Source organism: Ovis canadensis, chromosome 20, assembly GCF_042477335.2.
Source record: "Ovis canadensis isolate MfBH-ARS-UI-01 breed Bighorn chromosome 20, ARS-UI_OviCan_v2, whole genome shotgun sequence".
Taxonomy (NCBI): domain Eukaryota; kingdom Metazoa; phylum Chordata; class Mammalia; order Artiodactyla; family Bovidae; genus Ovis; species Ovis canadensis.
Genome location: NC_091264.1, coordinates 32,825,426 through 32,894,580, shown reverse-complemented (window position 1 = coordinate 32,894,580; position 69,155 = coordinate 32,825,426). Strand labels below are relative to the sequence as shown.

At 51.3% G+C, this 69,155-nt stretch overlaps 4 protein-coding genes across 12 annotated transcripts in view; 2 read left to right on the top strand and 2 right to left on the bottom strand.

Moving 5' to 3' along the window:
* SPATS1 (spermatogenesis associated serine rich 1) overlaps positions 1-5,661 on the bottom strand; it is a 21,286-nt gene extending 15,625 nt beyond the window's left edge. For 3 of the 7 annotated variants that reach the window (XM_069564654.1, XM_069564649.1, XM_069564653.1), the window contains exons 1-2: positions 5,434-5,630; positions 5,011-5,187 (exon numbers count right to left, since the gene is read on the bottom strand). In XM_069564654.1, the coding sequence (XP_069420755.1) occupies positions 5,011-5,125 (115 nt within the window). In that variant the 5' untranslated portion in view covers positions 5,126-5,187; positions 5,434-5,630. Of the gene's footprint in view, positions 1-5,010; positions 5,188-5,391 lie in introns of all 7 variants that reach the window. The other 4 variants (XM_069564651.1, XM_069564652.1, XM_069564650.1 and 1 more) reach the window with 4 other exon arrangements.
* A 26,450-nt stretch (positions 5,662-32,111) lies between these two features.
* AARS2 (alanyl-tRNA synthetase 2, mitochondrial) lies at positions 32,112-42,534 on the top strand. The gene is made up of 22 exons (XM_069564668.1): positions 32,112-32,371; positions 33,016-33,207; positions 33,722-33,867; positions 34,095-34,262; positions 35,038-35,182; positions 35,738-35,883; positions 36,086-36,194; positions 36,559-36,597; positions 36,699-36,810; positions 37,225-37,358; positions 37,730-37,874; positions 38,088-38,260; positions 38,424-38,537; positions 38,639-38,779; positions 39,428-39,565; positions 39,661-39,770; positions 39,923-40,031; positions 40,326-40,448; positions 40,669-40,779; positions 41,348-41,431; positions 41,535-41,645; positions 42,084-42,534. The coding sequence occupies exons 1-22, from the start codon at positions 32,135-32,137 to the stop codon at positions 42,246-42,248; spliced, it is 2,952 nt and encodes a 983-aa protein (XP_069420769.1). The 5' UTR covers positions 32,112-32,134; the 3' UTR covers positions 42,249-42,534.
* Positions 42,535-45,131: 2,597 nt separating this feature from the next.
* Positions 45,132-62,354, top strand: TCTE1 (t-complex-associated-testis-expressed 1). Of its 3 annotated transcripts, none has more exons than XM_069562659.1 (5): positions 45,132-45,160; positions 54,296-54,671; positions 56,256-56,824; positions 58,835-59,284; positions 60,789-62,354. In XM_069562659.1, exons 2-5 carry the CDS (start codon positions 54,392-54,394, stop codon positions 60,996-60,998), a joined length of 1,509 nt encoding a protein of 502 aa, XP_069418760.1. In that variant the 5' UTR covers positions 45,132-45,160; positions 54,296-54,391; the 3' UTR covers positions 60,999-62,354. The 3 variants fall into 3 exon arrangements, with proteins under 3 accessions (XP_069418760.1, XP_069418761.1, XP_069418759.1); XM_069562660.1 differs by having other exon boundaries at positions 45,134-45,160; positions 58,835-59,023; positions 60,789-62,348; XM_069562658.1 differs by lacking the exon at positions 45,132-45,160 and adding an exon at positions 51,257-51,950.
* Positions 61,670-68,752, bottom strand: TMEM151B (transmembrane protein 151B). Its single transcript, XM_069562661.1, has 3 exons — positions 68,601-68,752; positions 66,055-66,495; positions 61,670-65,630 (listed from the first exon to the last, which is right to left on the bottom strand). The coding sequence occupies exons 1-3, from the start codon at positions 68,724-68,726 to the stop codon at positions 64,494-64,496; spliced, it is 1,704 nt and encodes a 567-aa protein (XP_069418762.1). The 5' UTR covers positions 68,727-68,752; the 3' UTR covers positions 61,670-64,493.
* Positions 68,753-69,155: the final 403 nt, after the last annotated feature.

Genomic DNA, 69,155 nt, shown 5'->3' with positions numbered 1-69,155 from the left:
ACATCTCCAAACATTTCACATAATAGAAGAAAGCATAATGTGACTCATGAGGTACTTAATGATCAATGACGTAAATACAATATATCAAAACTTGTGGATTCAACTAAAGCAGTAATTAGAACCTAGAGCCTTAAATGCATACACTGTATTTTACTGAATGTAAGACACCGTCAGTTGTAAAAACATTATTATTTTATGGACCACAAAGAACAGAGGCTGCCAATTAAATTATGACACATGCTTTATCATTTTGGACTTTTATATTTATTGAAGAATCCTTTTAGACTTACTTAGATATAGATTTTAATCCTGCGCATATTTAAAGAAGGAAAATAAAAGCAAAATTAAATGGCTAAAGGCACTTGTGGGGCTTTCCAGGTGGTGCTAGTGGTAAAGAATTGCCTGTCAATGCAGGATATGCAAGAGACTTGGGTTTGATCCCTAGGTCAGGAAGATCCCCTGGAGTAGGAAGTGGCAACCCACTCCATATCCTTACCTGGAAAAATCCACGGACAGAGGAAAGGAGTCGGACAAGACTGAGCGACTGAGCACAAGGCATTCTTAAACCTTATGCACATTCAAAAGTCTGATTATTGAATCACTTTTCACCTCAATCCCTGATGTCCATATTTTCCACCAAAATTTTTCGCAATGCAACAAGAATATGGGTGATGGAGCATTTCTTAAGTGCCTCTGGAATTTTCTTCCAAACCACAGACACACCTCTGCATTATTCAGTGCTCATCCAGCAAAGTTTATATCAACTACTTCACAGGGGCTACTGGGCCCATGGCACTGGTAAGACCCATCCAACTTCAGAGACACAAACTGTGAAAAATGTCCATCTTACAAGTGACAGGCTATAGTGTCAGAAAACAAAGATTCTAAAACGAATGACCTAAACTTTCAATTCAAGATACAAGGGGAAAAAGACAAATGCCTCAAAATGATAAGGAAAGAAATCATAAAATAAAAGCAGAAACGAATGAAATAAAGATGATTATCAGAATTAGCGGTTCATGGAAAAAATTTAAAATGTAGCTAAAGTTCAAGAAAAAATTTTAATATAAGTAAACAGTATAAGAAATGAAAAAGAAACCACAATTACAAATAAAACAGAAATAATCTTATCCATAAAGAAATTGAGTACCAGAAATATCAAATAACTTGTACAAGGTTACAGAGCAATGGAGTATAACTCTTAAAATGTAGTTTAGAGTCTTCCCTGGCAGTCCAGTAGTTAAGACTCTGAGCTTCCATTGCAAGGGGCATGGGTTTGATCCTTGGCTGGGGAACCAAGATCCCCACATACTACACAGTGCAGCCAAAAAAAAAAAATGTAATTTAATGTTACAATAATCATGATGGAACTGAAACAAATCCGGACAGATAAATCAACAGAACAAAACAGCAAATGTAGCTAGAATAAAATTTTCTGTGATAATAGTGGCATTTTATCTCAGTGAAGAAAGAATGGATCATTCAAAAAAAATTTCTGGAACAGCTAATTAACCATTTGGAATGAAAATAAAATTAAACCTCCCTTATCCCCAAATAAATTTCAAATGAATTACAAATTTGAATGCAAAAATTTAAAGATGTATCTGAAAAAATAACAAGTAAATGTTTAAATAATGTTAGAGTGGGGAAGTTATTTCTAAGAAAGGTATAAAATACGAGCAAAAGAAAAGATTCGTAGATTTGAAAACATACACATTTGAAACTTTCATAGCAAACTATAAATAGATTCATAACATACAGGATAAAAAAAGAGCTAATAATCATGACAAAACATGAGTTTTTAAAAATTTATAAGATGAAAATCTTATACCCAAAGGAAAAAAAAAATGAGCAAAAGACATAATTAGGTAATTCACTAAACATGCATATATAGACAATATATGTTTGGGGAAAAAAATTCATCCTTATATTAGTAAAAGAGCTGAACTTAAAATAAGATATTATTATTTCTATCCGTTTACAAATACCTAAGGCTGGCACAGCTTGGAGGAATGACATTCTTGTACACTGTTGCTGAAAAAACTTCCATCTTACTGAAGAGTAATTTGGCCGTTGATGTCCTCCAAAACTTATGAGAATTGCTCTTTCATTCCAAGGTTCTACTTTCAGTAATATACGAAAAAGGTATGAAATGTATATATAAAGATGAAGAAAGGACCCACATATGTAAAGGAAAAAATAAGATTAAGAGCAGAGATGTCTTCTGGGTTGAGACTCTTGTCAGTTCTGAGTTACTTATCATAGCATTTACTTATGAGAATACTTGCCCATAGGTTTTAACAGAGACTGCCTTTTCTAAATAGTTCACATTCTATATTGTATTCGGCCACTAGGGGGACTGGCGAATTCACCAAAGCAAGGATTGTTTGCTAACGATGGTATTAGAGGGGGCCCCCTCACAAGTTTTGGGGTTTCTTTTTTTTTGAGAGGTAAAATGTAAATATATTATGCAACCCTAAGCAGCGAGCCAGTGAAATCACATCTACAAATTTAGCCTATTTCCCTGTTTACTTAAGAAGTTTTGTGATGGCAACATTCTAGAAAGCGGCATGCAGCTGCCCTAACAGCAGACTCTGCAGACGGACCAGCAAGGGCTGGAAGAGGGGTCTGCCTGCTCAACTGGCACTTTCTCCAAACCTGGCTGACTTCCGGAAATTCCTAGAAGAAACTCAGCTTCAAACATCATCTGGAGACACTTAAGCCTGACCCCAGGCTGCCTCTCCCCATCTCCTCAGGTGGGAGAAGTGAAGTGAAGTCACTCAGTCATGTCCGACTCTTTGCGATCCCATGGACTGTAGCCTATCAGGCTCCTCCGTCTATGGGATTTTCCAGGCAAGAGTGCTGGAGTGGATTGCCATTGCCTTCTCCAGGGGATCTTCCTGACCCAGGAATCGGGTCTCCCTGATTGCAGGCAGACGCTTTACCGTCTAAGCCACCAGGGGGGAGAAGAGCGCTGGAAATGCAAGACCGAACCCTCAAGTCCGAACCCTCCCATCCTGATATTGATGCCTCTGCTGTGTAGAGTAACATCAAGTTACTTTCAGCAAGTCAGTGACCTGTTGTGCCCAGCTCACAATGCCTGCCCCACCTCTCTATCTAGCACTGTAGCCTGAGGCGAGACACGGTAAGTTAAGGAACATTCTTCTTGAAAGGGTCACCATTTATCATGCTCCTTGTTACCAAATGCAAAAGATACCCAGTGAGTCATGAACTTGAAAATCCTAAGTCAAACACTTCAAGACAAAAAAAAAAAAAGATGGTCCAACCTAAGAGAAAGTTCTGATGACTAGAAAGGAATCGAGGGGGAAAAAAGTCTGTTTCAGAAGAAAGTCTGTTTCTTTGGTACCATCTGTGAAATTCACAATAATTATTTCCATTTCCGTTAGGCAGGAATAACACCTTACATAACCAAGGCACTTTCACACGCTTGTCATCCCAGCTGAGTTACACAATAGCACTGTCTGGCGGGGAGAAAATAACAGCAAGCCAAGTTAGCTTCTTGTGGATACTCTTTAACCAAACACTTGGTTTCCAGTCCCTGTTTATCTGCTCAACAAACAAATGAAAGATCTAGGACAGTGGTTTTTAACCCTTTTTTGAATCACAGACTCCCCCCAAGAAATAAAGAAAGTCCTGGGTTCTCTCTGCTGGAAAAATGCATACACATCCAGAGTTGTGCACTTGGCCTATGCTGGTTCATGGATCCATGCTCCTTTCCTTACTGAAACCTGTGGACTCCATGTGAAGCTGAGCTCAGATGTGGTCTCCTGAGTGGATACCACTCTCCAGCAGAAAAGGAAGCCATGTGGTGTGGCAATCTCAGGGGCTACTGTTCTTCCAGGAGCCCTAACCTAGAAACCTGAAACCCTTTTACCCACCCTTAAAATAGCAGCATCCTTCTTTAGGCCTGGTCAATCTGAAAACTGCGTAACATTCTGGAGCTTAAAGCTAGAATCCCAGAACCTTTTTCTCCTTGCTGAACTAGCCACATTGGGCAATTAGTGGCTCTAATTTCTATTGCTCCACTGGCCCCTGCTTGTAAGAAAAGGTGAAAGTCTGAGTCACTCAGTGGTGTCCGACTCTTTGCGACCCCATGGATTGTAGCATGCCAAGCTCCTCTGTCCATGGGATTCTCCAGGCAAGAATACTGGAGTGTGTTGTCATGCTCCTCTCCAGGAGATCTTCCCAACCTAGGGATTGAACCCCAGTCATTGAGGGCAAATTCTTTACTGTCAAAGCCACCAGGGGAGCCCCAGTTGTAGGCAGGTAGTAAATCATACTGCCACCCTCTCCCTGCACTTGTAAATGGAGAGATCACAGACCCGGAATACAGAAGACCAAAGACCCAGCTCTAACAGGCAGAGATGGAATGTACTACAATCTCTTTTTGAAGGCTACCCACTTACATGTACTCACTTGGGGGTTTTCTGAGAGACTCTGGCTGTTCTACTCCACAAGCACTGTTCTCTAAAGACAAATATACCCCTAAACATTCTCTTCAGCCATAAAAATCAATCACAGAGCTCCCATACACTGTTTAAGCTAAACCTTTCATCAAAGTGTTCCTAATTTCTACCTGAGCTGTCCCATCCAATGAACAGTGCCACAAATCTGATATATGAGCAAAGAGAAAAAAGAAGTGGGGGCCTGGGTTTGGAGACCGGAAGACTCATGTCAAATCCCAGCTTTATCATTTATTGACTGACGCACTGGGCAGGTCAAACCTATGTCCTCCTTCATTCTTTGTAATATACTTCTCCGTGAGATATATTAGGAGATCCAGGGAGGTTATTTATGAGAACGCCTGCTTGGATGCTGCTCTCTGCCCTAGCAGACCTTGGGTTAATACAGACAGTATCAATACAAATAGTCCCTATTACAGGGTCCCAAACTAGCCTTCTTTTAAACGTCAAAAGATGCCTTCTGGCTCAGTGTACTTGGCTGGGGCAAACAAATCCCAGTCAGCCCTCCTGATTTTTTAAACTCAACTGTATCTCTTCTCTCCAGTGGTGATGTCAGAGTCTCCTTTCTCTTGAACCTTATTCAGGTCTCTGCTGTAGAGGAGGCGGAGACGAGAGCCCCGAGGACAGCTTCCAGCGTCCATGGACTCAGCTGTGCAGATGTTGATTTAAATATTAAAAAGCGAGCCGGAGACAAAGAAAAGACCTTTGTTTAAAAAAAAAAAAAAGCATCAATCAAAGGAAACAAAACTTCAGGGGCCACCGAAGCTTCCCTCGCTTTCTCTGATCGGGCGTTTCCAGGTTCGGATGCCCGCCGAGCTCCCTGGGCCCTCGCCCGCCCACCGAGATGCTCCTTCCCTTCCTCCGCTGGGTGGTCCACCCCTTCCCCCAGAAGAGGCCTGGCTCTAACCCTCCGAGGCCTCCAAGGATGATACGGCCGACATCAACGCACCAACCCCAACCGGCAGCCGAACTGCAGAACTGCAGGCCGAGGATCCGAGAGCCAAGGGCAAGAGGGACGCCGCGGCCACCTGCTTCACCCGCGGAGGCGCGTTCCGGGGTTGCCAGGACACCAGCCCAGCAACGCGCGCCGCCGCCTCCCGCCAGGCGGTGCTTCTCGGTCTTCTTGGCTTCCCCCGGCTCTCTGGCACGTGATGGAGTCTTTTAAAGGAGCAAAACCAGAGTCCCTAGCCCTGGCGGGGCGTGGTGGGCAAGGACCAATGGAAAAGTGGCTTTGTGTTTCTGAATTTTTTTTTTTCTTTTTAAGAACTGTGGGTACTTCCCTGGTGGTCGAATGGCTGACTCACTCCCGCGCTCCCAATGCAGGGAGCCTGGGTTCCATCCCTGATCAGGGAACTATCCTGTGAGAGGCAACTAAAACCCGGTGCAGCCAAGTAAACAAATACTTTTTTTAAAATTGTGGTTCTTCTCCGGGCAATTTTCATTATCAGGACTGTAGCCTCTGGTGGCAGTGAATGATGAGCCCTCCAAAAAAGCTTGCAGATGCGGTCTTATAACTGGCATTGATTGGACAAGATCACCTAACACTTCAGAGCCTCTTTTCTGGGCCAGGCGCCCTGGTGGATGTTATCTTCCTTAAGCAGCCAGCTGCATTTTTCAAAATAGAAAGCTGAGTTTGAGCAAGGGCTTGCTCAAGGTCACCCAGAAAACTGAGATTCATTTCCAAGTTTTCTCACTCCAAATCTACCACTCTGTCCATCATACCAACTTCAATTATCTTACTTAATTCTTATTAGCAACTAATCAATCTTGCAGGCAAACCTTCTCTCCGACTCTGGTTTATGTCCCTCAGTTCAAATTCTGATGCAATTTTTGCCTTGGTGAAGTGGAAAAAAATTAGACTGTTTTTATTTTACTAAAATTTTTACTGATTATAAAAGAAAAAAGTGGTCATTCTAGAAACCTTGAAAAAAAAATTAAAAGTATTGTTGCCCAGCTAACATTAAGATGCTGCGATGCCAGGAAGGCAGAGATTTTCGTGTTTTGTTCACTGCTATACACCAAGCACTTAGCACAGTGCCTAGCACATACAGGCACTCAATAATCAGTTTAACAAATAAATGGGTGGGTGGATTATGGATTTCAATGGCCCGAGCTGAGCTACTCCCTCTTCTGTTTCCATCCTTCTGGAAAGAGACCAGGTCTCTAACCTGCACCATCAAGTTTCAAGACATCAGGACAGACAGCAGAGCCAAAACTCATCCTAGATGAGCCCTGTGTACTCGACTCCTAAACCTTCCCTTTCTCTGCAGCTTTAAAGCCTCCTGGGCCACTTTGCGTTCATCCCTGGGCGAGTTTTAGATGCCTCCCACCCTGGGCTGAGGTCTGGCAGGGCTTGGGAGTCATCCTAAGGAGTTTTGGGGGGCAGCAGAGCTCCAGAAGCTGCCTGGCTGCCAAGATTCAGCAGTAGAGGTGAGGGTTTGGACGCTCGGTGTATCAAGAAGCCCAAGGCCCCCTGAAGCTCCCAGAAAAGTCTGTGTGTATAGCCCAGAGGGCAAGGGCCATCCAGCAAAATGGGCTTATCTGGGGGCTCTCATCAGCATCCTCTCTCTTGGCTACGTCCCCCCAGACCAAGCCTGGCCCAGAGGTCACCGCAGAATCCACATTGAAACAGAGGGTTGATGCAGAAAGCGGGCCGATCTTGGGCCCTGAAATCAACCTTCTCGAGGGCTGTAGGGCCCTCCTTGCAGCTCTGCAGTCTGGGATCCTGCCATGCCATGAGCTGGATCTGAATGAGCTGGGGGAGGGAGGAGAGGTCCCAAATGAGTGGGATCGCAGGGCCATCACTAGCACATATAGGGTCTAGTGCCTAAATAAGTTTTTTTTTAATTAATGTTTTTGTGGGTCATAAGTTGTTGTATATCAACATTTTCATGATCTGACCTAACCATAAAAGGCAAATGCTTCTGGGAGGTTACATGGCGAGGTGGAAGGAAGGTGAGCTAGACCTTAGTCCCACCAGCCCCTCTGCCCCATGGAACCTCACTTTACAGTCACTGACTGGGGGCTCGGCTCTGAGAAGGGACAGCAGAGCGAGGCAGTTGGTAGGAAGAGGTAAACCAGGCAGGTGTTGCAGACACTGGTTAGGGAGGGCCAGTTCTGGTTTTTGCGTGGCCTGCTCTGAATCCAGACCCTTTAGAACAAATAGTGAGGCAATGATAAGAACTAGGTGGGTGCAAGCTAAGTCGCTTCAGTCATGTCTGACTCTTTGCAACCCTATGGACTGTGGCCCACCGCAACTCCTCTGTCCATGGGATTTTCCAGGCAAGAATACTGGAGTGGGTTGCCATGCCCTCTTCCAGGGCATCTTCTGACCCAGGCTTGAAGCCTCATCTCTTACATCTCCTGCACTGGCAGGCGGGTTCTTTACCACTAGTGCCACCTGGGCAGCCCAAGAACTAGGTGCCTAGGGAATTACAGGAAGCCAGACAGCAGAGAGGGAATCAAATAAACTCTACCCCTGTTCCTCTGGGGCCTTTAGCAGAACACAGGGAAGAAGCCTGACTCTAGAAGGAAGACATTGTGTGATAGTCAAGCAGTCAGGGACATGGTAAAATGCTTCTTGTGTCTGGTAAACCTCAAGAGTTTCCATCTAAATCGGGGCGGGGGGGGGGGTGGTCCTTAAACATTAACTCTCCCCTCAGCTGCATGGCAAACAGTGCATATATGGGAACCTCTTTTCTCCAATGTCAAGAAAGTTCAGTTCATTCGTTCAGTCGCTCAGTTGTGTCCAACTCTTTGTGACCCCATGAATCGCAGCACGCCAGGCCTCCCTGTCCATCACCATCTCCCGGAGTTCACCCAGACTCACGTCCACCAAGTCCGTGATGCCATCCAGCCATCTCATCCTGGGTCGTCCCCTTCTCTTCCCGCCCCCAATCTCTCCCGGCATCAGAGTCTTTTCCAATGAGTCAACTCTTTGCATCGGGTGGCCAAAGTACTGGAGCTTCAGCTTTAGCATCGTTCCTTCCAAAGAAATCCCAGAGTTGATCTCCTTCAGAATGAACTTGTTGGATCTCCTTGCAGTCCAAGGGACCTTCAAGAGTCTTCTTCAACACCACAGTTCAAACGCATCAATTCTTTGGTGCTCAGCCTTCTTCACAGTCCAACTCTCACATCCATATATGACCATAGGAAAAAGTCACCACAAACCACTTGACATGCATGTCCCATAAACACACACCAGAGGGCAGTGTAAACCAGGACATGAAAAACCATCACAGAGCCTCCTACAAAAAGGGCGCTGGGGAAATGGGTGTGGGGTGGATTACTGATGCACCGTTGTCTTTGAAAACTTTCAGTGGTAGATAGAGGGGGCCTGGCAAAGGTGGCTGGGAGGGAGCATTTGTACCTCAGAACCTGCTACCACCAGCAGCTCCCAAACCCTCAAGGACTTCCCATCAGGTCAGGTCAGGAAATACCTTCCAAGCACCTCCCATGTGCAAGGCACTGTGCTAGGGGCAGGGATTTGAAAGTGAGTAAAACCCAGTCCCTTCTCCAACTGAGCACCTATGATGTGCCCATCTTTTTACAGTCATTTTCCCATTTAATGCTCACAATGGCAAAGTGCTGTAAGAATTATCCCCATTTTACAGATGATGAAAAACAGACTCAGGGGGGTAAAATACTAGTCCCACTGTGCGCATGCTAAGTCACTGCAATTGTGTCAGACTCTGCAACCCTATGGACTGTGGCCTGTCAGGCTCCTCTGTCCATGGGACTTTCCAGGCAAGAATATTAACGTGGGTTGCCATGACCTCCTCCAGGGGATCTTCCTGATCCAGGGATCGAATCCATGTCTCAAGTCTCCTACATTGGCAGACAGGTTCCTTATCACTAGCGCCAGCTGGGAAGCCCACTAAAGTGAAAGTGAAGACGCTCAGTCGTGTCTGACTCTTTGCAACCCCATGGACTGTAGCCTACCAGGCTCCTCCCTCCATGGGATTCTCCAGGCAAGAGTACTGGAGTGGGGTACCATTTCCTAATTGGAGTTTAAGCCGGGTCTGTCTAGATTCAGAGCTGGGGCCCTCACTACTGTGAACCTTCTTTTTTAAAAAAATGTATTTATGTATTTATTTGGCTGCTCCAGTTCTTAGTTGCCTCATGTGGGATCTAGGATCTTTGTTGCAGTATGTGGGATCTGGTTCCCTGACCTGGGATCGAAGCCACGTCCCCTACACTGGGATCGTGAAGTCTTAGCCACGGGACCACCAGGAAGCCCCCAGGAGCCTTCTTGGTGTGTGCTCTCACAAGGTGATTGAGAGGATTAATGAATAAACACGTGTAGAGCACTTAGCACACCCTGCACATGGTAAGAAGCCAATAAGTGTGCACTTTTGTTAAGAGCACTTCCTTCTGTGACTGCTTTCTCTAACTATGAAGCGCCAACTCAAATCTGAAGCAAGAGGAGCTGAACAGCATCTGGCCTGTTCTGTTAGAGAATGGCGAAGAGAGAAAAGAGTAGATGCGAGTTTCACTTTTGCAAGTTGTTGAAGAGCTTCCCTGGTGTTCCAGCGGCTAAGACTCTGAGCTCCCAATGCAAGGGGTGCGGGGTTTGATCCCTGGTCAGGAAACGATCTCACATATCAAAACTAAAGACTTCACGTGCCACAGCTAAGAGTTTGTATGCCGAAACTAAAACATCATTCCACAGTGAAGATCGAAGATCCTGAGTGTCTCAACTAGGACTTGTCACAGCCAAATATATAAATAATTTTTTTAAAAAAACGTACTCAGGAAAGTTCTGTCCTTATATTTTTATTCTTCTTTTTTGTTGTTGGTTTCATTTTTTATACAGTTTTTAAAGGCTACACTCCATTTGGAGTTCTTACATTAATACTGGCTATACTCCACCGTGTATACAATACACCCTTGTAGCTTATCTTACACCCAACAGTTTGTACCTCCCTCTCTCTCACCACTGGTAACCACTAGTTTGTTGTCTCTATCTGCCAGTCTGCTTCTTTTTTGTTAATTCACTAGTTGGTATTTTTTAGATTCTTTTGTTGCTCCATTGATACAATGTAACCATAAGCCTAGGTAGAGCCCAAAACTGGAAGTCTAGACAGGTTAGGAATCGAACCTGTACTCCCTGGAAACCTCTCAGACATTGGCGACAATGAACAAAGACAGCAAAAAGGTGCAGTGCTCATCAGAGGCAAGGTGTGTGTGTGTGTGTGTGTGTGTGTGTCACACGTGCGTGCACGCACTCCTATTGCACTGCCTGTATCCCAGCACCTGAGGGAACTGCAGCTGCAGTGCGCCTTTACTTCCTGTCCACCTCATTCTTCTCCTCAGAGGGCTTTCCCTACCTGCTCTCTCCTCAGACCCCACCACCACTTCCTTCCTTACTCATATGTCAGCCACCTACTTCACTTGCCCTTTTTCTCTCTGCTTCCACATTTTGGTCTTTGTATGAGTCAGCTATTGCCACAGTACTGCTCTGTAACAAACTTCCCCCAAACTCAGTGACCTACGACAGGCATATATTCTTATCACTCGTGAGTCTAGAGGTAAGCTAACATCAGTATACTTCAGGCTGCAGATCAGATTGGCTCCAGGGTGTCCGTGAGATTCAGCTTCATTCCTCAGGTTTTGTCTCATTCTCCTGGGGCTCATAGCTCCCCAAGGAATGTTCTTCTTTTTTCATACTTATTTTTGATTTATTTATTTGGCTGTACTGGGTCATGGTTGCAGCGTGCGAGATCTTCGTTGTGGCATGCAGAATCTTCAGCTGCAGCACTCAAACTCTTAGTGGTGGCTTGTGGGATCTAGTTCCCTGATTAGGGATTGAACCCAGGTCCCCTGCATTGGGAGCTTGGAGTCCTGGCCACTGGACCACAGGGAAGTCCACACGAGACATGTTCTTCTCATATCAAATGGCCTAAGCACGAGAGGGGGGTATAAACTAGCGCACTGCCCCTTCCGCCCATATTCTCTTGGCCAAAGCAAATTATGTGGGGAAACTCAAAATCGCTAAAGTGAGGACGTGTACTCCATCCACACCCAGTGGGGGACAATAGACAGTCCTGTGGTACAGTGTGGATGTATAATCCAAGTACAGGGAGGGCCTGATGAACCGAGAACAATCATTTCATCCAGTGAGTTTCATGTGCATCCTCAGCCGTTCCTCCAAAACATCCATGGGGTTAGGAGGCTATTTGTCCTTGTTACCGTACAAAATATCTTCCTCTTCAGTCATCTCCAGCTCCTATAACAAACTGTAGTCCATTTTTTCTGATGCCTGCACTCCTCACTGGTTCATGAAGTGGGGCTTTGGCAAGAGTAAGGCCTTGGCTGCAGGACTTCCTGCTCCTTCACACCAAACAGCCTTGTGATGTTTATGCTTTAGAGTAAGGCATGGACATGTCCTTCCAACACACTCCAATCTTTTCAAATTCCTATTCTGCTTTTTCATTTTCCAGAAATATTCTAAATTAGATGTGCCTTTCTCCTGGATGAAACAGGCCTTGATGACTTCCAGATGTTCCTTCCTCATCTAGACAGGATTCAGATTCAGGGAAGGGGTCAGGTCAGAAAGAGACAGGACTGCATACTTAACACATTTTGATTTTAAACAGACACTCTTGGATACAAAGCCCTCAGATTCAGAAGAGTCTTTCAGAGCAGAGGAAGAAACGTTCAGAAATCATCATGATTGGAAGCAGCATCCTTCAAACAAGGCTTAGATTTATTCTAAAAGATGGTGTTTGCACCACCGCTGAGCACTTAACCGAATGCACTTCAGGGGAAGGAACCCACTTATTACTGTGACGGGCACGGGAAGTTAACTGTGAACTTGGCAGCTTCTATTACTCACGCTGGAGGTTGTGGTCTGATGCTGAGACATTAGTTGCCTAGCAGTTTCTCATGAGGATGACAGAAAATAAGAGAAAAATCCATGAGAACAGTCTTCAAGGCACCATGGCTAGCTGGGGACTGCCATCACACAGGTGGACATTAATAAACTTACACGGAATAAAAAGGGATGGGTGACACGTGGTGTCTGGTCTCGGGGCCACAGCCAGTCCACTTCATATTGAACGTCCACAGCCATACAGGAGGTCCCTGGAGTGGCCAAGTTTATAGAGACAGAAGGAAGAACGGTGGTCACCAGGGGCTGGAGGCGGGGACAGGGCTTTGTTTTTTAATGGGTACAGAGTTTCAGTTTGGGATGATGGAAAAGTTCTGGAGACAGACAGGGATGATGGTTGCACAACAGTGTAACTGAACTTAATGCCAATGAATCATATACTACACTTAAGAATGGCTAAAATAATAAATGTTATGTATATTTTACAATAAACATGTTTTTAAAGTCGGTGACCACCAGAAAAATCTACCTAGCAGTTCACTTAAGTGGACTTATCTATCCCTATGTTGTATTTCAATGACTTAAATTTTTTTTTCTAATTGTCGACACAATTTGTAAAGGTTAACTTACAGTTACTACAAAATACTGGCTATATTCTCCATGTTGCACAATGCATCCTTGAGCCTATCTTATACCCCTTTGTACCTTCCACTCCCCACCCCTGTATTGCCCCTCTTCTACCTCCTTACTGGTAACCACCAGTTTAGAGTCTATATCTTCAAAGGCTGCACTACACAGCTTGTGGGATCTTGATTCCCCAACCAGGAACTGAACCCAGGCCACAGCAATGGAAGTGTCAACTCCCAACCACTGGACTGCAAAGGAATTCCCTTCAATGACCTCTTTAAACAACAAAGAAATAAGTACAAAAATGAGAGACAGAAATAAGTGCTGTGTGAACTTACAGTTGCCTGTATGCGCTGCTATATTTAAAACGGATAACCAACAAGGACCTACTGTATAGCACAGGGAACTCTTCTCAGTGGCAGCCTGGATGGGAGGGTGATTCGGGGGAGAACAGATCCATGTATATGTAGGGCTGAGTCCCTTCGATGTCCACCTGAAACCATCGCAACATTGGTAACTGGCTATAGTATTATTAGTCTCTCAGTCATGTCTGTGCGACCCCATGGAGTGCAGCCTACCAGGCTCCTCTGTCCATGGTATTTTCCAGGCAAGAATACTGAGTGGGTAGCCATTCCCTTCTCCAGGGGATCTTCCTGTCCCAGGGATCAAACTAGGGTCTCCTCCAATGCAAGCAGATTTTTTACCACCTGAGCCACCAGAGACGCCCCATACAAAATAAGAAGTTTTTTTTTTTTTTTTAAAAGAAGTGCTGCGAAGACAATCAAATCAAGTAAAACAACAGAGCATGAAGGAGGGAGAGGCAGAAGACACGGTGCTTGCTAGGCTATGCTATGGATTTCATTCTCTGTTAACATCGGGAAGCATTTTATACCTTTAATTTAGGGAGAGATTAGGTTAAAATTCAGGTACTTAGTACAGCATGACAAATAGTTACTACTCAGCATATTTATGTATTATTTGAAAGAGGACACTGTTAACTCATCCAGGATAAATCATAGCCTTCTCATTTATAATTGAAATTCAAAATTTTAGCAGAATTCAAGAAATTTTTGTTTCGGTATTCTATTTATTCCATAATTAGTGTTTTTTTTTTATCTGATCACAAAGTTTTGCATAAAAAACAAATACAATCAGTCTTTGTTAAAAATCAAATAAAATACTGATATGTATATATATTGGGCTTCCCTGGTGGCTCAGACAGTAAAGAATCTGGCTGCAATGCGGGAGACCTGGGTTCAATCCCTGGGTTCGGAAAATCCCCTGGAGGAGGGCATGGCAACCCACTTCAGTATTCTTGCCTGGAGAATCCCATGAACAGAGGAGCTTGGTGGGCTATAGTACATGGGGTCACAAAGAGTCAGACAGGACTGAGAGACTAAGCATAGTACAGCACATGTATATATATGTGTGTGTGTATACATATGTATATATACGTTTATACATGTCTATGTATGTGTATGCACATGTGTGAAAGAAAACAATTTTCCTTAACAAAATTAAGGGCAATGTTTTTAACTCTATAAGCATAAACTGCTGGATTTTGGCTTTGACTAAAATCAGCTAAAATTAAAGCCAGGTCTTAACTCTGGGGACTGAAGAGGTAAGGAAAATGTTTGGAGTGAGACTCCAAGGAAGCCAGCCTCAAATCACCATTCGGGGAAAGAGTTCTCGTGACCTCCCTGCTTCACCTTTCCTTGCTTCTCCTCTGTGTTCTACTAGTCACCCCAACTACCATAATCTGGACTCTTTCCCGGAGTTCTACTCTCTGGGGAAAAGAAAGCATCAACTGTCTGTCAAGCATCAATATTTCTGCAAGCCTGCTCCAAAGTCTTTAATTACTGACTCTCTCTGTCTGCCAAGTGCCATCTAATACCTCCAATTTATCATCCTCACAGTCCCCTGCTAGGGTAAGGGTAACATCACCATCCACAGAACTGACAGCCAGACTTCGATAATTAGCCCATCATCCATCAGCCTGTCACTGAGGACGAGGAAGAGACAGTGAGAGAAAGAGAGGGGCGGGGCGGGGCAGGGGGAGGGAGCGCTGACCCTGCTCCCTGTGGGCTCTGTTTCAATTTCTCAGGCTCCTGGCTACTTCTGCTTTTACCACTATTTAAAGATGAAAGAAAAGAATTTGAGAAAGAGCAGATACTTGTATAGGTATAACTGAATCACTGTCCTGTACGCCTGAAAGTAACACAATGATATTAATCAACTATACTCCCATATAAAATTTTTAGTAAAAAATAAAAAGTAGGACGTCCCTGGTGGCTCAGTGGTGAAAAATCTGCCTGCCAATGCAGGAGACACAGGTTCGATCCCTGGTCTGGGAAGATCCCACGTTCTGCAGAATGACTAAGTCTGGGTGCTGCAACTATTGAGCCTGTGCCCTAGAGCCTGGGAGCTGCAACTACTGAGCCCAGCTGCTGCAACTACTAAAGCCCACATGCATTAGAGCCCGTGCTCTACAACAAGAGAGACCATTGCATTAAGAAGCCCATGGATCGCAACACGAGTGTGGCCCCCATTCACCGAAACTAGAGAAAAGCCCTTGCAGCAATGAAGACCCAGCACAGCCAAAAATAAACAGACGTTGCTGTTCAGTAGCTAAGTCATCTCTGACTCTGCGATCCCATGGAATGCAGCACATCAGGCCTCCCTGTCCCTCACTGTCTCCCAGAGTTTGCCCAAGTTCATGTCCATTGAATCGGTGATGCCATTCCAACCATCTCATCCTCTGCCACCCTCTTCTCTTTTGCCTTCAATCTTTCCCAGCATTAGCGTCTTTTCCAATGAGTTGGCTGTTTCCATCAGGTGGCCAAAGTATTGGAGCTTCAGCAATAGCATCAGTTCTTCCAATGAATATTTAGGGTTGGTTTCCTTTAGGATTGACTGGTTTGATCTCCTTGCAGTCCAAGGGATTCTCAAGAGTCTTCTCCAGCACCACAGTTCTAAAGCATCAATTTTTTTCAGCACTCAGCCTTCTTTATGGTCCAACTCTCACATCTCTACTTGTCTCCTGGAAAGACCACAGCTTTGACTCTATGGACCTTTGCCAGCAAAGGGATGTCTTTGCTCTTTTAGAAATAAAATTTGAAAAAATAAAGATGAAAGAAAAGGCATTCAGCTGAAACCCTCTGATTCCTGGAAAGTATATTCTAGGGAGTATTTTCTAAGCCACATCCCAAGAGGGCACCATGACCCACCCAAGGTTATCTGGAGTCTCTCCCGAAGATACAAGGAGCTTGGAACAAGAAGAAAAGATGAAAGGGGGAAACTCAAGGTGTCAGTTTCTTGGCTCACATCTCTCAAGGCAGACAAGTTTCTGAACAAGCTTTTCAGGTCCAACCTCCATAAGACACAAGTACTTGTTTCTTTAAGGAAAACTTAACCCTGCCAAGAGCTGGAACAGCAGCCAGCAAACCTTCTGATTGCTCCTCCTAAGAGCCTTCCCTGATGCTCAAGTCAGGGCAGGGTGTGTGCCCATCAGCTTGATCACTTTATATCCACTTGCTCATCAGTCCCTGTTCCCGAGCCCCTGATCCCCAAGCCCAAGTGTCAGCTCCCTGAGGACAAGGGCGCCCTCAGCCTTGCCTGGCATGAAGTAGCTTTTCCATAAATATTTGTGGAACTGAACTGAATTTACATCCTCTCTTTATCACATCAACCAAGCGGAGTGTGTTCTTTTTTCTGCCAGCATTTCGAAAATTTCTGGGGATGTTTCCAAATAATTAAAGTTGCTCCCATTAGGCCTCAAAACTTGTTATCGAATTATTTCTAAAATGCTCTGAATATTTCCTTGCCTTGCTAACAAAATACAGCAAACATAATGTAACCTCTCCTTGATGTCCTGGGTGTATTCATCAGCTTGCGTGTTTGCTGCACTAAGAGCTTCAACGAGAAAGCTGATTTCTCTCCCATGCGACAAGCTCCCATGTCCAGAGCTCAGGACATGGCGCTTGCTAGGCTATGCTATGGATTTCATTCTCTCTCTATTAACATCAGGAAGCAATGTTATACCTTTATTTTAGGGAGAGATTAGATCAAAATTCAGGTACTTAGTACAGCATGACAAATAGTTACTACTCAACATATTTATCTATTATTTGAAAGAGGACAGTGTTAACTTATCCAGGATAAATCAAAGCCTTCTCATTTATAATTGAAATTCAAAATTTTAGCAAAATTTAAGAGATTTTTGTTTTGGTATTTTATTTATTCCTCCAGGATGCCCTTGGTGGCTCCACAGGGGCGGGGACCCGAGTTCTTTACATCCTTTCCTGTAACCGCTGGGTGATTCCCTGTCCCCTGAGACTGTATCCCAGCCCATGGGAGGAGCAGCAAAAGGGCAGAGCTTGCTGATCTGGTACATCCCACTTCTGCTCCTAGTCCAAGGGCTACATGGCCAAGCCTTGCAGTACGAGACCCAGTGGCGTGGTCCATCGAAAACCTGGGGATTCCATTTCTAAGAGAAAGGGAAATTGAATGCTAGGGATGGTGTCTGCCACAACCGTCTTGGTAAATGGAATCATGCTCCTCTATTGTGCTTTGTGGTTCCTGAAAGGACAGCTGAAATGTGCGAGAAAGACTCGTTAGTGGAGATCAGACTGCTGGAGGCGACTGGTTCCTCAGACCCTACTAGGTCCCCAGTCTGTCTCCCGATGTTATACACATGCTTCTGGTGGCCCTAATTCTTGATCTGCCAAGAGTTAGAAAACCAACCACCGCAACTGTTTAGAATTATATGTGCTACACACACACACACACACACACACACATCAGATGGGAGGTGAGCAGACGTGGTTAATAAGATGGGCCTTGGAGCCCAGTTGCGTGGGTTCAAATTACTGATCTGCCATTCCCTGTGTGTGATCTTAAGCAAGTCACTTAACCTCTCTCAGTTTTTTCATCTGTAAAATGGGAAAACAATAGTAACTTACTTCATTGGGCTGTTATGAGGACTAAATAAGTTTTTACACATAAAGTAGCTTACCTGGTATACAGCATATGCCCAAGAAGGGACAGCTATCATTGTTAATATGAAGTAAGTTATTGATTCCACAGGTCGAGTGGCAAAGACACTCATTTGGTTTCTTTGTTGGTGGTGGTGGTGTTTTTGCTTTTGTTTTATTTCTTTTTTGGTCATGCTGCTTGGCTTGCAGGCCCCTGAAGTGAATGCATCAAGTCCTAATAACCACTAGACCACCAGGGAATCCCCAAACCACCAGGGAATTCCCAACTCTCCTTTGAACTAAGCTTTATGAGCTTTAGGCCAGTACCTTTCACTGCTCAGAGGCTCTCATCCCTCATCCTCAGGATCTGGGCTAAAGCCCGCTAGAAGCCAGAGGGCCAGAGAAATGGAGTGTCACAGTGAACTGGAATCAGCTTGAATTTTGATATGTTTTATCTCACTCACATCCTGCATGCATTTTTAATGGCGTCTCAAAGACGAGCACAGGAAGCCGAGAGCAAAGGCAAATTGCATTAACGATAAGATTCCTGATTCTGTGTTTACTTTTTCACTCTGCAGACATCCTTACAGACAGACAGTGGCTGGCTCCATTTCGGGAAGGGATAATGGAAACCTGTGTTCTAATTTATTAAACACTTATTGCAGAAAGGGCTTCTCATCATATGCCTCTAGACCAAAGCCAGAGTGACCAACTCTGTCCCTAAAAGCCTGAACGATAAGAAGCAAGGAAGCCACAGGGCACTGAGACGCTCTGGTGAGTGAGTGGGGTCGCAGCCATTACAGGATGCCAGTCTTTTGGGATGTGTTCTTGAAGACAACATACTTCTGCATCCCCAAATCCCACATATAGGTAGGATGTACCCAAATACGTTTGTGAAAGGGGAAAGAGAAGATGACAAACTTAACTGTCGAACGAGTCTGTGCACGCTAAGTCACTTCAGTTGTGTCTGACTCTTTGAGACCCCATGGACTGTAGCCTGCCAGGCTCCTCTCTCCATGGGATTCTCCAGGCAAGAATACTGTAGTGGGTTGCCATGCCCTCCCCCAGGGGATCTTCCCAACCCAGGGATCGAACCTGTGTCTCTTACATCTCCTGCACTGGCAGGCAGGTTCTTTACCACTACCGCCACCTGGGAAGCCCTTAGAATACACACAAAGCACAAAACAAAGCAAACAGAGGTGTTTTCTGGCAGGCTAGTGCGTAGGACTCAGTGCTTTCACTGCTGTGGCCCAGGGTTCAATCCCCGATCAGGGCAATGAGATCCTGCAAGCTGTGAGTTGGCAGCCAAAATTAAAATTTTAAATAAAAATAAAAAAGCAAAGAGAAGTAAAAGTAGTATCGAAATAAAGCACCTTGATGGCAGTCATGTGCCTGATAAGATACATGTGTATTATTAAGACACAGAGTCCCGACTCTCACAACATAGTGCTGGTCTTTGAAATTCCGATTAATCAGGGAATGTCAACGCCTTAAAATTTCCTGTTTTGATGTGTTCAAAATTCAGTCCAAGGAACTGGACTGAATTGTCTCATATTATCTTATAGCTTCTTATTTTGCATTTTAGTTATTGATTTTTCAGTAGGAAATGCACTTACACCACTTGCAAACACCATAAAAAGATAGCTCAGCTGGTAAAGAATCCACCTGCAAAGTGGGAGACCCCAGTTCAATTCCTGGGTCAGGATAGGCTACCCACTCCAGTATTCTTGGGCTTCCCTGGTGGCTCAGATGGGGAAGGAATCTGCCTGCAATGCGGGGGACCCGGGTTCAATCCCTAGGTTGGGAAGATACCCCGGAGGACGGCATGGCAATCCACTGCAGTATTCTTGTCTGGAGAATCCCCATGGACAGAGGAGCCTGGCGGGCTGCAGTCCATGGGGTCGCAAAGAGTCGGACACGACTGTGCAACTAACCACACATGGCTTGCAAAACCAGAACTTTGAAAAAGTATACAAAGAAGGGCTTTCCTGGTTGTCCAGCGGTTAAGAATCTGCCTGCTAATGCAGGGGACATGGGTTCGATTCCTGGTCCAAAAAGATTCCACATGTCACGGGGCAACTAAGCCTGTGGACCACGACTACCAAGCCCACACTCTAGAGCCCATGCTCCTCAATAAGAGAATCCACTGCAATGAGAAGCCTTTGTACCTCAACTAGAGAGTAGCCCCCGCTTGTTGCAACTAGAGAAAGGCTGAGTGCAGAGATGAAGACTCAGCACATGCAAAAGTGAAAAAACAAATAAATTTTAAAAGAAGACAAGGAAAGCCTCCTTCCCACTGTATCCATGACTGAAACGGGCCCCACCTCACCTGCTCCCACAAAACCGCTGTTCTTCCTTTCGTATCCCTTTCGGAGCACTACAAGCAAATACAGATGTGTGTTTCTTTCCCATCTGTGGTACACAGCAATAGCATAGCCTCACACTATTCTTTTCAATTTTGGAGATCTTCTCATAGCATTTCATACAGAATTTCTTTATTCCACGTTCTCTCAAGGAAGGAAAAAACACTACACACGAACCCCTGGCCTTGGTCAACTCTGATGGGAGAATGGATTCTTTTTCTAAAAAAATTGAAGTACAGCTGATTTACAATATTGTGCTAGTTTCAGGCGTACAGCAAAGTGATTCAGTTATACATGTATTTTTTAGATTATTTTCCACTATAGGTTATTATAAGACATTGAATACAGTTCCCGTGCTATACAGTAAATCCTTATTGTTTGTCTATTTTATGTATAATAGCTTTTTTAAGCCCATACTCCTATTAATCCCTCCCTCGCTTTCTCATTTGGTAACTATAAAGGTAATTATTTAAGTTTGCTTTCTCTGTAAGTCTGTGTCTGTTTTGTACATAGAGTAATTTGTATTATATTTTAGTTCCACATAAGTGATAGCACATATTATTTGTCCTTCTTTGTCTGACTTAACTTCACTAAGTATAATATTCTCAAGGACTACCTATGTTACTGCAAATGGCAATTTTTCATTATTTGTATGGATAATATTTCATATACACATTCAGTTCAGTTCAGTCGCTCAGTCGCTCTTTGCGACCCCATGAATCGCAGCACGCCAGGCCTCCCTGTCCATCACCAACTCCCGGAGTTCACCCAGACTCATGTCCATCGAGTTGGTGATGCCATCCAGCCATCTCATCCTCTGTCGTCCCCTTCTCCTCTTGCCCCCAATCCCTCCCAGCATCAGAGTCTTTTCCAGTGAGTCAGCTCTTCTCATGAGGTGGCCAAAGTACTGGAGCTTCAGCTTTAGCATCATTCCTTCCAAGGAAATCCCAGGGCTGATCTCCTTCAGAATGGACTGGTTGGATCTCCTTGCAGCCCAAGGGACTCTCAAGAGTCTTCTCCAACACCACAGTTCAAAAGCATCAATTCTTCCGCGCTCAGCCTTCTTCACAGTCCAACTCTCACATCCATACATGACCACTGGAAAAAACATAGCCTTGACTAGACGGACCTTAGTCGGCAAAGTAATGTCTCTCCTTTTGAATATGCTGTCTAGGTTGGTCATAACTTTTCTTCATGTACACATACCACATCTTATTTATTTACTTGTTTGTGCTGGGTCTTAGCTGTGTCACATGGGGTCTTCAATCTTCCTTGAAGCATGTGCGATTTTTTTAGTTGCAGCCTGAGAACTCTTAGTTGCAACATGTGGGATCTAGTTCCTTGACCAAGGATTGAACCCAGGTCCCCTGCATTAGGATCGAGGAATCTTAACTGCTGGACCACCAGGGAAGTCCCTGTACCACATCTTCTAAAAGATCAAAACTCTAACTCAAAAAAAGACATGCATCCCAATGTTCATAGCAGCAATATTTAGAATAGCCAAGACGTGGAAGCAATCCAAGTGCCCATCATCAGATGACTGGCTTGAGAATGGATTCTTAATTGAGCAGCCCTTAGGAAAACTGCCCAGACACTTCCCTCAGTGACCACTGTTGGCTAGTCAGGCACACTGCCGAGCCACAGGGCTGGGCTCCTTGCTGCGCTCCCTGTACGACTTACCTGCTCTTCCCTCTGCACAGAGCACCAAGGCATCTTGGGCCCATGACACTGCCCCATCATTCATAACCACGCTGAAATGAAACTGCTTAATCTTCAGAGGCTTTGCGATATACATGCTCTTCTTCTAAAATTAGAGAAATGTGTTATTAAATACTTCTGCTGCTAAGTCACTTCAGTTGTGTCCAACTCTTTGCAACCCCATGAACTGCAGCCCGCCAGGCTCCTCCGTCCATGGGATTCTCCAGGCAAGAATACTGGAGTAGGTTGTCGTGTCCTGCACCAGGGGATCTTCTCAACCCAGGGATCGAACCTGCATCTCTATGTCTCCTGCATTGGCAGGCAGATTCTTTACCACTAGCCATCACCTGAGAAGCCTGTAACAAATACTGCTTTTTAAAAAAATCAGTATCTTATTGATGGTGCTCTGTTACACATGACCTGCAACTTTTGAGTCCTTTTCCCCACTGTCTAAAATAAATGCCTTTAAATTTATTCTTTTTTTATTTTTTGTCAGGCTTCACAGTTTACTGGATCTTATTTCCCCGACCAGCAATTGAACCCATGTCCTCAGCAGTGAAAGCATGGAGTCCTAACCACTGGACCACCAGGGAATTCCCTCATCCTATTTCTGATGCATTTCACAGTCAGTTGCAGATATCAGAACACTTTACCCCAACAGTTCAGTATTCATATCAACTAGATTCAAATTGCTTTAGTTTTTTTTTATTATAAACCATACAACTGTTAACTGAAGCATAGTTAAATCGATATACAATGTTGTGCTAATTCCTGCTCTACAGCAAAGTGATTCAGTTGTATGTATATATATTCTTTTTCGTATTCTTTTCCATGACAGTTTATCACAGGATGCTGAATATAGTTCCCTGTGCTATACAGTAGGACCATGTAGTTTATCCATTCTCTATACAGTAGTTGGCCTCTGCCAATTCCAACCTCCCCAACCCACCCCTCCCCTAACCCGCTCCCTCTTTGCAACCACAAGTCTGTTCTCTGTATCTGTGAGTCTGTTTCTGTTCACCATGAAATGTTTTGACATGAGTCTCGACACTTACAATACCTCAGTACGCCAAGATAGTGATGTTGTGCTCTTTCCTACCTGCCAATCAGGTAAAGACTGCTCTGCTAGGGGCGGCAGCTGAGACGATGAGCGAAGAGCCCATAAGACTCAACATGAGAGGTCCTGCTTCCGCTTAAGGATGCACTGTAGGACAGGGTGCACAGAAAAATGCCATGCCCTGAGCTATCAAAGTCCAGCTGGGAAGGGTAAATGGGAGACATGAAAAACTCACAGGATTAAAACCCAAACAGACCCACAGAGACCAGAAACCCTGAAAAGGGCCTGAATTAAAGTCTGAGTGCTTAACTGGCTGTTTACCTCCATCATCACCTTTTCTGCTTTCTTAGCATCCCCCAATCACAGGTCATTTTATGTACCTCTGACTCTTGCTACAGGTGGCATGCAAAGGTGTGGCTAAGAAGTCACGGAAGGGCTTCCCTGGTAGCTCAGTGGTGAAGAATCTGTCTGCCAGTGCAGGAGACACGGGTTTGATCCCTGGTCAGGGAAGATCCCACATGCTGCAGAGCAGCTAAGCCCCTGTGCCACAACTTCTGAGCCTGTGCTCCAGGGCCTGGGAGCCACAACTACTGAACCCCATGTGCCCTAGATCCGACACGCTGCAACAAGAGAAGCCACTTCAATGAGAAGCCTCAGCACCAAACTAGAGAGCAACCCCTGCTCGCTGCAACTGGAGAAAAGCCTGTGCAGCAACAAAAACCCAGCACAGCCAAAAATACATAATTTTTTAAAAAAATAGGAAGTCATGGAAAACAGCCATGGGAAAACTGACTCAAGATGTCGCAACCTAATTCATTGTGTCATATGAAGAAAAGATTTGTCAGCAGAAGACGCATGGAGTCTAGAAGCATGGGGTCTGCAAAGGAGAAGACCAAGGACCAAGAACGCGAGTGTCTTCAGCCCTTTCCAGGGGAGAGTATATGCTAAGTCTGGCCAAGGTGAACATTCCAGTTGGATTTGCAGGCATGCATCTGCCACCCTAAGTCAGTGATGTCAGCCACGCACTCCCCTTGGTACCTTCTTCTGCTCATCAAAGATGCTTCAAAGACATTTGTTTCTCATGATCCTGGAAGACAGGATGCAATGGCTGAGTGTCTGATCCATCTGGCACTTTCAAGTCTCCTCATTCTGGTGTGTGTACTAATCACCTGTGAAGAGGGCTAGCATGATCTGGGCACAGTGGGCCACTCATATTTACTTATTTTTATGATGTTTATTGATTTATGGCTGCACTGGCTCCTCATTATCGTGCACAGGCTTTCTCTAGATGCAGCGATTGGGGGCTACTCTCTGCTACTCTCGTTGCAGTGGCATCTCTTGTTGTGCAGCACGGGCTCGAGGGAGTGTGGGCTTCAGTAGTTGGGATATTCCCGGACCAGGAATGCAACCCATGTCCCCTGCATTGGCAGGCAGATTCTTAACCACTGGACCACCAAGTTATTTATTTATGTATTATTTTTGGCCAAACCACATGGCTTTGGGGATCTCAGTTTGACCAGGGATCAAGTCTGACAGTTAAAGTGTCAAGTCCTAACTACTGGACCACCAGGGAATTCCCACACACTCTTTTTGTCTTTATCCTTAGAAGATATTTATTTGAAGTACTGTTCCGTCAAAAAAAGAAAAAAGGTTTTTACTGGTTGGATATGGAATTCCGGGTTGACAAGGTGTTTTGTTTTTTAAGTACTTTAAAAATGCCTTTCCACTGTCTTCTGGCTTCTATTGTGGCTATCTAACATGATTTTAAAATATTATAGACACCGACTCAATGGATATGAATTTGAGCAAACTCCAGGAAATAGCAGAGAACAGAGGAGCCTGGCATGTTGCAGACCATGGGGTCACAAAGAGTCGGACATGACTTAGTGACTGAAAAACAGCTAGCTAACGGTCTCTTGTCTCTTTTCTTCACCTTAAAATATCGAGCTTCCAAAGGAGGGAGGGTGGGGGGGCCACATATATACATCATCATGTTTTTGTTTAAGGTTTGTGTTTTAAGATTTGAGACAGGAGACTAACTAAGACTATTAGATGAGATAAGAGCCTAGACGGATTGCCGTTAGAGCTCAAATACAGCCCAAGTTTCAGGATTTCAACCATTTCCCTACAAATGACCTTACTCATGCCAGCGCCCTCCCTCCATCACACTCAGATGGCAGAATCCCAGCCCTAACTACACCCAGCAATCTACATGCTCTGTGCATGCACCTGAGCAGCTAAGCATGGATGGAGAAAATCCCATTGTGCTGATCAGTCTCAGTTTAAATCACAGACCTCAAATCTTAAATGAGCCGCCAACACTGCCATCTAATCCTACCACACTTCCTTAGTAAATCTTCTCTCTTTCCAGGTGGCAATTTCACCTCTTCACCTCACTGCATACTGATGAGGAAACAGTCGTGTGAGGATGAGTCCTCTCTAGATTTTCCAGCCCTAGATCCGCTGACCTACTGCATTTGTATCCACATTCCTCCTCTTACTGTAATGAAAGGAGTGTCCTTGCTTGTGGCTACACTTTGCACTGAACTTTTCAATCCCCTCAAGTGCTTAAAAACGTGGCTGCTACAATAATGCTCTCATTCTCTTGCTTTGTCAGTTTCTTCTCTGTACTGGATCACACCCATGCGCATACAAAGACTCAATGTTGCTGTTCTTAAAAATAAATACATTTCCTAGAGCCCATAGCCCCTTCCAGACTCTTTTTTTTCCTGCTTCTCTTTTTCTGCAAACTTACTCCCAAGTTGGCTCTATTTCCTTTCTCTGCCTTCTCATCTCCCCTTCTCACTCACTCCAATTGGCCTTTCCATCCCTCCATCCCACTGAAAGTTCTCCCACTTTGCCCAATCCATTCATTAGGTCCCTGCTCTCATCTTGCTCAGCCATCAGCAGCACCTGATGCAACCCGCCACTCCCTCCTACTGGAATATCATCTTCTCTTCTCCAGGCTTTGGTATGACCTCACTTCTTCCAGTTTTCCTCCTGACTCTCATCACTTTCTCAAGTTTCCCTCCAGCACCTCAGAATACCAGGCTAGGACATAACTCTCCCCTCTTCTCTTCCATCCTGCGCTTCCAATAGGTGATCTTCACTTATCCAGGAGCACCAGTGTACTAGCTAAGTCAATTCAGTCGTGTCCAACTCTGTGCAACCCCATAGACGGCAGCCCACCATGCTCCGCCATCCCTGGGATTCTCCAGACAAGAACACTGGAGTGGGTTGCCATTTCCTTCTCCTAGTGACTCCCAAATCTATAGCCACAGCCCTGATCTTCTTCTGCGCTTCTGACTTTTATATCCACTGAGTGACGTCTCTACTTGGATGTCTAAACTTAAACTTATTATGTCCAAAGCAAACTCTTGACTTCCCTTCCACAGACCTGCTTCTTCCTCAGGCTTTCGGAGGTCAGTGAATTGGCAACACTAGCTACTTAGCGGCAGGTCAGAAACTTAGAAGTTAGTCTTTTCTTTCCCTGGTGGCTCAATGGGGAAGATCCCCTGGAGAAGAAAATGGCAACCCACTCCAGTATTCTTGCCTGGGAAATCTCATGGATGGAGGAGCCTGGCAGTGACTTAGTGACTAAACAGCAACATACATATATATATGTAAAATCTCCACATTTAGCCTGAATCCAACCACTGCTGAGCTCCTGTCCATCACTTCTTTCCTGAACAACAAGGTTCTAACAGGTATTCCTGCTTCCCCTCTTGCCCCCACAGTTCATTCTCTCCCATTACAATGATCTTTCAAAAGTGTAAACCAGAGACTTCCCTGCTGGTCCAGTTGTTGAGAGTCCACCTTGCAGCAGAGGGGACCCAGGTTCGATTCCTGGTGCGGAAACTAAGATACCACATGCTGCAGGGCAACTAAGCCAGCCGAGCCACAACCAGAGTCTGAGCGAAACCACGAAGTTCCCACATGACTCAATGAAGATGCCTTGTGCCCCAACTAAGACCCTACACATCCAGATAATTTTTTTTAAGTGTGAATTAGATGTTGCTCCTCTGCTTAAAAACTGTCTCACGGAACATTTTATCTCCGACCCTTCCAGCCCCGCCATCAGCGACCCCAGCCCTAGCCAGCTCCCCAGAGCTCTGAGTGGCCGCTGGGATCCGCAGCCTCTGGTCCGCGCCGCCTCCGCGTCTCCTAGCAACAGGCAGACACAACTTCATCCCCGCTAGGACTCCCGGAGGGCAGCGGGGAGCGAGCATGTATGCGCGCACAGAGCTGCCAGCCTCACACACCCCACTTTGGAAGAAAGGGGAGATCCCCAGAACGCCCAGTCCCAAGCAAGTCTTTGTCCTTGTTATTCCCACGAGTCCTCTTCCACACCCCTGTTACCCGACCTGTGGTCCAGGAGACCATGGGTAGCAACAGCACTACTTAGGAAGCTGCAGAAATACACAATTTCAGCGTCATCGTAGACCTACCTAATCATTGTCTACAGGTTGAACAAGATTCCAGGAGATCCCTACGCATATTAACATTTGACAGTGTAGCTTTCACAATCCAGATAAGGCAAAGCCATAAAAAAAAAAAAAAATCAACATAGGAACACCTCTTATAAATTGAACTTTTAACCTAGACACTAAAACACAGCCTTTACGATTTACAAGTGGAAGTTCCCAGAGCCGAGTTCCTTATGCTTAGTAAGGGTGAAAATCCCCTCCTGCCTCCTCTGACCATCGGTCGAGGATGGAATGCATCACTGACCTCAGGTTCCTGCTCTCGGAGTCAATGGGGAAATCGGGAAGGACAGTTTCCATTCCCAGAATAAGGGCATTGCTTCTCATGAATAAGGCGGAAAGAGAAGGTTCAAACATAGGCGCCCTTGGCCTTGCGGAGGTCAGTCAGAAAGCAACACAGGGCAATCCCTTCCCCAGGGAAGACCTTACCCAAACCCAGCTAAAGAGCTCCCAGGAAACAGACATCGTTTGTATTCTAAACCTGAAGTGAAATTCCTCTGAGTATTAAGGCAGTGGATGAGAACTCCTGAGAGAAGTTCCCGGGCCAGTAACTTCCCAGTCTGGCACCTTCTCTCCTGTATTCATCTATCCTGAGAAACTGCAGACCATAAATTTAACCTCCTCACCTGATGACAGTGGCAAACCAGAGTAAGCACAGCCCAGTCCTACAAGAACCACGTGGCTCGACTGGGAAACGTTAAAAAGAGACTGATTTACCAGAGGATATGGTACTCAAAAAAGGCATTTTCAATGGCAAGGACAAAACAACAAGATGGGGAGGAAACTGTTTTTCAAACAGAAAACAACCCAAAATAAAATCCATGATACATACTACAACATGGATAAGCCTTGAAAACATGCTAAGTGAAAGAAGTCAGTCACAAAGACCATATATTTTGTATGATTCAATTTCTAGGAAATGTTCAGAATAGGCAAATCATTAGAGACAGAAAGAAATTAGTGATTGCCTAGGGCTGGGAGGGATGGGGTAATTGGGGGTTAACAGGTAAAAGGTATGGGGTTTCTTTCGGAAGTGATGAAAATGATCTAGATATTCTAAAATATAAACAGCTAACAACTCTGTGAATGTACTAAAAGCTATTTGAATTGTACACTTTAAGTAGGTGAATTGTATGGTATGTGAACTATATCTCATTAAACCTATTTGGGAAAAAAAAAAAAAGTCCGTGGCTCCACTCTAGATCCACAATAGTCTAAAAATAAGGAGTTCCTACTATAAAGCAGACTTTCTGAAGGGGAAAAAAAAAAAAAGTTGATGTCAGTCCTGAGGAGAAGCCCTAGCTAGATTTCTCTAGCAAAATACTCCCATTTCAATTTGAGGAAGAATTTCACAGGTTTGTCTCAAGACCATGAATCTCACAGAAATCCCCATCTGGCTTTAGGTTCCTGTTCCAAAAACAGTGGAAAAACAACATAGGCAAAACACACTTTCAAAACAACACCTTTCATCTGCGTGGGCAAGGAGACAGGGGGCAAGGGAAGAAACAGGATAGATGTCTTGGGTTCCGTCAAAATACAAAGCTGAGAACTCACTGTCACTACAGAAACTCAAGTCCAAAAAAAGACCACACATTTCCCAAGGCTAACTCTCTTCAAAGTCCCTAAATAACATAACTCACAAAGAATGGAGGCCAGAAGAACCCACTGGTTAGCTGAAGCCTTGGAGATGATCACATTAACCTCAGTGCTGCTTCGTCTTTAACTGAGGCAAATTCTCCTCTTGACCTGGTTAATTTCCCAAACCAAGAGCAGAGGGTATCAAGAGAAGCCTGGTGAAGACCCTCGCTCCACCTACAAGTGCCCGTGTTGGCCTCATAGTCCAAGTTGTTACCATGGAGAGAAAGACAGAAAGGGAAGTGGAGAGGGTATCTCTCTTTTCCTGAAGCAAAAACACACAAAAGCCTAGGGCACTGGGAGGCGGAGAAAAAGAGAAATCTCAGCAGCTATCAGCCAACAGCTTCATCCTGCCCTGACAACCCGGATTCCCTCTAATCCCCAGGCAAATTAAAAGACCAAATGTTATTAAGCAATTAATAATGGAACAGCTGCTGCTCGGCTTCTGTGACTCCACTAAACTTCTGCTTCAACCCCTAAAAACAAAATAGCCATTTCCAATGCCAACGGCAAAGGAAAATGAGAAGTTCCCAGGACAGTGCCTGACACATACTATTTAGGTATCAACAAATATTTTTTAGGACTTCCCTGGTAGCTCAGACGGTAAAGTGTCTGCCTACAATGCAGGAGACCCGGGTTCAATCCCTGGATTGGGAAGATCCCCTGGAGAAGGAAATGGCAACCCACTCCAGTATTTTTTCCTGGAAAAATCCCATGGACTGAGGAGCCCAGTAGGCTACAGTCCATGGGGTCGCGAAGAGTCGGACACAACTGAGCAACTTCACTTTCAAGTATCTGTTGAATGACTATTGAATGAATGTTGCTTTCACCTCCCTTAGCCATCTCTGCCTTCTTCTCTCAGCCTGGAAATACACACAGGTAGGCATCAGGGCTTCCCACGTGGCTCAGTGATAAAGAATCCACTTGCCAATATAGGAGGCATAGGAGATGGGGGTTGATCCCTGGGTCAGGAAGATGCCCTGGAGGAGGAAATGGCAACCCACTCCAGTATTCTGCCTGGAACATTCTATGGACAGAGGAGGGTGACCAGCTACACTGCATGAGGCAACAAAGGTTCGGACACAATCCAGTGGACTGAACGCGCACATGCCTACACCACACGGAATCCACACCCGTCCACTGCAACGCCATTTGTGACCCTGCAAAATCAATGAACATGAGAATTACTTGATACAGATTTCTAGAGGGTAGGGACTATTTAAATTTTTTTTTTCTTGGCTGCAGGGCATGGCAGGTAGGAGTTCAGTTCTCTCACCAGGGATAGAACCCAAGCCCCCTACATTGGAAGCACAAAGTCTTAACCACTGGACCACCAGGAAAGTCCCCAGAGGGCAGGGATTTTTGTCAGTTTCATTACTGATGTACCTTAAGCGCCTAAAAAATGCCTGGCACACAACAGGCTCTCGATGAATACTTGTTGAATCCCAGAATTAAGGGCCTACTAGGTCAGTTTTCATTCCAATCCCAAAGAAAGGCAATGCCAAAGAATGCTCAAACTACCACACAATTGCACTCATCTCACACACTAGTAAAGCAATGCTCAAAATTCTCCAAGCCAGGCTTCAGCAATACGTGAACCGTGAACTTCCAGATGTACAAGCTGGTTTTAGAAAAGGCAGAGGAACCAGAGATCAAATTGCCAACATCCGCTGGATCATGGAAAAAGCAAGAGAGTTCCAGAAAAACATCTATTTCTGCTTTATTGACTATGCCAAAGCCTTTAACTGTGTGGATCACAATAAACTATGGAAGATTCTTCAAGAGATGGGAATACCAGACCACCTGACCTGCCTCTTGAGAAACCTATTTGCAGGTCAGGAAGCAACAGTTAGAACTGGACATGGAACAACAGACTGGTTCCAAATAGGAAAAGGAGTACGCCAAGGCTGTATATTGTCACCCTGCTTATTTAACTTCTATGCAGAGTACATCATGAGAAACGCTGGACTGGAAGAAACACAAGCTGGAATCCAGATTGCCAGGAGAAATCTCAATAACCTCAGATATGCAGATGACACCACCCTTATGGCAGAAAGTGAAGAAGAACTAAAGAGCCTCTTGATGAAAGTGAAAGAGGAGAGTGAAAAAGTTGGCTTAAAGCTCAACATTCAGAAAACGAAGATCATGGCATCTGGTCCCATCACTTCATGGGAAATAGATGGGTTAACAGTGGAAACAGTGTCAGACTTTATTTTGGGGGGGGCTCCAAAATCACTGCAAATGGTGACTGCAGCCATGAAATTACATGATGCTTACTCTTTGGAAGGAAAGTTATGACCAACCTAGATAGTATATTCAAAAGCAGAGACATTACTTTGCCAACAAAGGTCCGTCTAGTCAAGGCTAGTTTTTCCTGTGGTCGTGTATGGATGTGAGAGTTGGACTGTGAAGAAAGCTGAGCGCGGAAGAATTGATGCTTTTGAACTGTGGTGTTGGAGAAGACTCTTGAGAGTCCCTTGCACTGCAAGGAGACCAACCAGTCCATTCTAAAGGAGATCAGCCCTGGGTGTTCTTTGGAAGGAATGATGCTAAAGCTGAAACTCCAATACTTTGGCCACCTGATGCAAAGAGTTGACTCATTGGAAAAGACTCTGATGCTGGGAGGGATTGGGGGCAGGAGGAGAAGGGGACGACAGAGGATGAGCTGGCTGGATGGCATCACCGACTCGACAGACATGAGTTTGTGTTGGTGATGGACAGGGGGGCCTGGCGTGGTGCAATTCATGGGGTCGCAAAGAGTCGGACACGACTGAGCGACTGAACTGAATGCGCCAGGCCGCTTGTGTTAATAGTTAGGTGGACTCCTGTAGGCGCCTTCTTGCCAATCACTTCTACAGTGAGCCAGAAGCGGTCTTGAGTCCTCCTGCCGCCAGGGGTCGCTGTAGGAAACGCCGGGCCTCCTCTCGTTACTTCTATCCCTGCGATACCCTTTGACCTCGTGAAGTATTGCCCCCAGTTAAGATGGCGGCGTCGGTGGCAGCCGCAGCTGGGCGACTTCGGCGGGCCATTCGAAGGTCGCCCTCATGGCGGGGCCTTCGGGCGCTCTCATCGGAGGCCCCTCCAACCCAGGCCGCGGCCGTGCGGGACGCCTTCCTGAGCTTCTTTCGGGACCGCCATGGCCACCGCTTGGTGCCCTCCGCTTCCGTGAGGCCCCGCGGCGACCCCAGTTTGCTTTTCGTCAATGCAGGCATGAACCAGGTAGAGGCTGAACCACGCAGGTCTGGGCGGAGTTTGCAGTTTTTTTCCTTAGAGAAAGGCGTTGCGGGATTGGGCAAGAGACGCAAAGGGCGGAGCTCCTACCTTTCAGGGAAAGAGAGCTTGTGCGTGATTGGGCAGAGTTTGGGGTGCAAATTAGGGCTTGGGGAGAACTCGATCGGAAACTTCTGAGTTAAGGTTGAGTTTTAGTTCCAGGAATGGCGAGTGTGGAGTCCCATGGGGGCAGACTGGTGGGGGAAGTCTGGCTTCCTTTATTAGTTTTTTTTTAATAAAGATATCATTCATTAAAATAAATGTTTGTTGAGTACATGCTACTGTGCTAGCCTATGTGCTCTGAGCTTTTGACTTTGAGCACCAGTTACCCTCTGTAGACTTGCCCTGTTTCTAGCCACCAACACATTCGTTCTCATTTTACTAGCAGAGTCTTTTCATGACTTATTTGTCTGCTCAGACACCACCAGAGATGGGTGCTCCCAAGTTGCGCCCCATCCCCTCACCCCCGGGCCAAGACTTCACTGTACTCTCAGGGGCCATGGACAGCCCTCAATCCGAATCACCATTTCTATGCCCACTCCCTACGTTTCCCTTCTATTAGGATGTCTTTCTCCCCCTTCCTGTGTTTCTAGTTCAAGCCAATCTTCCTGGGCACTGTGGATCCACGAAGTGAGATGGCAGGCTTCCGGCGGGTAGCCAACAGCCAGAAATGTGTGAGGGCTGGAGGACGCCACAGCGACCTGGAGGATGTGGGCCGAGACCTTTCCCATCATACTTTCTTTGAGATGCTGGGCAATTGGGCCTTTGGGGGTGAATATTTTAAGGTGAGTCCCCAGGAAGCCCTGGAGCTAGGAAAGCATCAGTGGTCAGCCAAGAAAGGAGTCAAGGTTAATCCTGTCTCTACTGTTAGAGTCAGCTTAAGCAGGGCCTTATACCAGACACAGTACTCAGTGGACGCATATAATAGAAATGTGTCTCGCTTCGTTGGTTGGGCTGTAAACTCCTTGAGGACCAGGACTATGCCCCCTGCCTAATGGCTGAATAATAATTATTGTAAATAAATTGTCCAAATGCAGGAGTTAAAAGTCCTCTCAGGCTGAGGTGGGTAGGGGATTTCATGGAGAAGGTGGTGCCTGAAAGAAAATGGGATTTAGAAGCAAGGACACTGTCTATGCAGGAAAATCTCAGAAGCAGACAGAGTCATGGCTTGTTCCGGAAACCAGGTGGGCAGTGGAAATGGTCTTGTCTTAAGCTGAGGGTGGAACTCTTGTGGCTTGATGGACACGTCAGTGGGGCCTTCTCACCCGTCTTCCTCTTCCCACTGGATTTCCACTGCAGGAGGAGGCTTGCAGCATGGCCTGGGAGCTGCTGACTCAGGTCTATGGGATCCCTGAGGACAGGCTCTGGGTCTCCTACTTTGGTGGTGACCCCAAGGCTGGGCTGGGCCCAGACTTGGAGAGCAGGGACGTCTGGCTCAACTTAGGGTGAGTCCACCCCCACTTATGTCCCACTCCTGGAGCACAAGAAAACTGGAAAATAACCAACACTGGACCTCAGAGTCTTAGCGTATCCTGTGACACTGTAGGGTCAGCCATGTTCCTCCTCCTGCTGAGCTTAATGGAAGGGCTCTCCTGGCAGATAGCGGGGGTGGTGTGGGGGAGTCCCCGGCTTCTGCCTTTGTCTCCCACTATCCATCTGGCTTTCTTCTCAGGGTGCCTGCCAGTCGCGTGCTCTCCTTTGGGCCCGAGGAGAACTTCTGGGAGATGGGGGATACTGGGCCTTGTGGGCCCTGCACTGAGATACACTATGACCTGGCTGGTGGGGCTGGAGCCCCCCAGCTGGTGGAGCTTTGGAATCTGGTCTTCATGCAACACAACAGGTAATGGGTTGCTAGAGGAGGAGGGAAATCCCTGACTGAAAGTGAAAAAGTTGGCAGTCAGGAGACTTTGATCCATTTGTTATGAAAACAGATACTTAAACAGCATTTGCAATGTGCCAGGCATATTCCTGGGGGCTTTCCTGGTGGCTCAGATTGTAAAGAATCTGCCCATAATGCAGGAGACCTGGGTTCATTCCCTGAGTCAGGAAGATCTCCTGGAGAAGGGAATGGCTACCCACTCCAGTATTCTTGCCTGAAGAATTCCATGGACAGAGGAGCCTGGTGAGCTACAGTCCATGGGGTGACAAAGAGTCGGACATGACTGAGCGACTAACACTTTCACTTTCAGGCACATTTCTAAACTCTTTTCAGATGGTAACCAGTTTAGTCCTCTTCTTTGCCCATGACATTGCAACTAGACACTGTGGGTCTTTGGACTCTGCTCTCTTATCATAAGATGGAGTTGAATTTGATAATCTCTTAAGACTTTTTTACCAGCTTTGACATGCCTCTTTGTAAAGCAGAGAATTGTGTCCCAGAAAGTGGAGGTCTGGGTCCAGGCGACGGCCCAGTCACCCTTTATGAGAAAGGAGAGGACCCAAGGCTGTCATTGTCCGCTTTGGGGGATGAGGGGGGTGAGATGATACTACCCACTGGTTCCTCTCACTGTCAGCCCCCCGAATCCCCTCCTCATCCCTTTATGCCACTTGAGCATCATGCCTGCAATCCTGGGGGGGCGCCTCACCTTGCACATCTTTCCCGTACACCTGGCCAGAGAGGCAGATGGAAGCCTGCAGCCCCTGCCCCAGCGGCACGTGGACACGGGAATGGGCCTGGAAAGGCTGGTGGCCGTGCTGCAAGGCAGGCTCTCCACCTACGACACCGACCTCTTTTCACCGCTGCTCAACGCCATACACCAGGTAAACCCGCCTCTTCCCTTCCAGAAGCCACTCTGACCTGCGGTCCTCAGGGCTCACCACCACTGCTTTCTCCCTTTGTTAAGAACTCAAGAGTATTCCCGCCCGCGGGGACAGTGAGCAGCCGAGAATGTGAGGCTCCAGTTCTCGTTTACAGCCTGATACTGCTTCTCACTCTATGCTCAGTAGTTGCGGTGCATGTACTTAGTGTGGCATGTGGGATCTTAGTTCCTCAACCAGGGATCGAACCCAGGCCCCTGTATTGACCAGGGAAGTCCCTGATCGTCACTTTTAAAAGACATTCCTGTTGCTGTGCGGAGGATGCGCTGGAGGACAGCTGGAGTAGAAGCTGAGAAATTGGGAGGCTGTTCCCTAGTTCAGATAAGACAAGGTGTGGCTTAGGCTGGCAGCAGAGGAAGTGGAGAAAAGTAGATGCAAAAGCCTCTACTGATGGATTAGATGCAGAGAGCAGAGCCAAGTCAAGGCTGGCCCCCAGGTTCTTGACTTGACTAATGTGAATGGCAGGGCCAGCAGCTGTGTCTCTTCTCCTGCTTCCAGGGTTGTGGGGCACCCCCTTACTCGGGCCGCGTTGGGACAGCAGATGAGGGGCGCATAGACACAGCATATCGCGTGGTGGCTGATCACATCCGCACACTCAGTGTCTGCATCGCTGACGGCGTCTCCCCTGGGATGTCAGGCGCCCCGTGAGTCTAGAAGGGCTACAGTGAACGGCAGGGGTAGCTGCGGGCTGCAGGGGAGAGGAGGGAGGGGATGGAGAGGTGAGTGGGGTTGAGATGGCAGGCGGAGGAGGAAGGGAGCATACACTCTGCGTCTTGCCCTCCCTTCTCCCCTCCCTGTTGACCCAGGGCTTCTGGGGGCTCATATCTGGGCTCTGACCCCTTCTAGGCTAGTACTTCGTCGGATCCTCCGTCGAGCTGTGCGGTTCTCTACTGAGGTGTTGCAGGCACCATCTGGCTTCCTGGGCAGCCTGGTGCCTGTAGTGGTGGAGACACTGGTAAGGGCAGAGCTTCGTCGCTTCCCTGGGCCTCCTAGGGGACTCGGAGAGCCTGTCACTGAACCCAAATGGTGACCCTACCCTGGTTCCCCACCCTAAGTGTCTAACCCAGCATCTTCTCAGCGGGCTTACAGAAAGCAGGGAGCCTCCTTGCCTAGGCTGCTGAGCCTTTGACCTCGGGATCCCCTTCTGCCTGTATCACACCCACCCCTCCCTAAAAAAGCTGATTACCCATTTGGACCTTCCACCATCCATCAGCCTCTCTGAGCCCCGAAGGCAGGTGTCCCCAGAGAGGGCCAGGGTGGAGGTACAGAGTGGGCCCTGTTGCCTCTGACCCTGCCTCGGGCCTCTGCACTGTCCCCAGGGAGATGCTTACCCGGAATTGCGGAGGAGCTCAGCCCAGGTACTGGACTCAGGTGGGAGAGGGAAGGGCTGACGAGAGTGGTGGGGAGAGGCTCTTCCTCTCAGGAGGCCCAGCTCCAGCCCTGCCCTGCCCCTGTTCAGATAGCCAGCCTGGTGTCGGAAGATGAGGCGGCCTTCCTGGCCTCCCTGCAGCGTGGTCGGCGGGTCATCGAGAGGACCCTGAAGCGCCTGGGGCCTTCTAATGTATTCCCAGGTGAGCAGGATGCCTGGCCGCCGTTTGAGGGCCCCACTTAGGTGAGCCAAGCCCAGGCCTCATGTCCCCGGCCCGACATCTCTCTCACCTGCCCTCTCCACCACCGCCCTGCTTCTCTTCACTTCCCTACGCCGAGGCTGGCCCCGCCTCTGGTCTCTGCTTTCCAAGGCTGGCTGCAGGCCGTGGATGCACTGCCCTCCTCCGAAATGACATTTGCCAAGGGAGGACCCTGGGCTACCCCCAGCTCTTGCTTTGGAGCCTAAAGGTGACCCTCTTCTGGGGCCTGCCCAGCGCGGGGAGAGGGCCCGTGTGCTTGGCATCTGGTGGCTTCTGTGGGCAGAAAAGCCCTGGCCCGTACTTCTCCCCACTCCCTCCCTCACCAGCCCTGATGACCGTCGTCTTCCTCCCTCAAAGCTGAAGTGGCCTGGTCCTTGTCACTGTCTGGGAACCTGGGGCTTCCCCTGGACCTGGTGGAGCTGATGCTGGAGGAGAAGGGGGTGCAGCTGGACACTGCTGGACTGGAGCGGCTAGCCCAGGAGGAGGCCCAGGTACCGGCTGGGCCGCCCCACCGGTTCTGTTGGGTCACAGCCCCTCCCCCAGTCCTGGGATCTTGTGGGAAGAGGGAAACAGGAGACTGAGGTAGGGTCTGTCCCCTCGCTCAGCCCCCACCCGCAGCCCGCAGAGAGGAAGGCCAGTGCAGTGGGGCACACAGAGGAGCAGAAGGGGAGAGGCTGGCGCGAGTCCTCAGAGGGCCCATCGGGGGCCGCAGTGGCTCCTGGTCCTGAGACCCCTGCATGAGGGAAGGTTCACCAGCCAGCCCAGCCCGAGGGCTTATTCCAGAGGGGGTGCGGGGTGCACAAGCTGTGTGGCGGAGGCAGGTCTCCACACAACCCCTCCTGCACACATGCCTGTCCCACAGCACCGGGCACTGCAGGCCGAGCCGGTTCAGGAGCAGGGACTGCGACTCAACGTCCACGCCTTGGGGGAGCTGCAGCGCCGAGGGGTGCCCCCAACCGATGACAGCCCCAAGTACAGCTACTCCCTGCGACCTGGCGGCGGTTATGGTGAGAGCCTGGGCTGAGGCGGGTGGCCACAGACTTGCCTGACCACGATTGGGAGGACAGACCAGCCACCAGGCCTGTGCCTTCCCCGGGGGAGCCGCCAGGGGTCGCTGTGGGTCCCGGCTGGAAGTGCCCCCCTGCCCCTGCAGACTGGCTTCAAGGGAGGCGCGGGCCCAAGCCCCTGCCTGGCACTGATAAGCAGTCTCGGCCTGGCAGAGTTCAGCACCTGTGAGGCCCAGGTGCTCCAGCTGTATACAGAAGATGGGACAGCTGTGGCCTCCGTGGGGGATGGCCAGCACTGTGGCCTCCTCTTGGACAAAACCAACTTCTACGCTGAACAGGGAGGCCAGGCTTCCGACCGAGGCTACCTGGTGCTGGTGGGCCAGCAGGTGAGCCCCCGCCGACCACCACCCCCACCCAAAACCTGCCACAGACACACACAGACACAGACACACACACACACACACAGTTTCCCCAGTTCTCCTGAGCCAGAAGGAGCCAGGGGAGGGAGAGGCGGCAGACACTCAGTGCCTCGGCCCTGCCCTTCCCCAGGACGTGCTCTTCCCAGTGGCCCGGGCCCAGGTCTGTGGAGGCTTCATCCTGCATGAGGTGGCAGCCCCAGAGCGCCTCAGGGTGGGGGACCAGGTGCAGCTGCACGTGGATGAGGTGAGGACCCCACCCCCGCTGTTTGTCATCTGCGTCCTGCAGCCCCTTCTCTCACCCCACCCCACCCGCACCCAGGGCCCTGGGTGACAGAAGCGTTTCAGGCCTGGCGTCTAAGCTGCATGGAGAAGCACACGGCCATCCACCTGCTCAACTGGGCACTGCGGGAGGCCCTGGGCCCCGGCACAGAGCAGCGAGGTTCCCACCTCAATCCTGAACGGCTGCGCTTCGATGTGGCCACGCAGGTGAGCTGGGCACGGAGAGGCAGCCTTCACACGAGGCGACGTGTGAAGAGTGTCTGGTGGTGTGGGAGTCTGACCAGTAAGAGGGCCTTGCCATCAGGCTGCTCCTGCGCCAACGAGGGTCAGGCGAGCCGGTGTCCGGAGTCCTCTCTTGGCCTCCAGCTGCCCGGCTTCCTTGTCCCTGCTGTCGCCTAGGCTGCTCTTGCAGAAGCCGAGCTGCCCTCTTCCTTATCTGTCATCCTGTCCCCATGTCCATCTGGGTCAAATCCTGCAGGAAGTGCACACTGACTGAATCCCATTCTGCCCGGTGACTCCCTCCTTGCTCCTGCGTCTCCACCATGCTGTATTTCTCTTCCCCTGGCTGCCCTCTGTTGTAAGCTGAAGTACAGAGCCTCTGTCTTCTGCTTCTTTATCAACTTTCAGTGTCTGGCGAAAGGCCTGCTGTTTCCAATAGGCCAGTTCCTGGGTAGCTTTCTAAGGAAAAGAACTGTCAGCTCCACAAACGTATTGAGTACGTGTTATGTACTAGGCACTGTTGACTGTTGTGTACCAGTTTGGGGCTAGTTCAGTGAACACTGACTGCTTCTTCATGCATCGCTCCCAGGCACAGGGCTGACTGCCTGTCGGTCTATTTCCCCCACAACCCCCCAGGCCCCATTGACCCCAGAGCAGCTCCGGGCAGTGGAGGTCACTGTGCAGAAGGCCGTGGGGCGGGATGAGGCCGTGTACATGGAGGAGGTGGCCCTGGCACGCACTGCTCACGTCCCTGGGCTGCGCTCCCTGGATGAGGTGAGTTGGGGGAGCCCCATTGGTGGAGATCGTGTGAGTGACCACCCCCCCTCTACTCACAGGCCTGTTAACAGACCTGTGCCTCTCACCATCAGGTCTACCCAGACCCTGTGCGGGTGGTATCCGTGGGTGTGCCCGTAGCCCATGCACTGGACCCCGCCTCCCGGGCCGCACTGCACACCTCTGTGGAGCTATGCTGTGGGACGTGAGTCACTCCTCTCTGCCCACCCCGGCCTGGGGCCCTGGACCTCCTCCCTTCCCTCGTCCCTGGAGCCACCAGCCCCTGGTTTGGAGCTCCAGCTGCTCTTCTCTCTCCCATCATCACTCAGACTTTCTCCTCCCTCCCTCTGCCCCCAGACACCTGCTTCGCACAGGGGCTATAGGAGACCTGGTCATCATCGGAGAGTTCCAGCTCGTCAAGGGCATCACCCGCCTGCTGGCAGTCACTGGGGAGCAGGCCCAGCAGGTCAGCACACCAGCAGAGCCGGGAGGCTTCCCTGGGTGTGGATGGGTCAGGGAGCACCCAGCTGATGCTCTCGGGCTGGGGAATGCCCAGCAGCAGAACCGGGATTCATACCTGTGCACTAAGCCATATACAGGCTGCTGGCAGCTAGCATCTGTTGTCATCATTCGATACCTTGATGAGTCTTGATTGTTAAATGTTTCTAACTTGTCCCTGCCCAGCAATAGGTCAAGAACCCCTGCCTTGGGGAGGGCAGGTATGCCACACTGCCCTGACCACCCTGTGCCCTCCCTACAGGCCCGGGAGGTGGGCCAGAGCCTGGCCCGGGAGGTGGAAGCAGCCGCAGCTCGGCTGAGTCAGGGCAGCCGGCATGTGGCGGAGGCGCATCGGCTGTCCAAGGACATAGGGCGACTCACTGACGTGAGGGCCACCCCTCCCCGTGGAGCTGCCCCCTCCGCCTGGCCCTGTTCCCCTCCCCGACCCTGCCCGTCTCCCCCAAGCATCCCCAGCCCAGATATTTGTTGTTTGTCTGCAGGCGGGCATGTGGGGGGGTGTGACCTCTTCCCTGGCCCTGCTGGTCCCTGCCTCAGGGACCATGACTCAGTGAGGCCAGGGAGTGAGATGCTGCTTCTGACCACAGGCCGTGGACACCGCCACGATGCCCCAGTGGCAGCGGCGGGAGCTTCAGGCCGCACTGAAGGCGCTGCAGCGGCGTGCCAACACTGCCGTCCGGAAACTGGAAATGGGGCAGGTGAGAGGGGGTGTGGCTGCACCCCACGGGGCAGATAGCAGGTACCTGGCGAGCATCAGAGATGCTCTAGCCCGCACGCTGAGACACCCCAGGCCTGGCAGGGAGTGGGGGTGGGTGGCAGCTGCTGCCTCTCCTGCCACCTGGGTGCCATCACCAGGTCATTCCCACGCTTCTCTCTGCCAAATTGGGTCTCTCCCCCAACTCCCAAGCCTGGCTCAGACTCTCCCTCCAGGAAGCTGACTTGATTACGCCATTCAGCCCTAATTGCTCCTTGGCTGTGGCTCCTCCTCCCTCCGCCCCCCTCGCCCATCTGTGCTGCAGGCTTAGTCCCTTCACCTTCAGCGGCCCGTGTATAGGGGCCTGGAGCTATAACCAAAGGGAGGAGGGAGGGAGGAGAGGAAGGACACAGAGGGGACCCAAAACAAGGCGGCCATTCTCGGCAGAACCCCTGGCACCTTTGCTGGAGGACGGAGGGCGTGGGAGGGGATTTCTGGACTGGGGCTCAGTTCAGAAGTGGGCGCTGATTGCTTCCCAGCCCGACCCCTGCACTGTTCTTCCTGCCTCCTAGGCTGCACAGAAAACCCAGGAGCTGCTCCAGCGGCACACGGAGGGGCCCCTGATTGTGGACACAGTTTCCACAGAGTCCCTCTCTGTAAGCGTTGGGCGTGGGGTGGGCCCGGGGTGTGGAGAGGGGAAAGTCCCAGCGGGGAGGAAGCTGGGAGCTGCGAGGCCGCCATTTGCCCTCCCCCATGCAGATGCTGGTGAAGGTGGTCCGGCAGCTGTGCAAGCAGGCGCCCAGTACATCCGTGCTGCTCCTCAGCCCCCAGCCTCTGGGACAGGTGCTGTGTGCCTGTCAGGTGGCCCAGGTGAGTGCGGGGAGGGCAGCCCCCACCCCACTCATCTCCTAGTCCAGCTTGCTGATCCCTTGTCTTTTATTCCTCCCACACAAGAGAGCCACTGCTGGGTAGAGGTGATCTCTGAGGATACCCCAGGATGGGGACAGGGCCACCTCCTTGTCCCTAACCCACGCCCTCCCACCCTACCCTCAAAGGATTCCCTCAATTCCCACCACCCCACCCTCCAGGCTACATATTTCTTGCAAATAGGTAGCAGCCATTCATCAGCCTCTATACATGCATTCCCAGCCCATCCGTCTCCTGTCTCCACACCCACTTACCCACCCCCACCATGTGCCAGCTTGCAAGAGGGCTCTGCTCACCGTGACTCCACTCTCCAGGGTTCACTGAGTGGGAGGGGCAGGGAGGGCTGCTCTGCCTCACTGCCCCTTCTGTTTCTGTCCCCAGAGTGCCACGCCAGCCTTCACAGCAGAGGCCTGGGCGCTGGCCGTGTGCAGCCACATGGGGGGCAAAGCCTGGGGCTCTCGAGTGGTGGCCCAGGGCACTGGAAGCACTGCTGACCTGGAAGCTGCCCTCAGCGCAGCCCGAGCCTATGCCCTCAACCAACTCTGAGCAGGCTCACGCAGGCGCTCACACACACTGAAGAGACTGCGGCCAGGGCAGTGCCTGCAGCCCTGAAGGAGCCAGCAGAACCTCCCCGGAGGCTCAGCAGAGGACTCAAGTCTGGAGGCCAAGCAGCTGAGCCAAGAGGGTGCCCTGGGCTGGGACCTGCAGAGACACGAGAAGGTGGGGGCTGGGGAAGGCAGAAGTGAGCCTGAACATAGACCCGGCAAGGTGAAGGTGAAGACGTACATGGCTGTTCTGGCTGCGATTGTTCATTAAAAAGTATTTCACAAGATAGGAAGCTTCAGAGGGCTTCCCAGGTAGGGCTGATGGTAAAGAACTCACCTGCCAACGCAGGAGACGTAAGAGACCGAAGTTTGATCCCTGGGTCGGGAAGATCCTCTAGAGAAGGGAATGGCTCCCCACTCCAGTATTCTTGCCTGGAGAGTCACATGGGCAGAGGAGCCTGGCGGGCTCTGGTCCATAGGGTTGCAAAGAGCCAGACATGACTGAAGCAACTTAGCACACACACACAGGAAGCTCCAGAACATTCTTTCACCTAAAAAAAAGCAACCTTTCCCATCTCAGCAACCTGACATGGGTGCCCCATCCCCAATTTGACCCTTCACACTGGACTGAAAGGCCACCTGGCATCCAGATCTGAACTCCCCTCATCACCACCACAAGCACTTGGCCAAGCCCGCTGTACCAGCTGTTCTGAGCACCCACGAAGGCCTCCCTAGCCAAGATTGAAAACTGCCCTGGGAGAGTCATGAGAGCTGGGCAGACCCTCTGTGGTGTCACTTATTTCATTAATAGCTTCTCATTGTAATGAAGGCTCCGATGATTTGGTGATAAAATGAGCCAACAGGGACTTCCCTGATGGGGCTGAGACTCCAAGCTCCCAATGCAAAGGGCTTGAGTTTGATCCCTGATCAGGGAACTACGATCCCACATGCCACACTATAAATTGAAGAACCTGCACGCTGCAACGAAGACCCAGCAGAGCCAAACAACCCAACAGGTACTGATCAGTTGCTGAGACTATGGCAAGAAACAAACAGAACTTCCTGCTCTTGTGGTGCTTTCTTCCCGTGGGGAAACAGCAATGAAGAGAAAGAAGAAGGGATCAGATGGGGATTAGGTCTATGGAGAGAGCAGACTGGGGTTGGGAGGGTGTAAGCTCCATGGACATCTGAGGGCAGAGTCAGTGCAGAGGCCTGAGGGGCAGGTGCAGGTCTTGGGGTCAGAAGGGAACAGAGCCAAAGCAAGCCTACTCTTTTTTTAAACACATTTTTTAAAAAGTTTCATTTATTGTTGGTTGTGCTGGGTTGCCATTGCTGCCTGCAGGCTTTCTAGTTGGGGCGAGTCGGGGCTGCTCTCTGTTGCAGTGCACAGGCTTCTCATTGCGGTGGCTTCTCTTGTGGACCACGGGCTCTGGGGCACAAGGGCTTCATTGTTGTAGCACATGGGCTCACTCGTGGCACACGGGCTTAGTTCTGTGTTGTGTAGACCCTTCCCAAACCAGGGATTCAATCCATACATTGGCAGGTGGATTCTCACCCACTGTACCACCAGAGCAGTCCCAAGCCTTCTCTTTTAAAACAACTTGCAAAGCATCTGCCCCAAACCTGAGCTGAAGCTGAAATTGGCAGCTCAGAGCAGGAGGAAGGTGTGGAATGAAGGGCAGTTGTCTTTCCCTCCCAAAGTGAATCCACCCAGGACCAAGCGAGACACCTGAGCTCCACCTCTGTTTGAAGATCTCTGTTGCTGGATGAAGGAAGGGGAACTCGGGGAACCCATCCCCAAGTCAGAGCCTCCCTGGCTGCGAAGTTCTGGGGGCATTTAGTCAAAATCTTAGAGCAGAGCAGGCCTTCCTGACAGCATTTCTTGCGTGATTGCTCATTCTAATTGAGGCAGTTGGTAAATCACTGATGAGGGCTTGAAAGGGGCCTGGAGCCCCTGGCCTCTGGCTGCTTGCAGTCCCGAGAGGTCGCAACTGTGGATCTTAGCTACTGTGGCAGGGGCCACTGTTCAGTACACTGACTGAAAGCCTGGATCTTAACATATAGTCACCACAGTGAGGATACTGGGGGGGGGGGGGGGGGGGTTGGGGGGGGTGTTGATGAGTTAACTGAGCTTCTAAGGTGGTAACTTATCCAGGGTAACCCAGCTAGTAATCATCAGAACTGAAATTTAAGTTCTGCTTCTAGTGAACCAACCACCCTTGGTTGCTCTTCCCCTCTTGAAGGACAATTTCCTTTTCTATGAAAGCTAGTCATTTCACAGAAGCTGGTAATTCCTGGTGTGGGGCTTAGGGCTGTGGAGGCCTGGGGTCTTCCTGCCTGGTGCCAACTCAGCCTTGCTGACAACCTGGAGAAAGGCCGAGGGTGGCTCCAAAGGTATGCTGCAGCCAGTGGTCAGCTGAGGGCCTCAGGGGAGTTCCAAGAACTGCACGTGCCCTTCCATCGTCCTCTTCCGGAACGGAATGGCCACTGGTGCTTTTCCTGGACCGTCTTCCCACTCGTCATCCCCACCTCCATTTCCATACAAAAGGCCTGAGAAGGAAGAGCCCCGTAGTAGTCCAGGAGCCCTGCCGCATCCGCAGCTCCCTGCCTTTCCCTGCAGAAACCCACTGCTCCTAAATATGTCCACACGACGCACAAAGCATGTCCGGATGCCAGAGTTCTCACTGTCCGCTCTGGGCTCCACATAGTGCCTTAGAGGGGGACACGTATTTGCATCGATCCTGGGCCAAGGCGTGCGGCTACAACCATCGAAGTCCGGCAGCCCTGCCTTCGCACCGCGCATAGCAGTCAACCAGCTTGCGGGAGAACGCATGCGCACCCGCCCTTGAGGGCCCGCCCCCTAGCGACGCACGGCGTCCCTAACAACCTGCGTTCGTGGGGACCTGCGGGAAGGTGAGAGGCCAGGTCTCGGGAGCGGTGAGGTAACCTCTGGAGAGAGAACACCCGGCCCCGGTCTCCCCTAGCGGGCTGAGCTCTCTGCCCCCACTCTCCCCACAGGGCATGGGAGCACCCCACAGAGTCAGCCCACCTGGCCGAAGTCTGCAGGTGACCTTGGCTCCCGTGAGAAGGAAGGGCCGGCCTGTACCTATGGGAAGCCCCCACCCCCATATGAAGTTGACCATGCCTCCTTCCTCCCTACGGCCACTGCAAACTGGCTCTGCGAGTCAGGGGAGGGTCACCCGAGATGGAGAAGGGGAAAGTGGAATGAGAGTCGGTCATGAGTGAGAGCAGTCCCTAGTTCCGGGGCCCCAGCCTTCCTGGAAAGACAGACCTCTATTCCCAGCTCCTGGGGCTGCAGTCCTTCCCGCAGGTCTAGACACTTCTACACCTCCCTCCCTCCCATGACAAAGCTGGTTATCCCTGGTCACCAAGAAGGAGGGCCCCTTCACCCCAGGCGGGTTGGGGGAGGGACTTGCTAGCATTTGGAGCTGAGGTTCCCTGGTGGGGTGTCTGAATCAAAGGTAGGGATGAGGGTGGAGTTCTTTTTTAAGACCACAGACCTAAGTGCGCAGTTGGGAGGAAAGCCTGGCCCAGGGGTGTGATAAGTGTGCAGACTGTCTCACCAGCAAAAGACCAGGGGTGCTAGGCCAGAACTCTATCAGGGAAACTTTTTTGCCCCTCTTTTGTGATTCCGCAAACTCTGAATTCCCAAATGGGAATGACTTGGCCTGAGGTGGAGTCTGACACAGTAGGCAAGATAGGGATTGGGGAAATGTAGACCAAAGCCAGGGCCCTGAGGAACAGCTGACTGAGAAAGCAGGAAGCACCACCAGAGAAGCTGGGGGATATGGGACGTCAAAGCCCAGCCCCCAAGAAGGGATGTCCAAGGCCACAGAGGTCCTCAGAGAACCTAAGGAAGGCCTGGCACTTCTGCTTCTCAGTTCAGAGAAAGAGAGGTGAGGACCAGGGGTGTGGTGAGCAGAAAGGAGAGAGGATCCCCCTCCTCTAGCATCTTCAACTTTCCCATTTAGGCAGGCAGGTGGAGCCTCTGCCCAAAGTGTTTGGATTTAACTAGGCACTTGAGAAAGATGGAGGAGGTCTGAGACGTTTCTGAGAGGAGGGAAGGTGCGGGAGACTCGAGCACTGAACCCTAGGTCTGGAAGGAACATGGAGGGCCCAAAGTGGGCCACGGGGCAGGAAAGCACAGCTCTGCGGTATCTCTTGGATCCTCGTGGGGCCTCAAAAGCTGAAGTGATCATCAGTTCTGCAGAAGGGCCCTGTGACTGGAAGGGACAGGGAGTGAGGGAGCCTGGGCTTTTCAGGTCAGCACCAATGAGGGTGACCCCAGGCTCTGACTGGAGAGAGTGTGAGGCCCACTGGAAAAGTGCTATGACAACCGAGTCTGGGCAATTTAGGAAGCAATCCCAACATCCCGTGATTTGTCTCTGCTTTTGTGCAGGGAAGTGAGGGACAGCTTTGGACAGACATTGGTTCAGAGCTCAGCTTCTCCATTTACTATGTGATGCTTAGCTAGTTACTTAAGTTCTCTAAGCCTCTGTTTTCCTGTTTGTGAAATGAGGATAATGGTGTCATAATAACAATATTTGTCAATAATAAGTCTGAAGATTTCATAGGCTTATATAGGTACAGCATCTAACATCTTTGTCATGATATCTAACACTTACCTTGAGTGTTGGCTCTGGGCCCAACACTATACAGAATGTCTCACACATGTTTCCTGGTGGCTCAGACAGCAAAGAAGCTGCCTGCAATGCAGGAGATGCAGGAGACATAGGCTCAGTCCTTAGGTCGGGAATATCCACTGGAGAAGGGCATGGCAACCCACTCCAGTATTCTTGCCAGGGGAATTCCATGGACAGAGGAGCCTGGTGAGCTATCACCCATGGGCTCACCAAGAATCAGTCATGACTGAGCGACTGACACTTTCACTTTAGGGCTTCCCAGGTGGCAGGAACGGTAAAGAACCTGACTGCCAGCGCAGAAGACACAAGAGATGCAGGTTCAGTCCCTGGGTTGGGAAGATCCCTGGAAGAGGAAATGGCAACCCACTCCAGTGTTCTTGCCTGGAGAATCCCAGGGACGGGGGAGCCTGGTGGGCTGCCATCTCTGGGGTCGCACAGAGTCGGACACGACTGAAGTGATTTAGCAGCAGCAGCAGCAGCCAGTGCAGAAGACACAAGAGATGCAGGTTCAGTCCTTGGGTTGGGAAGATCCCTGGAAGAGGAAATGGCAACCCACTCCAGTATTCTTGCCTGGAGAATTCCAAGGACCGAAGAGCTTGGCAGGCTACAGTGCATGGGATTGCAAAGAGTCAGGCACGACTGAAGCGACTTAGCATGCAAGCATGCATACACATTAGCTCCTTTAATCCTCTGGATAATCTTATGAAGTAGGAACCCCAGTTACTATCCCATATTACAATAAAGAGATGGAGGCTTAATGGGGTTGCATGATTTGCCAGGTTCTCCCAGATGCTGGGGACAGAGTGGAGATTGGACCTCAGGCGGCGTAACTCCTGAATCCTGAGCTAGCTGTTATGCCGCCTCCTCCTGTGCACACACTACTGAGGGCCTGCCCTGCTGCTGCGTGTGTGCATGCTCAGTCACGTCCAGCTCCTTGCGACCCCATGCACTGTAGACCACCAGGCTCCTCTGTCCCTGGAATTCTCCAGGCAAGAATACTGGAGTGGGTTGCCATGCCCTTCTCCAGGGGATCTTCCTGACCCAGGGATCTAACCTGTGTCTTCTCCATTGGCATGTAGGTTCTTTACCACTTAGCCACTTGGCCTAGAATACAATAACTCAGAGCTATGTATAGACAAGGAGGTGGTTCACAGAACACTTGTCCACCATCAAAAATGAGGACAACTCTGCCCAAACTAGGACATCTCATCCCTCTCTATTGCCTGTGTTTGAGCATGCAGAGAGCAGACCCTAACACTTAACCCTGTGAGTTAAGAACTGAATGTTATTTTAGGACCTGGATGCTGGTCCTGAGGACACAGCTGGGACTGGGCGAGGGGGAGGAGGAGTCACCTTTCCTCAGGGGTTGTGGCTGGGTTGATGTTGGCGACATAGCATGCGAGGCCCCATAGGTCCATGACCTACCGGTGTCAGGAGATGAAGGGTCACTGGTTGCCGCCACTTGCCCCATCTGAGGGCAGGGTGTGCCCTTTGAGGGGCATACCTGATGATGGCACAGGAGGCACTCACTTGGGAATTCCCTGGCAGTCCACTGGTTAGAACTCAACCCTTTCACAGCTGTGGGCTGGCTTCAGCCCCTTGGTTCCCTCAGTCAGGAAGCTAAGATCCCGTAAGCCATGCTGTGCAATCACAAAATAAGTAAATAGCAGTGCAGGGTTCACATAGGGATGTGTACACACATGTACGGACTGTTAAGATTTCGTTTCGTTAGGGCGGAAATGCATTTTACTATAACAGGCATGTCTTTTGTCAGGGGCCTGAAATTCCCATCGTGGGGGTGCCACGGACCTAGTCGCTCTTCCAGCCTGGGGACACCCTCCCTGACACATCCTCTCTGCAGTGAAGACAGGATGCCTGCTTCCCTGGGAACAAGAACAGGCTTTTTTCTTTTCTAGTGGAAGGTGGAAAAGTGGCTGGGAGAGCAGGGCACTGTGGTTAGGGCAGCCAAGCTCCTGATCCGGCCCCAGCCCTCCTATATATCCAGGGGCCAGTTATTTCCCGGTCTGGTCTTCAGCTTCTTCATCCATAAAATGGGGTTGAGAAGCCCGCCCTGACTCCAGTGTAGAATAAGACTCTAACAAGAGAAACGTTCTGAAAGGCGCTTGTAACTTTTTTTTTTTTTAATATTTATTTGTCTGGCTGCATCCAGCTCATGGGCTTAGCTGCTCCACAGCATGTGGGATCCTAGTCCCCTGACCAGGGGTCGAACCCATGTCCCCCGCATGGCAGGACACATTCCTAACCACTGGCTCAACAGGAAAGTCCCATAAGCTTGTAACTTTGAAGTGCTGAGCCGTTGTACGTTGATGACGCTGTCAGCAAAGAGATGGGAGGTGGGTTTGGAGGCTCAGGTGGTCAGGAGAGGAACAGGCCACCAGAGGTAGACATTAGGAACAGCCAGGCAGCTTCTGGCCATCCTGTTGAACTAGTTAATCTACGGATTTGGGGTTGCTCCCATAATTTCATTCACAAAACAGTAAGCTTACCCACATAGTGCGGACCTTTTGGTCACAAAGGGGCAGAAACCCAATTTTTTGCTTCAGCAAGAGAGACTTGCTAGAAGGCCATCAAGTCAGTCTCAGAACTGAAGGAGGCGATCAGAGGGCCTTCAGCGATGAGGGCTGGGGACAGGAGGTGCCCGGTGCCCTCTGTCCCCCTCCCTCTTCTGCTGGTCTCGGCCAGGCGGCACTTCCTCCTGCTGCCGCAGACCAGCCTTTTCCCTGTGACGGGAAACAGCTTCCAGCAGCAGGGGATCTGTATCCTTCAAGGACATGTGTCCTTCTGTCTACCTCCACTTGGACAAATCCCAGGGAGGACTCTGATTGGCTGATATCAGGTGCACCCCTGAACCAATATAGGGCACTCCTATTGGCCAGAATCTGTGATCAGAGGGAGGTGGGGCAGCCCAGAAGGCCAGCTGTCTCCCTGGCAGACCTGACACCAGGTTAAGGATTAGAGAGAAAAAAACTAGTAAGAAAGAGAACTTCCCTGGCGGTCCAGTGGCTAAGACTCCACGCTCCCAACGCAGGGGGCCTGGGGTCCATCCCTACCTGGGGAACTAAGACCCCACATGCCACACGGCGCAGTCCAAAAAAAATAGAAATAGTCCCCACACCTGGAGGAGCCCACAGTCCAGTGTGGGTGTGAGGAGAGGGTTGTTAGTCCTCTGAAGCGACACAGGTACTAGGGATCTGACAAAGCGAAAAGGGGAGACAAGGAAAGCCGAAGGCTCCAGGGGGGAACGGTGCTTGAGTTCAGGCTCAGGACACCAGCGCTGGTCTGCTTCCCCAGGCAGAGACTGCAGGAAAGGCCTTCCAGGCAAAAAGAGTGGCTTGAGGAAAGGCTAGGTGGCACAGATTAGCCTGCCATATTCAATGCAGAGAGGGGTTTATTTCAAACACAGCATCCAGCTATGGAGGGCCTTCTGCACTGAGTTGAGGAGCCAGGGGCTTACCCAGAGGCCTGCCAGGACAGCTGTGAGAAGGCTGGGTGCTGGATGACACACCCAGGCGCAGGGCAGCTGCAGCTACAAGGACAATGGACAATGAGGCCCTGAGCTGAGGCCACAGCAGGAAGGGAGAGGAGGGACCACGGGGGAGGGAGTCAGGACTGAGGGGAAACTGCAGTGACCAGGTAGGGGGGGTACTGAAGGAGAAAGCTGAGTCGCCAGCTTCCGGGTTCACACACCTGGGTGGCTCCTGGTGCCTCTGGCCAAGGCAAGCAGCCAGGAGGAGGAGAGCCTTGATGGAGGCACTGAGTGCTCTTGGGGGGCAGCCTGAGTCTACAGGCGCCTCGAGGTGGCCAGTGGCCATGAGTCGAGCTCAGAGGGGACGGGGGAGCTGCAGCCCAGCAAGAGGAGAAACAGGGCAGGCAAGGCTCAACCCTGAGGGGTGGGCAGAGTCAGAGGAGCCTGTGTTGGAAGCCTCTGGAGAATGTCCGAGAGGCTGGGGGAAGAGTTGAGAGAGCGGCAGCCCAGCAGTGGTTGAGGAGAACAGGTTTGGGCATGTGACTTGATGCCATCTTTGTAACATTAGTAACTGGCAGGAAAAGAGTTCATCATGCTCATTATCCTTCGAAACATACTCCGTTTTATATTTGATTGATTCTTTTAGGTATATATATAAAAAAAAAATTGGAACTAAAAGCCTTCTTAGAAGAATCCTCTGTCTGGTAAGAATTTGCTTGCCAAAAATATTTCTGTGATGTTGAGTTTTTTTTAAAAATCAAGACATGATAAGTGAAAACTACCAATCTGACCTTATTATGAGGTTACCATTATCAACATTTGCCTTTAAAATGACATCAGACCTCGGGGTATGGAGGTCTCTGTGAATGTTGCGGGACAGTAGGGGCTCTTGTTTACACCAGCCAAGCACGTGGAGCACGTGCAGGGCCACCCTGTCCCCTCCTTCTGAGGCGATGGCTCAGGGCCCTGGACCAAGCCCCAGGCAGGTCGTGCAGCGTCCTACCAGAGAAGGCTGCGGGCTCCAAACAGCGGCCAGGCAGTTAGGACCAGACCTGCAGAGCCAGGTCCTAAGACAGTGAGGCATTAGACGGTGAGAACAGGGCGACCCTGTTCCAGGGAGTACCCTGCTAGGTACCCTCCCAGCCACACCCTCGGAGGGACCATGCGTCAAAAAGCCACATGTTGGGCTTCCCGGGAAGAAGAAGGGACCACTGAGCAGGATGGTGAAGCCAGGCAGTTCTGTGAGAAAGGCCTGGAGAGCCACGCTAGGTTCTGCTCCCACAGGCATGGCCCCAAGGCTGTCCAGGGTTGCATCTGGGACTAAGGGGAATCCCAGAGTGTGTTAGACCAGAACTGTGGAGGGAGCCCCAGGCGTCCAGACGCGGAGCTGGCGGGAGCAGGGCTGGTGTGTTGTCCCTACCCTCCTCGTCTGGCCCAGACTGCCAGCCCTCCACCCCCACCCCGTCCTGTCCACACCTGAACACCACCACCACCTTGCCCTCACGTGTCCCCTGGATGAAGGGAAGCACCTCACTCAAAGACACCATCTCAGGTTAGTACTCAGAAGCAAGTCTCTAAGGCTCTACCTCCCCAGCCCAAACCGCTGTCCCTCAGAATGCCCTGCGTCCACACACCCACTCCAGTACTCCTGCCAAATACTTTTAAAAATGTTTATTTATTTATTCAGAACACGGTACCTTCGTTGCCTCCTGCAGGATCTTGCGTTGCGGCACACAGACTCTGTTTTTTTGTGGTTTCACAGGCTTAGTTGCTCCAGAGCACATGGGATCTTAGTTCCCCGACCAGGGATCGAACCCATGTCCTCTGCGTTGCAAGGCAGATTCTTAACCACTGGAACACCAGGGAAGTCCCACTCTTGTCAAATATTATGAATATGATTCAAGTATTATCTCAGGGGAATCTCCGCAAAGCCTGCAGAGGAAGATATTACTGTGCCCTTTCATGGATAAGGAAACTGGCACTCAGACCGAGTAACTTGGCCAAGGTCACACAGCAAGTGCCTGGCAGAGCCAGAAATGCAAAGTCATCCGGGGCTTCCAAGCAGCATCCCCTCCCAGCCACACCCTCGGAGGGACCATGAGTCAAAAAGCGCCAGCTGCTTGTCCCACAATGCATGGACCCAATCTGCTTGTCAATTTGCATTTGATTTGCATAAGTGTGTCACCAAAATACATAGATATCTTTCTTACACTGCCCCCTCCTGCCTTTCTCTCTCTCTCTCTCTCTCTCTCTCTCTCTCTCTCTCTCTCTCTCTCACACACACACACACACACACACACACACACACGTTCACACAGCCAGGCTCTTCCTCCTTGAGATGCCTGGAGGACTGGGGAGCACCATCTGGTCCCCTCCATCTGCCAAGGACACCTTTGCTGGTTCACAGTGTTCCTTCCTGCCCACCAGCCACTACCCAGTGCTTGGAGTCGGGGAGCTCCGTGCTGGGCTGAGCAGACCCTATTCTTCCCGAGGTCCTGGGGAGGGGACACTGCAGCACGGGCGCAGGAATGGACAAACAGGGTGACGGCACACCCGGATATATCCTCTGTCTTCAGCCCCAGATTTAGCTGCCTTGTAGCCTCCCACACTTTCCCGCTGCTGCTGTCTGGAATGCCCGGAGCCTGGGAGAAATAGGAAGACTGGGATGGGGAGATTGAGGGAGCGGCAAGCTAAAGCCCACTGAGAGAAGAGGAGAAGGTGCTGATGCCCTGGGCAGGGTATGGGCCTGATTTCCCTAGCCTTCCCTTCTGGCCTGCACTGCCCAAAACAGTAGTCATTAGCCATCAGATTTTGAAGGTTTAAATACATATACCTAATAATTATATATGTAATAATTTTTATATTGAGTACATGTTTAAATATTTTGGACATACTGGGTTAAACACAAAATTAATTTCACTTGTTTTCTCTTTCCTTTTTAGTGTCTATAGGAGAAATTTTTAAATAGCCTATGTGGCTTGCATTTTGGCAGCCATTCTATTTCTATTTCTATACTTCAATTGGCCAGTACTGTTCTTCATCCTCTCCTCCTGGTTAGGCAGTTGTTTTTCTGTAAAATGCTTAGTGGCAGGGAGCTGTTTTGAACTAAATGTTTATCATACTTCAGCCTTTTGGCTGAACTTGATAGACTCAGTTGTTGTTGTTGTTGTTATTTATGTACCAATTTTTGGTTGTATGGGGTCTTTGTTTCTGTATGGGGTCTTTGGGGCTTTCTCTAGCTGTGGAAAGTGGGCACACGGGCTTAGCTGCCCTGTGGAATGTGGGATCTTCCCCAACCAAGGATAGAACCCATATCCCTTGCATTGGCAGCCAGATTCTTAACCACGGGACCACCAAGGAAGTCCCAATAGCCTGAGTTTTAATCCACCTTTGTTATATATAAGCTGTGTAACTTTAGGCAACTCAGTTAACCTCTCTGAGCTTCAGTTTCACATCAGAAAAAAAATTAGTCCATCAGCGCCTATCTCAAAAAGGCTTCTGTGAGAATCAAATGAGCTGATATACATAAAAAACTAAAAAAGGGACAGCATACAGCAATTGCTTGTAATTACTGCGTAGCTATTATTGTCTGAAATGTGGTTCTGCTGCTTGCTACAGCTTCGTGTGTCGCAGAAAGCTATGCCTCTTTGGATGCATTATTTTAGTCACTCTTCCCAATCATCTTATTGGTAACTGCTATCCTCATTTCACAGGGGAAGCATCTGAAACTCAAAAAGCTTCAATAACCAGCCCAAGGCCACCCAGCTGGTGGGGTTTGCACCTGGACCTGCTCTAGTCCAGAGACTGCCCCTTCAGAACCACCCTGTGCTATGTCTGTTGGTAAATGCCCACTGAAACCTCCCAAAATAACAACTCTCCCTCCTCCTCTTTCTCCAGGTTCCCGCCAGCGCCCAGGATCTGCCTGTCTGAGAAGCTCCCTGTCACGAGGCCATCAAGAAGGGGCCAGCTGTCCCTGTGTTGCCAGCCCCCAGCATGCAGGAGACCCAGACAATAGAGTCACCGTCGATCCCCAGCCGGTCCTCAACCTCCACCCAGGACCGGTCTTCCACTGTGGGCCAAACCTCGAGCACAGCCCCACAGCCCTCAAAGCCTACCCCGATTATCCCACCCCTGGCCAAGTCCACGGGCCCAGGCTCTGGGTCTGTGGTCCGGCGGATGCGCAGGATCATCGCTGAGGATGCTGAGTGGTCGCTGGCCATTGTGCCCCTCCTCACAGAGCTCTGCATTCAGCACATTGTCAAGAACTTCCAGAGTGAGTCTGTCCCCTCCTCGCTTGGGAGAGAGAAGGCCAGGAGTGAGGCAGGGTGGGAGGGACTGCCTGGAGGCCAGGCCTCAGGGCCGGGTCTGGGGGCAGCCCCTGCCCTCTCCTACAATGTCCTCTTGTCTTGCTCAGTCCCTCAGTCATGTCCAAATCTTTGCAAACCCGTGGACTGCAGCACACCAGGTTTCCGTGTCCTTCACCGTCTCCCAGAGCTTGCTCAAACTCATGTCCATCGAGTTGGTGATGCCGTCCAACCATCTCGCCCTCTGTCCTCCCCTTCTCCTGCCTTCAATCTTTGCCAGAATCAGGGTCTTTTCTAATGAGTCAGCTCTTTGCATCAGGTGGCCAAAGTATTGGAGCTTCAGCTTCAGCATCAGTCCTTCCAATGAATATTCAGGTCTGATTTCCTTTAGGAAAATGTCCTCATCCCCATTCACCTCCTCCCTTCCGCCTACCCTGAGGCCAAGTCAGTTTCTCCAGCTATCCCCACTCCCAGGCCCCACCAGACACCTCCCCCATCCTGCCCTGTGACCTCTACATCTAGGCCCTCTCCTTACTTTTCCCACTCTGTCCAGCAAAGCCTGGCCCAAACCACATCTACCTCCTCTGCTAGAAAGCCCTCCCTGTTTGACCATCCTCCACTCTCTTGCAGTCTTCGATGGGCATGCATAGATCCTTGGTTTGTCCTGTACTTTACTCTCTGTTAATGTTCATCCTTTTCAAAGATGAGTCACCAACCTCTCCTACCAGAAGGGGCCTCTCTAAGGACAGGGCCATCATGTTGTCTACGGCACCTGTCACCACCAGGCCTACAATATACTCATTTGACTTGTTCACAGTCTGCCTCCGCTAGTAAGATAGAGCGCTTCCCTCTGTTTAGTTCACGCTTGTATCCTCAGCACTCAGGATGCAAGGATAGTACGTGGTACATAGTGTGTACGTGTATGCTCAGTCACTTCAGTCGTGTCCGACCCCTTGTGACCCTATGGACTGTAGCACTCCAGGCTCCTCTGTCTGTGGGATTCTCCAGGCAAGAATGCTGGAGTGGGTTGCCACGCCCTCCTCCAAGGAATCTTCCTGACCCGGGAATCAAACCCACGTCTCTGCCTCTTTTATACTGCCTGCATTGCCAGGCAGGTTCTTTATCACTAGCACCAACTAGGAAGCCTGTGATACATAATAGGTGCTCAATAAAAAAAAAAAGTTTTTGTTTTTTAATGAATGAATCAAATCACATTGGGAGCCTCTGAAGTCAGGAGTTACCTCCTCTGCTAGATTAAGGAAAAACTGAGGGCTGGACCTGGGATTCTGTCTCAGACAGAGAGCTCCCTGAGACCAGATGCTAAGATGTCCACCTTCAACCAGGACCACCCCAGAGTCAGGGATGGTGTGTCCCTTCTCAGATCGAGCCTCCCTGGGAATGAAGCCTATCTCTTCTCACAGAAGGGCTCCCTGAAGGCAGAAGAGGGTCTTCCCCTTTCCTGGGTGCCCCTAGACAGACAGGCTGAGCCCAGGGTACCACAGTGCAGTGTCCCCAACACTGTGCCTCCTATTTGCCTATTTTTGCTCCCAAAGACAACCCCATTCTGAAGCAGCTGCTCCCAGAGCATCAGAAGAAGGTCCTGAACCACCTGTCTCCTGACCTGCCACTGGCTGTGACCGCCAACCTGATCGATGATGAGAGCTACTGGCGCCGCTGCTGCATGCAGCGGTGGCCCGTGTGCCATGTGGACAATCACGGCGGCAGCTGGAAGCGCATGTTCTTTGAGCTGCACCTGGCGAACCTGCTGAAACACTTCATCCCGAACACCACTGACCCTGCGGTGATCCTCAACCTGCTGCCGCTCTGCAGGAACTACGTGCGCGTCCTCCGGGTGGATCAGTTCCTTCCCCCCGTGCAGCTCCCGGCCCCGCCCCGAAGCGGGGATCAATCCGATTCTGGCAGCGAAGGGGAGATGGAGGAACCGGCCATGGACCACTACCAACTGGACAACCTGGTGGCTGGCCTGAGCCATCTGGAGGAGCTGGACCTGGTATACGGTGTGAAGGACTGTGGCATGAACTTCGAGTGGAACCTCTTCCTCTTCACTTACCGCGACTGCCACTCCCTGGCAGCCACCGTCAAGGCCTGCCACACCCTCAAGGTACCACCTACCCCAGCCTCCCCCTACCTCCCATTCTCAGCATCTCTCTGAGTCCCTCTCCCCTTCCCCTCCTCCTCCATCACCGCCTTCTTGCTCCTATTTCCTTCTCGCCCGTTGACCAAGTGTCCTTGGTGACCCTGGACCAAGGTGGGTTCTGGGAATGCGGAAAGGCACAAGGTTCTGCCGGGCCCATTCACCAGCTATTAATCCAACACTCAACTGCACCCCAGGCCCTGTCCTAGGTGCTGAAGATTCCACAGTGAGCACAATTAGACCATATGTGCCCTCCAACTGACAGTCTGGTTGGGGATAAAAGGCACTAATCAGCAATCATATAAATGCGAAATTGCAACTCAAATAGGGTTGCCAGATTTACCAATAAAAATACGGGATGTCCAGTTAAATCTGAATTTCAGATACACAACATTTTTTTTTTTTTAGGTTAAGTATGTCCCAAATATTCTGGTTGGAAGAAGGAGAGCATGCCAAGAATCAGAGGAGGAGGAAAAGGAGGACATGGCATTGTATCATAGAGTCCAGGGAGGGAGGCGTTTCAAGAAGAGGGGTGAGCAGCAGTGAGGTGGGATGGAGCTGAGGACCAGATGTAGCAAACTTGGAGGTCACTGAGGGGAAGCTATGTCAGTGGAGTGCCAGGAGCAGAGTCCAGATCAGAGGCATTTGTGGAAAGAGTGAGAGGTGAGGAGACAAATCAGCTTTTTCAAGAACTTGGCTGTGAAAGGAGAGAAAGGTAGAGCAGTAATGGATGAGGGGTTTGGGTTTCCTTAAGAAGAAACTTGCCTGTGTTTCAAACCAATGTATAAAAACAAAAACAAATGGATCCTAATCAAATGCATACGCTTTTGCACAGCAAAAGAAACCATAAAACAAAGAAACAACCTTCAGACTGGGAAACATATTTGCAAACAATGCAACAGACAAGGGCTTAATTTCCATAACATACAAGCCGCTCACACAACTCAATAACAACAACAAAACAACCCAATCCAAAAATGTCCAGAAGACCGACACATTCCTCCAAAGATGGCCAACAGGCACTTGAAAAGATGCTCAACTTAGCTAATTGTTAGAGAAATGCAAATCAAAACTAGAGTGGGGTATCACCTCACAAAAGTCTAGGAGGGTGCAGCGAAGGGCTGACTCATCCAACAGACCTGGACTCAAAACCTGCCTCCACGGCTTAATCACCGTGTGACTCTGGGCAAATGAGGTTTCCACTCAAAGCCTCCATTTTCTCCTGTAAAATGCAGAGGACTCGTTCGATCTCACTAGGATGCCAAGGGTTAGAGATCATGGCTATGGAATGTTGTAGCAGCATGCCCAGCACATAGTCATTACTCAATAAGGGGTAGTTTTTTCCCTACCAGTTGCCACCAATTCTGCACCACTGTCATACTGGGTAGACCTGCCCTGCCCAAAAGCCAGCTAGGTGGTCGATCTTTTATCCCTTACTGCTCCACCTCTCTCCCCCTTCCCAGCCAAGTTCTTCTCTCTCTCTTTTTACTATTTATTTATTTGGGTGGGTCCTATATGCAGCATGGCCTTCCTTGATGACTCAAGGTGTAAGGAATCCTGCAGTGCAGGAGACACACGGGATGTGGGTTCGATCCCTGGGTCGGGAGAATACCCTGGAGGAGGGCATGGCAACCCACTGCAGTATTCTTGCCTGGACAATCCCGCGGACCGAGAAGCCCGGTGGAGTACAAGTCATAGGGTCGCAAAGAGTTGGCCACGACTGAAGGGACTGAGCACACACACAGCTGCAGCATGCGGGATCTTCTATCTTTATTGCAGCATGTGGGTTCCACCTCTCATACCAGGGATCTAATCTGAGCCCCCTGCACTGGGAGCTCGGAACCCCAGCCACCGAACAGCCAGGAAGACTTGCCCCTAGCCAGGTTCTTGAAAGAGCAGAACCTCGGGCATTCCTGGGGCTCCCTCCTCTACCTGGGGGAGGTATGTAGGCAGGCACATTCTTCCTGCTGCCCACAGATCTTCAGGCTGACCCGAAGCAAGGTGGACGATGACAAGGCGCGCATCCTAATCCGCAGCCTCCTGGACCACCCGGCCCTGGAGGAGCTGGACCTGTCGCACAACCTCATCGGGGACCGGGGTGCCCGCGCCGCCGCCAAGCTGCTGAGCCACAGCCGCCTGCGCATTCTCAACCTCGCCAACAACCAGGTGCGTGCGCCCGGCGCCCATTCGCTGGCTCACGCCCTGGGGCACAACAGTAACCTCATCTCCCTCAACCTGCGCCTCAACTGCATTGAGGATGAGGGCGGCCAGGCGCTCGCCCACGCCCTGCATACCAACAAGTGCCTCACCACACTGCACCTCGGGGGCAACGAGCTGTCTGAGCCCACCGCGACCCTCCTGTCCCAAGTGCTCACCATCAACACCACACTCACCAGCATCAACCTGTCCTGCAACCACATCGGGCTGGTAAGCCAGGGCTTCTAGGGCACTCACCGCCAAGGGAAAGCCCTGGGGCTTTGGGCGGAGGGCTTGGAATCTGACTGCCAACGGTACTTACCGGGAAATTGCTAGGACCACAGGCTTTACCCAGTTCTCACCCCAGCTCTGCCATTTAGCACTTGGTTACAGTTACTTAACCTTTGGGACCGCCATTTCCCCATCTGTAAAATGTGAATAGAAATAGCATCTACCTCTAAGTATTGTTAATGGGAGGATTAAACAAGTTATAACTATAAAGCAGTTAACCATTGCAGATACTAGCTAGGTCCTCAGTATTTACTCGTTGTTGCTACTACTCGGGATTCTATTCTATGCTAGGCACCCAGTATCTGTTAGTTTTTCTTTAGCCCTCAACTTATCTAGTAAAATAGCCCCCACTTTATAGACGGAAAATAGTCTCAGAGAGGTTAGTGAGTTGCCCAAGAGCATCCAGTCAGGTTGAAAGCCTGGGTCCTTCCCAACAGACAGTGTCTTTCAAATCTTGACCAAGTCTCAGAGTAAGAAAAGCAATTTGCATGAGCACCTAGTGAACACATACTTCGATATGACATAATTAAAATTTAACTTGCACTGCTTGTGATATATGCTGATGTTTTCATGTTTCAGTGACCCATTGAATTGACTTTGCAACATACTATTGGGTCACAACCATAGAACACCAGCATTCTTCCTCCCAACAGGAAATTTTCTAACTGGAAGAGGGCTACCTAACCCAGAAGGGGCTGGAACTATGAGACCTAGAGAAGAGGGCCCTCTATGCACTCCAGTTAGAGCCCTGCACCCTCTACCAAGCCTCCCCAGAGGACAGTCTGGCTCACAGACACTGACTCCAGAGAGAGTGCTCCTGGCTACAAGTAACAGAAAGCTTAAATGGGAAATGGCTTAAACAAGAGGAATGTTCACTGTGTCCCATGATCAGAAGCCCCGGAGAAGGGGGTTCTGAGGTTGCTGAGTTTCTTGGCTCAGTGCTTCTGAGCCACTTCTGCTCTGGCTACCCAGCCCCACGGCCATGGGCCCACTCTCATGGGCCCAAGATGGCAGCTGTACTTTCCACAGGGCTATGCTCAGAGGCAGAAAGAAAGGAGACCACTCCTCTCTTTTCTTCCCTTTTGCGAGAAAAAGCTTCCCAGATGCCACTCCCTCCAAACTTCTTCCTTATATCTCACAAGCCAGATTTGTCTCACGTGCTCGTGGCTGAACCAGAAGAGGGAGTCATTGTCCCTGCACAGCACCACGTTTTTCAAACCACTGGGCTTGAAAAGTCAATGCAGTGAATCTCAAGCACCATTTTTCTCAGAGAATAAGGTGGAACAGGATAGAAAACGCTACACAAAGTAGGAATTGTGTTGTGAAGTTGTTGTTCCCATCACGTCTGTATATCAGTATGTGTACGTGTGCACACATCCGCCCCTGTTTGTGTGGTCCTGAGTTTTGGTGGAAAGTGACCCTTTCCCTTGTATTCCTGACCCAGGATGGTGGGAAGCAGCTCCTGGAAGGCATGTCAGACAACAAGACCCTGCTGGAGTTTGATTTGCGCCTGTCAGACATCGCCCAGGAGAGCGAGTACCTCATCGGCCAGGCCCTCTGTGCCAACCGTGAAGCAGCCCGCCAGCGGGCCCTGAATCCCAGCCACCTCATGTCCCCAGTCACTGCCAAGGGCCCTGAGAACCCTGTGGGATAAGATGGGAACAGGGCTGGGGCAGTGGCCAGACCTGGGTCACTGCCCCAGCCCCAACCCTCATTTCATGCCCCTGCCATGCCTGCTCTTGAGGGTCACCCTGGTCCCGAGGGAGGGGGAGGGGAGAACAAGACTATCCTTGGGGTGAGCGATTGAGGTTCTGCAGGGGTCTATGAGGAGAGGAAGGAGCCTGGGATAGAGGTGGGAAGTGGGACTTACCCCTGGTGCCTAGGGAGAGGATATGAACGGACTCACTGAAATGACTGACTTCTTCCAAGAATATGGAAAGCCGACCCTTCGAGACTGTCAGGCCCAGCCTAGCCCCCAGGAGCCGCCCATCTCCCCAACCACCCTCCTCCCCACCATTGTTCTCTCTACCAAACAGATTCTTGACCTTTTGACCTTCAAACACACACTCTCTCCTCTACCCCAGGCTTCAGCAGAGCTCTGCCTGGCTCTTCCACCCTCACCTCTGCAGATGCCACCTCCCTCTTACTTGGCTCTGCTTAAGTCTTCCAGTTCTGCAGGTCATGCCACCCCTAGTCCACCCCACCCCCAACCTGAGAAGGAGGAAACAGAGGTGACGGGAGGGGCTCAGACCCTTCGGCCTCCCCAAAGAACTGCTCACAGAACTGGGAGATGGTGAGAGAGGTGTGACCCTGGGAGGCAAGTCAGTGAGTCATCCGCAGCTTTATTACCCGCCAGTTTGGTTCATACAATCTTTGCGCTTGGAAATCCACGACAGAAAGGCCACAGTGTGATGCACCCAGTTGACAGAGACCTGTCTTCTCCCCAGCCAGGCCCAGCCCACCCCACAAGCCCTTGTCCCAGGACACATGAAGCTTTCCAGGCACCCTCCATGAGTCCCCATCACTCTGTGACCACCCGCCCTGGGGCCACACCCACAGGAATCACATCTCCCCATGAGGCCATGAGAGGATCTCCTGATGGATTCAGGCTAAGCCCCAGGGCCCATGCTCCGCAGACTGAACCCCCAGCCCCGTTTCCAAAGGGTGGGTCACAGGCTGCAATCACAGCCTAGGAGCGCTTTCCAGGGACTCCTTCCAACAAGCAGGCACGGAGCAGAGCACCAAAGGGGGCTTGGGAGTGACCGCACGTGTGTGCCTGTCTGGGCAACTTCGAGTCTGTCTGTGCCTGACACCCTCTGACAGTTCCGGAGTGCAAACTTATAGGTGTGAGGGTGTGTGTGAGTGTGTGAGTGTACATAGCCACAGCTGCTAGCAGAGGTTCTAATTAGAGAAACAAGAACATTCAGTGTAAAGTTTAATTTTAGAGATTAATTTTTCTGGTATTCGTTTTCCCTGGCAATCAATAAAGCTACCAAGAAAATAGACCAAAGACTTGGTTTCTCTCTAAGTCTGTGCATATGTGGGAGGTGTGAGGCTGTCAGTGTGAGAAGACCTAGGCAGAAATGGTCAATACAGGCAAAAATAATCACAGCCCCTCCCCTCTCTCCTCCTCCCAGCTCAGGCTCTGTCTCAGGCATCTGCCTGAGGCGGGGAGCTGAGTTCTTCCCTTCCCCAGAGCCATGAGGTGGCCAGGATGCCCCAGACAAGGGTGTGACATCTGGGTGCCAGCTGGCCAAGAACTGGGTACCAAGGCCACAGCTCACCACCTGCACCTCACAGACGTCCATTCAAAGGAAAGAGGGGCGCTCCAACCCCCAGGCCCCTGAAGAGCACAGTGCTGGCAGCTAGGTGGGCACTGCTGCCCAGGGAAACCTAGTGGGCAGCTGTCCCCTCCTGCCCAAGCCTCCCCTTCTCCGGCCTCCTCCTCTTCCCACTCAGCCATCTCCACCTGAAAGTTAAGCTCAACCCCAATGTGCCACAGGCCACGGTGTCCCCACAATCTGTGCCCTCCCCCCAACTCCCCAGGGAAGGGGAGCAGGGGAGCCAGAGGAGATGTTGCATAGGTGGAGGCCACACCCCAGGCGGTGCGGGCCTGGCCAGGCTGGAGGAGGAGGGGAGAAGAGCAGCTCTGATGGCTCAGATGAAGTGAGAAGCATCAGGGGCGAGCCTCAAGGCCTAGGGTTACCCTCTGCAAATGTGAGCTCACTCCCTGGGGGCTAAGTCAGCTGGGAAAACGTTAGCCAGGGGAGCTGGGCGGGCAGGGGTTTTGTACAGAGACATGCACACGGAAGTACATCAGGGTAGGAGTGATGGGGGACAGCACATGGGGCCAGCACCCTGGTGTGGTGATGGCATGCCCCTTTGAAGACCCTGGGACACACAGCAGGGCTTCAGCTCACGGGCTAGGGGAGGACAGAGGGATCGGGCAAGATTTAGAGAATTCCTGCCTCTGACCCCGCCACTGGAATGGAGCTTCCAGCTAGGCTCGAGACAAGGTCCTCAGCCCCTCAGAGGCTCAGCTGGCGGACGACCACTATCCACTCCTCCCCACCAACACAGGGGAACCAAGGGGTGGCCCCCACGGACACCCCCACCTTTGAGGGTCTTTTCGTGACCCTCTCCTCTTCGACCCCCACTTGCTTCCTGAGTTCTCTGTTGTCACCCAGGCCTGCCTCCTAGTCTCCCCGCTGAGTCGTATGCCTTGGTCAGCTTGAAGGAATGCCGCCCAAAGGAGGTGCCCTCCCAGAACCTAGGCAAGGAGGCTAAAGTTTAAACGACTGAGGTGCACTGACCTCCACAGTTTGCCTTCCTCCTCACCCTGGCAACAGCTCTTCAGAGCCAGGGAGCAGGCTGGGGAAGGAGAGCTCTGGTGAGTACGGCACCCCCAGGACCCAACCTCCTGGGGACCCCAGGAGATAAACAACAGCGGTGGGAGTGGCGGAAAGGAAACCCCGATCTTCGGATCTCGTCAGGGCCAGGGCCAAGAAGAGGAGAGCAACATCTCCAGGGCTTTGAGATGGAGTACCACGGCTGACACCCGGGCCTGGCCTCAGACCCACTGAATTCATTAGCTTGGCTGGAAGCCAGCCCTGCTGTTCTCCGAACCACTGCCCCCTTGGTAGAGAGAGGCCCCGGCAGGATCAGGTTGCAGCGAGGAAAGAAAGCCGGGCGGCCCTTCCCCCCGGCCTCCAAACCTCCCCAGCTGCACAGCGAGGGCCTCTCCCTGGAGACGGAGCCCAAGACGGGTCCCAGGGCGCAGTCACCACGTAACAGTCATTGGATCCATTGAAAGGCGGGACAGGGGATCTCCAACGTGCGAGTGTGTGTGTCGGAAAGGGAGGTGACCCGCTAGGAACTCAGGGGCGGGCAGGCCTGGAAGAGACGGCTCTGCCGGGGTGGGATTGTCTCCCCTCCCCCCAGCTGTCTCTTTTTGTACAGGAAGGTAGGGGGTGGTGTCGGATAGCCCCATCTGAGTCTGGCCCACGCCCCCTCGCCTCCCACCTCCCCACCCCCACCGTTCCCAGCACGGCCTCGGCCACATTCGCGACTCCCCCTGCTGCACCCGCAGGACGCGCCGTCCGGCAAGGAGCAGGGAAGGAGACCGTCGGGCCTGTCTCGGGACCCGGGGTCACAGTGAGGTCTCTACGCAGGAGCCGTGGCGGTGCAGCGGCCGGTGGCTGTGGCCCAGACACCCCTCCTGACGGTGCACAATGAGCACGGGAAAGTAGAGGGCGTCGTGGTAGGGCGGCGGCGGCCCGGCCTCCTCCTCGTCGTCGTCCTCCTCGTCGTCCCCCATGCTGGCCTGGCTGGACAGTCGCGTCTGCTCGGTAGGGCAGCTCGCCTCGTTGACGCTCCCGCTCCGGCTGCGCCACAGGCAGCTGCGCCGGGAGCCGTAGAGGCGGCCGAGAGAGAAGCGGCTGCCTCCGCAGCCCGCCCCGACTCCTCCGGGCCCGGGGGCGGCCCGCGGGCTGGCGCAGATGCTCAGGGCGCTGCGCGAGAAGATGGACGAGCTACTCACCGCGCGCTGGCAGTGCTCGCAGCTGCGCCGGTATGGGGCCAGGCCCGCCGCTCCCGGTCCACCCACCCCGCCGTAGCGGCAGGTGGGCGCGTAGCCCCCGGCTGCGCCCCCAGGGCATCGCGCGCCCAGCCCCGCCAGGTCCATGAGCACCGCCTCCGAGTAGCTGGGCACCAGCTGCTGGTTGGAGCGGATGTGCCACTCGAGCTCCGTGCTGTCCACCGTGTTGACCCGCGGCAGGCGGTGCGTGAGCGGCGGCAGCAGCTCGTCGCTGGGACTGAGGCCGCCGCCAGCGCTGCCACCTGCCGAGCCCGGGCCCTCTAGGCCAAAGAGCTTCTCTACGTGGTAGTGCGCGTAGGCTGTGCGGTACTCGGCCAGCACGCGCAGCGGCCACGACAGCGTGAGCAGCGCCGCGGCCCAGAAGGCGGACGAGCAGGCGTACCAGGGCGGCCTGGCCGGGTCGGGGAAGGCCACCATGAACTCGCGGAAATCCACGTTCTTGAGGTGCATGCCCTCGCGCGCCTCCATGTAGTCGTCCAGGCCCTCGTTCTCGGCGAAGAAGCGCGCGCGCTGGCACAGGTACGCGTTCTCGGCCTCCACGCTGGCGAAACTGAAGCACTTGGTGAAGCGCAGCCGTGTGGCCGGCGCGCCCTCCAGCCCCACCAGCGCCTTGGACACGTCGCGGACGCCACAGCGCGCGTAGTCGAACTCAGCCTCGGCCACGTGCGTGTTCACGCGCTCATGGTAGACCTGCGGCGCCGGGGAAGGCGGCGGGGGTCGCTTCAATCCGCTCACCCTCGTCCTCCCCATGGCGGCTCTCGGCGCCTGATCGAACCCTCAGCCTGTCCTGGCTTAGCTCCCGGTTGGAGCCAGGTTAGGATCTTATCACCTCCAGAGACACAGACCCTGGAGTCAAGACTGCCGGGCTTCGAATCCCAGCTCCACCATATACGAGCTGTTTGACTTTGATATTGGTAAAGTACTTAGAGCGGAACCTGTCTGCTAGTGTTTGCTGTTATTATTATGGTGGTGGTTACTGCTCTCCTGTGGCGGTGCCCACAAAAGCTCAGGGCTGGCTGTGCTCCGCCTGGGGACAGTCGGGCAGGGTCCCAGCAACATCCCTCCCGCCCCCGCCACCATCTGGACCAGCCTGTGCTCCCCTTCAGCTCCTCACCTGGGTGGTGGTGTAGGCGTCTCCATTGCGATATCGGGTGACTTGGCGCGTGCGGCGGACGTAGTGGTAGCTGATGGCCTTCCACCAGATACAGGGCGTGGCCTGCTGCATGCGGCCCACGCGCTCTCGCACGCTGCTCACGTCCACCCTGTGCTGCAGCTCGTGGCGGGCTTGGCAATGCCAGCACTCCACCAGGTAGACGGCATACAGCATGAGCAGGAAGGCCAGGGGGATGTAGACATAGCCGTTGGAGCAGGGGCTGTCGTGGTACATGAGGCTGTTGCCCTGGTAGGCGCTGCTGAAGGTGAGGCGGGTCACCGTGGTGACATGGCACCAGGCCACCGCCCCCAGGCAGCCGTACATGAGCAGCGAGAGCAGCAGGCACTTCCAGTGGGACTCACGGCAGAGGGACTTGGTGAAAGAGGGCTGGATGGGGCGCTGCTGCTCAGATGGGCAGGCAAAGGGCCGAGATGATTGGGGAGTGAGACAGAGTGGCAAGGACCCAGTACAGAGATGAATGTGGGAAGGGAGGGCCAGAGGCCAGCACCCGAGATGACAGGCAGAGACAGACAGGGATGAGGAGAGGAGTCAGACCAAGATGGGAGGCCAGGACCAGAGATAAACACAGAAGTGACCCAGAGTGAGATATAAGGACAGGAAAAAGGAACGGAATGCCAGTTTGGGGAAGTGCAGAGAGAGATACCCCAAGAGGCAAAGGGATCAAAGCCAGGGGTGGAGGGAGAAGGCCCAGGTAGCAAAGAAGACACAGATGGATAGGATGGCACCCAGAGGAGTAGTCCAAAGACAGATAAAAAGATGACAGTGAAACAGGAGAAAGTGTGGGTAGGGAAGACAGGGAGGACAGACAGGCATCAGCGAAGGCAGGTCCCCAGCCCGGACCCCTTCCAGGTATTCTAGGAAAGGAGGGAGGGGCCCACTGACATCCCCTTCCCACTTCACAGGTGGGGCCCTCCCTTCTTCCAGAACCTAGGAGGAGCCACTTCCTCGGACCCATCCACCTCCCTCATACCTCCCAGGAAAACCCCAAGAGCTGTCTCCTTCCCCACCCTCTGGACCCCAGGTCCCTAGCAAGTCTCCCTAACCCTACCCCTGTTCTAAGATGGAAAACAGTGGGTTTGTGTCCCTGAGCAGCAGGTGGTCCAGGAGGAAATATCCAGATGGGCAGAGGCATATGGCTGGGGAGAGGGGATGGGAGACAGGGGTGGGGGTGGGAGGCAAGGAGGAAGATGTTTGCGTCCCAGCCCTTTGTCAAGAGAAAACAGTTCTCAGTACCCAGGCTTGTTAAAGTACTAAATCATGTTCTGCCCTGCGGTGCTCCCGGTGAGTTGTTTATGTGTCTGGCTCCTCCACTAGACTGGGTGCTCCTGAAAGCAGGGCCTCATTCTCTTTGCATTCTGGGTGCTGGCACCCACAGCCACTCAAGGACAAGTATACTGAGTCAGATGTCTGGTGGCGGCCTGGGCTTTCCCTCTGCTCCCCGCACCGTCTAGCTTTAGGAACCCTCCACACACCCTCCTGCTGAGATCCTGACTTATTCTTTCCATTCCCCTGCCTGGACCTGGAGGCTCCCCAGGGGAAGGGAGAGAAGAGAGAGAGAGGAAGGGCACAATAACAGGCAGTGGGCCCTGGACTGGTGTGAAATCCAAGGAAAGATCTGGAAGCACAGATAGGCGGCTGGGTTAGGAAATAGTACTCAGCACATGCAGACAAGATTAGGGTGCATGTGCCTTTGTGGGAGCCTCACCCTTGGGGAGTACATATGTGCCCCTTTGCATGCCCACTTGAGTGTGTGCCTGTCCCAGTGAGGGTGTGTGGGAAAGGGGCCCTCCCTGCAGGTCCTGCCTGTGTGCTTCTGCCCTAGTGCAGTGTGCAGCGTGTGCACGAGCGTGCATGGGAGATTGGGAGCCCCTGGTACTTTCCTTCATCGCTTTGTCTCCAGGTTTAGTATGCCCCCAGCGAGGGGTAGGTATGCTTGGTACCAACACCTTGAAGGATTCCTGGGAGTCCCCTGGAGGGGGTGCTACACGGACCTTGGATGAGAGAGGCACATCCCCCACACAAACAGTCCCAGTGACCTCAGGGGGGCCGGCTCCTGCACACATTTGACCTTCTTAGGACCCCAGCTCAGGTAACACCACCGTTTCCTCCGTGGACCTGGCAGGTACTCCCCTGCCTCCCGCAGCCCCTTCAAGTCACCCTTCCTGGCCTTCTAGAGAGTATCTCCCTCCGCGAGATAGGAACCCGGCTACCGTCCCCACCCCCACTCACCCGGGGTCCACGAGGCTCCGCCCCTAGGCCCCTCCCCCTGCCCGGGACCCCCGAGCCCCGCCCCCGGCGCGGCCCCTTCCCCGACACCGCGGACAGCTCCGGCCGCCGGGCGGGGGCAGCGGCGCGGGACTGCGGCTGCGGCGGCCGGCTCGGGGTGCGGGGCGCCGGGCGCGCTGCGGCGGAACCGGCGGGGGAAGGGGCGCCACGCCCGGGGAAGGGACGACCGCGCCCGGGGAAGGGGCGCCACCGGCTCTCACCTCCTCTCGGGCGGGGCCCTCGTCCGTAGTCGCCGCCGCCGTGGGCTCCTCCGGGACCCCGGGGCCGCCACCGCCGCCGCCGCCGCCGCCGCCGCTCTCTCCCGCGGCCGAGCCAGGGGGGGACATGGCGTAGAGGGGGCGCGTCGAGCTCAGGGCCTCCCGGGGGGCTGCCGGGGGCCGGGGGCATCCTGCGCCGGCCCTGGGGAGGGGGGCGGAGGGGGCGGGGCCCTCGCTGCTCCCCACCCCCCGCCGGGGGGAGGGGGCCTGGAAAGGGCACCACGGGTAAGGGGCTTGGGGATGGGGATGGGGAGGCGGGCTGGGGGGGCCGGGCTGGGGGGGCCGGGGCCGGGGGCGGGTGTCACCTTGAAGCCCTCGCGGCGCCGCTCCGCCTCCCGCCCGCTCCCGCCGCCGCCTTTTGTCTGAGCGGAGCTGGAGCCAGCGCGCCCCCCCTCTTCCTCCCAGCACAGGAGCCCCGCCCCCGGCCCCCCAAACTCCGCCTTCCCCAAGCCTATCTAACAGCCACCCCAAAGGGGACAAGCAACAGGGGCTCCCGGC

Coding starts and splice junctions, on each gene's coding strand:
- AARS2 (XM_069564668.1), top strand. CDS start 32,135: ATGGCGGCGTCGGTGGCAGCCGCAGCTGGGCGACTTCGGCGGGCCATT. Junction 36,598..36,698: donor TGCGGAGGAGCTCAGCCCAG/GTACTGGACTCA, acceptor GCCCCTGTTCAG/ATAGCCAGCCTGGTGTCGGA. Junction 39,566..39,660: donor GGCTGCGCTCCCTGGATGAG/GTGAGTTGGGGG, acceptor TCTCACCATCAG/GTCTACCCAGACCCTGTGCG.
- TCTE1 (XM_069562659.1), top strand. CDS start 54,392: ATGCAGGAGACCCAGACAATAGAGTCACCGTCGATCCCCAGCCGGTCC. Junction 56,825..58,834: donor AGGCCTGCCACACCCTCAAG/GTACCACCTACC, acceptor TGCTGCCCACAG/ATCTTCAGGCTGACCCGAAG. Junction 59,285..60,788: donor CCTGCAACCACATCGGGCTG/GTAAGCCAGGGC, acceptor TTCCTGACCCAG/GATGGTGGGAAGCAGCTCCT.
- TMEM151B (XM_069562661.1), bottom strand. CDS start 68,726: ATGTCCCCCCCTGGCTCGGCCGCGGGAGAGAGCGGCGGCGGCGGCGGC. Junction 66,496..68,600: donor AGGGCCCCGCCCGAGAGGAG/GTGAGAGCCGGT, acceptor CCATCTGAGCAG/CAGCGCCCCATCCAGCCCTC. Junction 65,631..66,054: donor ACGCCTACACCACCACCCAG/GTGAGGAGCTGA, acceptor CCGGCGCCGCAG/GTCTACCATGAGCGCGTGAA.